At 43.7% G+C, this 72,089-nt stretch overlaps 2 protein-coding genes across 3 annotated transcripts; one reads left to right on the top strand and one right to left on the bottom strand.

Moving 5' to 3' along the window:
- Positions 1-18,188: 18,188 nt before the first annotated feature.
- On the bottom strand, positions 18,189-22,254 carry upp2 (uridine phosphorylase 2). The gene is made up of 8 exons (XM_036540738.1): positions 22,149-22,254; positions 21,975-22,046; positions 21,574-21,691; positions 21,327-21,485; positions 20,539-20,653; positions 20,203-20,412; positions 19,116-19,262; positions 18,189-18,650 (listed from the first exon to the last, which is right to left on the bottom strand). The coding sequence occupies exons 2-8, from the start codon at positions 22,025-22,027 to the stop codon at positions 18,508-18,510; spliced, it is 945 nt and encodes a 314-aa protein (XP_036396631.1). The 5' UTR covers positions 22,028-22,046; positions 22,149-22,254; the 3' UTR covers positions 18,189-18,507.
- Positions 22,255-28,752: 6,498 nt separating this feature from the next.
- LOC118785323 (activin receptor type-1-like) lies at positions 28,753-63,100 on the top strand. Of its 2 annotated transcripts, none has more exons than XM_036539911.1 (11): positions 28,753-29,057; positions 47,674-47,747; positions 48,865-49,134; positions 49,683-49,946; positions 52,661-52,872; positions 54,240-54,339; positions 55,263-55,409; positions 57,442-57,717; positions 59,256-59,453; positions 60,918-61,048; positions 62,057-63,100. In XM_036539911.1, exons 2-11 carry the CDS (start codon positions 47,696-47,698, stop codon positions 62,189-62,191), a joined length of 1,785 nt encoding a protein of 594 aa, XP_036395804.1. In that variant the 5' UTR covers positions 28,753-29,057; positions 47,674-47,695; the 3' UTR covers positions 62,192-63,100. The 2 variants fall into 2 exon arrangements, with proteins under 2 accessions (XP_036395804.1, XP_036395805.1); XM_036539912.1 differs by lacking the exon at positions 28,753-29,057 and adding an exon at positions 36,497-36,553.
- Positions 63,101-72,089: the final 8,989 nt, after the last annotated feature.

Below are 72,089 nucleotides of genomic sequence, written 5' to 3'. Positions count from 1 at the left end.
CTATGGTAATTAATCTGAAACGGTATCAGTCTGGAACTATTCAAAACCCAGAAAATGATGGGCAGCTATTTTCCCAGATCCGTGGAGAGACAGTCTGTTTAAGAGGTCAAACCGGTCAGACTGCTGATCACACTGACACACTCTAATCTATCTGTTCTTTGATATCTAACTTCAATTAATGCTCCACAGTGCACAGTTACAAATATAAAGACCTAGATCTTTCTTTCTTCAGAGTCCAAACACTTTTGAGTGCGTTTCCTCCTCATGTTTGGCAAGGAGAGGAACACAGGTTCAGGTCTTGATGAATTAGTGTGATAAACATTACTGCCTATCGCACAGAGTGTAAACGCCTTGGGCTGTGCAGTGCAGGAGACCTTGAAACTCCAGATAAATGACTGCGTTTGCCTTTCGCCTCATCCATGGGGAGACCTGCGGGGACTGACCCTTGTTGGTGGCTGTGAAACACTAGCCACAGGACAAGACAAGAACGGCCACCAAGTTTCTTCAAGGACACACTGACGACGCTATCCTCCTCCGCCACGTCTCTCTGTGAGCTGCTCGGAGCTGCTGGTGGCAGGCTGTGTGTGTGTGTGTGTGTGTGTGTGTGGGGGGGGGGGGGGGGGGGGGGGGGCAATGAAAATGCCAGGAGCAGGTCAGAATGGAATCTTCCTCTCCTGGGCTGTGAATGAGGTGCAGCATTTTTTTAGACCCAGCGAGACCTGTCATTTCAGAATGATGTGCTTGACAGGCCGCAGGATGTGCGCTATCAACCTCGGCGTAGCTGGTGTGGCTACAGCCCCCCCCCCCCCCCCCCCCCAAAAAAAAAAACCCTGACTACCTCATCCTCCCCGTCGCCAGGGTAACCGCCAGGGCACCGCTCTCCCGTCTGTAGGACTCCGGAGTGTCAGCACCAGCTGGGCGCTACACTTTCGGAGAGCGTCTGCTGCTTTACCGCGTCGTCTTCCATTATTCCATTTTAGCTTTGTCTGCTTGTCCCCCCCGCCCCCACCCCGCCGGCAAGATGACCGTTACTGAGAGAGAAGCTGCTCCTGTTATGCCCCAGGCTACACTTGCTGTGCTCAGTTAGGAGCTTCATTGCTGACCGGACCACAGGCATAATAAGAGGGGGCTCAGGCTGGGGGTGGACTGTCACTGTTAACAGCTACATTCCACATATGCCACAGCTTTCACACTCCTAGCGCAATGTGTCTGTGCAAGGAGCTGATATTGAGTAACTGAGGCAAAGCTGGTTAAATATAGCCATATGCTGTTCTCTGCGTTTCTGTAAATGGATCGTATCACCAATCCAGCAATCTCTGTATAATGAAAAACGAAGCAGACCTTGGTCTTTGGCCATGATTTTTACATAAATCTGCATGCAGCGTGCCGCACTCTCAGTGTGGAAGCACTGCCTCTTCGCTGCTGTGCAGTCTGTGTGGTCCGCTCCTGGTGTCCAGTGCTGGAGGACACACCAGAGGCAATGAGTCAGTTCTCCTGAGCTTCACAGGTGTGTTTTCATGTGTGTGTTACCCTGCATCGTCTGCCCGTGTCTGCTTCGCTCTCCGCCCTCAAGCACAGCCGAACATGCCAACCGTACACCTCCGTGACAGGGATTATATAACTGGCGTGTCAATAGTCGTTTTTGTTGCCATGACCACCTCTTGCGCTCCGAAGTGAACCCGACACGGGTCTCTGGCACCTGTATTCCGCCATGCAAATGACTGCACTCCCGCGGAAAATTCGGCTGCATCTCCTGCATAATTCACGCAAGGGCCCCCCCGTTAATTATCACACTCGGCTTAATGGGTCTGTTAAAAATTCTCTGACATTTCCTCCACCTTTGATCACCTTTCGGGGGCTCAGGGATGACGACAGGCGTCCATTAGCTGTGTGGCTTCAGATTCCAGCCGTTTCACGGGAAGCGCTGAAGTCTTGTCTATTTTGAGAGACAGAATGGGAGAAGGCAGAAGCAGCCAGGAGCCAGTGTTAGTATAATAGGCCAGGTGACAGTAGCAAAAGTCTTATTTTTTTACTTTATCTCTCTGACTTCGTATGTGGCAGATTTTACCTGAGCAGGATTTGGGGCACTGTTTGACGCCTAGAATTCTCGTTCTTTGTGAGAAAATTTCTTAAGGTGCTGTGCGGCCATTTTAGTTTTTTTCAGGCTTTTGAATCCCCACAAGTCATTAAATGAACCGCCTGACAATAGCTCCCCTCAGAGATCCCTCTGTTCCTTCAGTAATCTTCTCCTTTGTAAAATAATTGCAGTCAGAGCGGAAATTGCTCAGCAATATTCTGAAAGGCATGAAAGAAGAGTGTGAAATGTTCATGGACTGAAGGGAGGTTCATGGATTGTCCATTATAGAGCCATGATCCTGAGACACTTTTGAAAATGTGTCAGCACCAGGTGGAAAGCAAGAAGCATAGTACATGTAAATCAAAAGCTAACTTTAAAATATTTGTTCCAGGCAAACATGTAACTTTACCACATATGCAAATGAGTAAAACCTTGCATGTACAATTATAAAGTGTTTATTGGTGGCATTTAATTATCTCCCAGTTTAGGGATGAACACTGCCACCTGATGGTAATGACTGATGGGTGTTTGTTTCATTTAAATCAGACTGTCGAGGGTGTTATCTAGGATTTGAAACCCTTACAGTCTTCTAAAGGGATTTATACTTTTCTTTTATTTTAAATAATTTGTTCCATATGGATCCAGCAGATTAGCCCTCAGTCTAGCAGAAAAGCTTGGGGGATTAGCTCCTGTTTCCTGGCAGGCACGTGACTCTCCCCTCGCTTTGACGGAGATCTGCCGGGGTCTAGCGATGGAGCAGCTGAACTAACAGAGCGGCACTGCACTGAGATCTCTGAGGGTGCAGGGCAGACTCACTCCTGTCAACACGGCCCAACACATGGCACCTGGAATGTGATTACGGCTGCAGCAGCCCTCACACGAACAAATGCACAGAAACACACATGCACAAACACACACACACATGCACAAACACACACACACACATACACACACACACACACACACACACACACACACATACACACACACATGCACAAACACAAACACACACACACACGAACAAATGCACACACGCACACACACACACATACACACACACATGATTGACAGCAGAGAGACACATACAGACAAGCACCCCCCCCCCCCCCCCCCTACACACACACACACACACATACACACACACACACATCTTCGCACACAGAAGATGATGATGGATCTCCTTCAGTGCTGGACGGCTGCATTGATTTAAAAGATTTGCTCAGCTGCCCCTGGTGTGAGCGGCTGGCTTGGGCAGTTCTGTTGAGCTCGCTCATTTTCAGTAAAACCCATCAGCCGTGTAATACTGCATGCACCTCCAGCTCACCACCATTAGCCCACAGATTAATAACACTGCTCTGCGCTCCACCTAAACGTCCATATGAGCCTGCCACCGGGTGATGAAGAGCTGCGGCCACACCATAGGCACTGCGCTACTGCACACCGCAGCTGGAACTGCTGTTCCACCATCAGGCCTGAAGGGGGCAGCACTGAGACACAGTGCAGCAGATATCAGTATTCAGCATAACGAATGTCTGGACTTATTAACAATAATGTCTGACCCGCCTGGAAATGCCTCACCGCACAATTGACCAAGAGGGGAATCTTTACTGGACAAAGGGGGTCAACCCTACACTGAGCTCTGCTTTGGATCCGAACCAGGATTGTGTAATGAGTTGGTCAAAGGGTGAGGTGAATTCAGACCTATGCCATATGAATGGTGCAGGATGACAGAGGATCTTCATTCACTCATTAGCTGAAGGTCCTCATTAGCTGTTGTTATTATTGACTCAGCTGACATATTATAACATATTATGCTCAGTTAATGTATTACATGTTGTAAAATTTTCAAATTATTTTCCACATCCATATCCAGTGCATGAGATGGTTACATAACATTACATTATTGGCATTATTGGGGGGGGCGTGGCGATGTCACTGTTCATGACAGCCTGCTGCGTACAGCAAGCCCCTGCTGCTCCAAAGCCATGGCTGTAAGCAGATCCTTACAGTAGGGCGCTATGCTTCTTTAAGATAACTACGGGTTTTGCCGAAGCCCCAAACAGCTGCTAATTAAGATAACGAGGTTTCCGCGGCCATCCTGCAGAATGCGTGAGCGTGGCGGTGCCCCGCGGCTATGCGGCGTTTCCCATACACCACAGGGCGTGCCCCCAGAGGTCTGCATGTGTCCCACACTACAAAGATGCAGCCATGGGCCAAAGCGTCGCCACCAGTAACGCATGCCCAAGGTTACCAGTGACAGTTACCGCACTGCATACGTGATGTAAGCTTTTTCACTCTCAGCTTTCAGTTCAAAACCAGTTTATTTATCTTTATTTATCAGATATATTCATCTAGAGTGATGTACAAAGCCTACGTTTTGCATATATTCCATTTGAACTGCTGGATAGTTACTAAAAAAATATTGGTTACGTACCATAATGAAGGACACAGAAGTACTGTGCGTTGAGTTCAAGTCTGCAACCTACCAATTCTGAGCCCAGTTTCCTCAGCACTGTTAACCACCCCCCCCCACCCCCCCAGGCTCCTCATAAAAAAAAAAAAAAAAAAACAACTAAAACTGATATTCTTAGACAGCCTCCCCTCCCTTTTCTAACACTCTGTGACCCTGCATAGTGTCTGAGAGGAAATATAGTCTCAGTGTTGCTGGCTGTAGTATATCACAGACATACATATCCCCTGCTGGCTGTCTGTCTACCCCCCCCTACTCCCACCCCCCCATCCACCCCGAGGCCTCACAGCAAGAGCCTACTCCTCCTCTGAAGACTCACGTCTTTATACCACCACAGGGTTCAGCCAACTGCGTTCTGTCCTCAATCCGTACAATAGGATGATGACTGTACCTCTGAAATAGCACTTTTTGTAGAAATTGACTGTGTGCGTTTGTGTGTGTGTGTGCGCGCGCACACGTGTGTGTGTGTGTGTGTGTGTGTGTGTGTGCACGTATGTGTGTTTATGTAATGCTGTGCTAGAATAAGTTGTCAAGTTTCTATTCAGCAATTGTGCCTTCTCATGTCCAGTGCCACTTCAGGGCTCTCAGTAGCTGTTTGGATTTGTGGGTTCATGCGGTGGCACTTGGTTGTTTGAATTTCGCCTGCACTCTATGCTGCACTTCAATGTTTCATGCCCATCATAGACCATGGTGCTTACTAAATAATAGAAGACAAAAATAGAGAAATTCATACACAGTTACAAATATTATTCTGGGCGAGTAGAGGAACTATTCTTGTCTGTGATTTGAGGAGGCAGCTGTAGAAATAATACTGCCCCTCAATCATTGAATCGCTCACTCTCAGCTGACTACCAGAGTGATCAGCTCCTGCAGTAATGGGTATCACTCACCAGAGGCCGCTAAAGGGTGAAAAGGTCAGTCAAGTAGTCATAGCCATTTAACAGTGCCTGCTTAGTTCTGCTTTTGTTCCCCCCCAAAATATTTCGAAGTTCCATCGACTTTCAGGGTCTTTGTTTTGTTTGTTTCTTTCACTAGGACCTTGTGAAGGTGACAGTTCCTACAGGGAAGATGCATTTTGCAGGCATTCTGTTCATCCAGTCAGTTTATTACAAATAAGCAACAGTTCAGCCATTTCAGTGGTTTTGGTTTGCTTGGCAAGGAAACATTTCATGCAGCATTTTTTTTTAAGTCAGCACAATGCAGTTTTATTTGCTTGCATGCTTATGGTACAACAGGCCCCAGCTGGGATTCAAATCAACAATCCCCAGGTCAGAGCGTCTCCCCCAGGCCGTCTATGGCCCTGACCACTTCACCACAAAACATGTGCTTTGTTACTCTGAGCCTGTCTCCAGCAATGCAGTGGCACAGAGAAGAACCGCCCCGGGCAGGATGCCCTCATTAAGAGGAGTATGAGCTCTGACTTGTGACCCACTAAATTCTCCTGTGAGCTATTACATTATGCAACTGCAGGAGCCCCGGCACAAATGTTTTATCTGCTAACACCCCCCCCCCCCCATCCCAACCCCCCCACTCCCACCCGCCTGCCTCCTACCACATCCTGAAGAGCCAGGCCCTCTTCAGACCGTAGCATGCTCCTGCATCACTGGTCTCGTTCTCCACACAGGACAAACACCTGCGTGAATGAAACGGGGAATTGAAGTCTGATGGCGTTACATTGGCTGATGCGGCTGACAAAGAGATTTAATTGGATAGGTGTTGGTTGCAACTTGCAGATAGTGACCTTGTGGTAACATCGTTTATGGGACACAGGTATTATGCCTGAGTTCATGCGTCAGCTGGGCATGAAAATGATTTAAACAGTATTATCACAGAGGTTTCATTTCACCCAATGAAAACAGTGCTCATTCCAGGGTCTTTTTGAACACAGTGATATGATAACGGTTGTTCATTTTTCACTTTATTCTGGCATCATGAGCTGTGTGTGGAATCTTCTGCAAAAATATAATGACATCAATTACGTAGAACGTGCGTGCCATATTATCTTTGAAAATTTGGTGAGGCCTGGTTTTATAGTAATGCAGCTGAAGACCCACAATCAATTCTTGCACAGTGATGTATGAGAGCTGACATTCTAAATCAAATCCCAGGACTCCATTAGAAGGAAAACACTGTAACAGGAAAAGTGGCCATTGCAGTCAAAATATGTATGGTGACAAAATACTGTATGTATACTGCACCTAAGGCCTTACGTAAGGGTCCTGCGGGCCACACAAAGATGCATCTTACGTCTAATGTGTGTGCCTGGCAAACACGAGTTATGTACACAATTTTTCCTGAATCACACGGTGTTGCCTGGTGTATTCTAACCATTTTAAATTGGTCTCCTCTTCCAAATCTCAATCCTCCTCTGCAGCGGAGTGCTCTTTATTCTATAGTCTTAAAAATAAAGTACGCCAAAGGGGGTATTACGCTCTGTGCCTTTGAATCCCATGAGAGATAATGTGGCTATCTGAAACACTGTACGTCTCCCTCCGTACTGCATGTTCCCAGCGTTAAGGCTCATTTTCGTGCATTCTTTCAACACGTTTTTGTTCTTTTAATCTCCAAGCCAAAGGATCACCATGGTTACCTTGAATAAAAAAAAATATATATATATATATACATATTTCTGCACTTCGGCAGCTGTGTTTGTGTCGCATAGATATTTAATGAGAAGCTGCGCTTTTTTCAGGTTAGAGAACAAGCCTTTTAGATTATGTATTGAATAAATGATGTGTGCTGTTCTGACCAGCTGCAGAGAGAGAACCGGTCTAGTTTTTTTTTTTTTTTGCAGAGCAGGGTGGAATCTGTGTTTGATAATACCATGCGAGTTCCCGCCCTAAAGCACTTGGCACCGAAGGCCAAACTGTCACAGATTAACTTTTGTCCAGGTGTACTATTAAATGGACCTCAGTCCTGATGGGAGGCACCGTGCCTCGGCGGGCCCTGACCTCTGGGTGAGGTATTTTTCTCGAAATGACTGGAAACGGCTCGTTCTGCGAGGGATGTGAGCGTAGCGCGATACCATTACTGATGCACAATGTGGGCCACACAAACTGCCAGCTTTTTTGGATTAACAGCTCATGTGGGCCCTATCATTCTACCACAGACACATCCCCTACAGAACAATAGCCCTGGCAAACCGGCCGTTTAACTCCGCGTACTCAGGGCTGTACATCAATTTAGCTGGCCGCGCTCTTCCAAAAACTGCGGCCAAAGACTCGGCCGCTCTGGAAAAAATTCACAAAACGGCAATCAGGAGATTGGTTCAGTCTCCTTCTGTCCTGCCTCTCTGAAAGCCAAGCCATTTCCACCTCGCTGTTAATGAATTAATTTCACAGGTGTGGCGGAGAGACTCGGCAAATAGGGAGCTATGAGGCTATGAGCAGGTGTTTGCAGCTTTGATTTCCACAGGGATGCTGCTGCCACCGCAGCACGCTTAGCCACGAACAACGTCAGCATGAGACGTGCTGCATGAATGAATTTCATGTGTTACATAATCTGCCTTGTATAAGAGCAATGCGGTCAGCAAATAAGTAATGTGATGGTACAAAGACAGGCCCTGTCACTGTATGGGTTGCCTTTTGTTTTTCTTTGTTCGGTCTCTAATGAAAGACTACTTGTCAGAGCCCTTTTATGGACCCTGACCAGTGGACTAATAACAGATCAGAACAATGAAATGTTACAGTAGAGCAGTGGCCTCTGGGAAGTCTCTGACTGGCAGTTGCTCTTCTGTCTCCCTGGCACGACCAAACACAGATTTTTATGACTTGGCATCATTTTTTAATCCTACTATTTAAAAACAATTGTCATTCTGAGCAGCACACAATAAACTGATGCGACAAAAAGGGCCAGTATGCACAGAATAAATGTGATATTTGTCATGTTGTGACAAAGATGTCTTTCCATCAAGCACTCCGTGAAACTGAATTGCTTTGCGATTGTTGTGTTGTCAATTGTTGTATTATAATGTTTTCTCACTAAGCCCAGAATCACTCTAGCAGAAAAGACTTAAAGGAACAGTTTGCTCCAAATATCTCAAATTCTTTTACTCTCACATCCAGAGATGTTGGCTTTTTCCTCATTACTTGACTCTTGTGCTTATGGTTTACAAATAAAAGGGTTTAATTTCCTGCCCTATAACAGAAGCTGCCATTACTGCCTGTCACAAACACAGGCACACACACACATACACACACACACACACACACACACACACACACACACACACACGAATGCATGCACACATGCATGCACATGCACACACACAAACACATGCACACGCACATACACACGCAGAAGCATGCACACACACGCGTGCCCACAAACACACATACAAGTGCACACATGCACACACACACACACACACACACACACACACACACAAGTGCACATGAACATGCACAAGCTCATGCACACACGAGCATGTGCACGCACACACACACACACACACACACACACACACACGCACACACACACACACACGTACACACACACACACACATGCACACACATGCACACACACTCACACACACACACACACACACGCACGCACACACACACACACACACACACAAAAGATGACATGATGATCATTGTCCTCGCGGCGCTGCTGATTCCTGGCGTCAGGCTCAAAAACAGCTATCTTATCTGGGTCAGAGCAGAGCTTGATTGATAGTGAAATCGTGTGTGCTGGTTATCAACAGTATTCAAGAAAGCACTCTCTTTTGAACTGCAATTTCTCACTGTGGTTACATAACAGCCAGTGTGTATCTGAAAAGGGCCTTTATCCATTTGACATATAGCACTGATAAAACAAGCATCAGTCAAAGCATTCTTTTTTTAATCTGTGCTGACATTGCTATTTACATCTGTGAGTTTTTCCTCTTGGAGAGTTACTACGTTTATCATTTTTCCTTTATTCGCATGTGTGCATTTATGAGTGACTTGCAGTGGCCTTCAATAGTTGCTAAAATAGCTCCATTTCTGAATGATTGAACTGCTTTCTGACAGCTGACATTCTCTCTGGTATTTACTGGTCCCTGAATTTCCCGCTGTAAGGCAGAGTACTTTATTACTGTGGCAACTACACAGATGTCTTCCTTGATGTCTAAAAATATTTATTTTGTAACTGAACTCTCTCTACTCCACAAAATAAAATGGACTGGCTGCTGGACCCATATGCAGCACCACTGAGGAGCACTCTATAGCCTGACAGTTCACAGTTCTGGACCTTATCAAATATTTCCTGCAGCAATATTACTTACCACCATGTGATGAGATTATGCATTTACTGTTACTCTATATCTATAACATGCATTTCATTCCTCAATAAATAACAGAATATTTTCAGTTGCTGATTTGGCAATACTACCATGTAAATGGTCAATGCAAATAATGCAAATTGAATAGAGAATTGAACTGAATTGAATGTGCAGGGTGGTGATGTTCAAAATGTCTTTGTTGGAGCTGTTTCCCTCTCTGCACCACATCAGAGACATGCAGGAATTCTGCCTCCATGTTCTGTTTGTGTTGAACAGAGGGTCATAAAACTAGAGCCCTGAGGTGTGATCACTGATGATTAGCTGACATCCGATCCGTGCTGGCCTCATCTGAAAACCTATGAAAGGCATCTGTGAGGGACTCTTAAAAAGAGAGATCCTTGGGAGAACTACAGATTTTCATGAATATCGCCTCACTGTCTACTGCTGTAGACCCAGCCCTCATCACATGGCGAGTATTTCCTTCATCTCCTGAGCCCATCTGGTGCATGAGTTTTGGTGGCTTGGAATGAGGCTCTGAATGACTCCCTCTCATCGACATTTCGGCTTCAGTAAGAAACTAAGAGAGGCTTTTCAGGAACCTTATCTTGAGGGGAAAATCTGTCAGCTACACCAGACCCAGAGCACTGCCTCTGAGTCCAACCAAGCAGAACCACAAGCATCAACATGGGGTAAAAAAGCAGGCCAGAGATCCAGAGGGCCAGAGATCCAGTCCTACCCAGCACAGACAGAGGAGCCAGGCCAGAGATCCAGCTCTACCCAGCACACAAAGAGAGCCAGGCCAGAGATCCAGCCCTACCCAGCACACAGAGAGAGAGCCAGGCCAGAGATCCAGCCCTACCCAGCACACAGAGAGAGAGGGAGAGAGAGAGAGAGAAAGAGAGAGAGAGAGAGAGAGAGAGAGAGAGAGAGAGAGAGAGAGAGAGAGAGAGAGAGCCAGCCAGGAAACTCGGATCATCCTGCTGTGCCCAACCCAGCGGGATGCCGGACAAAAACTGGGCATAACCCATCAATATGAAAAACCTCAATGTTTTTAACTCCTCTCTCTTAATAATGCTGAACACAGAACTGCAGTTGTATTTAAACTGTTGTTATTATCTTTAACAATAACTGGTATATTTGGTGAGTATTGTGTTTGTTAATAAATGTTATTCGTGTTTGTAAATATGTTGCCTGATTACTCAATAAGTTGACTTTACAAATGTAATGTTCTCTGTCTTCAGATATGAATTATTCCTCATGTGAACACATTCTTTAAATATTTAGGTGAAATTCCTAAGCTTGTGCCTTGATAATTTATAACTGACTCTACATATTCATAAGAGGAGTACTATATCCACTGTGGGTATGACTTCTCTAGATTTTAGACATAATATTTAAATAAGAAATCTTTGTAGGAACAGCCTGTACATTGCTCTAGTTTCTTTCTTTCCCGATACTGCTGTGATTTGAATCAAATCGGCCAAACTCATATAACAATGCAGACAAACTCATGTCAGCACATTCTAGTCCTGCAGGGCCTGCTGCAATATATTGTGTTGTAAGAGGAGACTCCCCCAGAAGCAGAGGCACAGCCCATTGCACTGATGACTCCAACACACAGTACTGAGTTTACCCGAAAACAGGGTGTGGGCCGTAAGGCAGAGCCACGATTACACCCTGTGGTGTTATTTTTCACATTACAGCTTTTTCACCTGCTCTGCTTCTTTGTTTTTTTGCTGGCCAGAAGTAAGCGGAAGGAAATTGATGCTGTCCCCAGGTGCGGGCCTGGGTGTAATTGTAATAACATTTCTGTTGGAGCACAAATAAATCATTATTTAGTTGGGATTAGAGAAGATGCTACTCACCTCCAATCATGTGTTCTGTGATTTCCGACACCGTGGGATATTTGTGCCATTTGGACAACGGTAAGAACACGTCAGGCGTTCTGAAAACTGATAATCCATTCATTCATTGATAATCCGAGTCATTCTACAGAAAGATCCACATGAGCGCGGTTTTTATTGGGGACAACACTGGACATTGTTGTACATTTCGGTACAGCAATGCCCTCAGAAACAGAGCGCTGAGCCTCTTTGTTCCTCCGAACAAGCTGTTCGGATTGCGTGTGGTCACAAACGTGTGCTAGACTTCTTTTAATGTGCCATCTCTCCGGGGAGGTCTGTGATATGAGATGCCGGATTTGTGAATCTCTCTGTGCAGCAGCTTTTGGCTCAGGCCTGGGCCTCTGGGAGCCTGCTTCCCCACCAGCCTCCTGCTCTCCTCAACAACTTGTTTCTATCGACAGCTGTGCTCCTGGGACCGCTGAGTGCGACACTTGTGTTTTACAGAAAAACGATCCTAGCTGAGGGGGTGCGCTGGGTGAGGGTGCGGAAGAGAGCCACACTGGGGCTTTCGTGGTGTGAGAACCCTCCCTTGGGGTGAGGAAACATGCGGTCTGAGGTGCTGTTTTGGCAGCATCCCCCCCCCAGATGGACACAGTCACCAGAGTCCGGCTGGAGTTCTGGTTCTGACCAAACACGTAGAGTCCAGAGGGACAGACGCTGGTAACGACAGCTGTGCTTCCCTCTTAGTTCATTCTAATTAACCACACCAAATAGGTGCAAAGGCAAGATCCCAGTGTGACTAAGAAGAAAACAAACATTCGCCCTAATTTTCCCACGCAGCAAATGATCTGTCCGTCTGGCTGTCAAGTGGTCAATGTTTACTGATTTGTGGGAGATTTTCCCAGGTTACTTACTCCTTACTCATTTCCATGAACATGCCTGCTTCTGCCAAATATGGTGTAACCAGACCCTAGAGGCATCAACCAATCAATAGCTGACTGCATGTGTAGTGACCAACTCTCAGCCACATATTGAAGTGCACTTGGATACAGGCGAGAGTAAATAAAATGTCTTTTATTGAGCAATTGTTATTTTTAGAAACAATAATCAGTGGTGCAAGGTACAAAAAACCATAGATGGAATTTTTAACATAACTCCCCCTATCCCCCAGATGACCCCATGACAATCCCCTTCCCCAATCCCGATGCAATGAAAATCATACAATTAAAAACAATAAAGATTATCAGTGGATCACAAGTACATCAACAGCAGCTACCAAAAAAATTCAGCAGGGAGTCAATGGCCAGGACGAAGGCTGTGAGCATTTCCCTGATGTTCTGGAAGCTTCCGGCTCAGAAGACTGCGACAGCCCAATATGTCAGTCATGGTTTGTAAACAATGAATCTTTGCTTACAATGGGATGGAAAACATAGTGATTATGATTATCTGTGGGTCATAGCAATATCTGTGGTTATATATTTGATTGTGCGGTATGAACTGAAAGCCTGTTTGATGCTGCGAGACAGCCTGTGGAGCACATTCATTTTCTGACTGTGGATCAGTCAGTCGCCAAAGCAATCTATTCCACTTTCCCCAAATGGGAAATAGCCTGAGAAGGAGACGTTTTTGATATCAAGGAATATTTCAGTTTTCCATTAATTTTTGAACAGACATCAAGGACATAGGAGATTATCAGTAATCCTAAACCCTCATAAAAAAATCACATACCCTCGCAGTCACGATAAGACACATGACAAGGAAGACGGAGAGAAATAGATGACTTAAAAAATAGCTTTTCAAATGCACTCTTACTGATAAAGACAACTTTTTGAACAAAGATATGTTGTGCACTGGCAGTCTGATTAGTCATGAGTAATGGGCCATTTTTCTGGGTAAAGAAAAAAGGTATCACGCCTCTTCTGCTTGTGTTTGTCTTGATCAATGTGATTTTGCACCCCCCCCCCCCCCCCCCCAAATGAATCTGGGTCTGGTCTGTGCTCCAGGTCTGTAATGACGTTACCCCAATGGGCCTGCCATAATAGGGAAGGCCAGAGAAATCTGGTTAATCATTGCATTTTAGAAATCAATTCAACGTACTCCTGCAGATTCTTCCCACATTCCTCCAGCACAGCCGATAAACATCACCTGATTTCCAGACAGATTTATTTGTCTTACTCCCAGCACTTTTGCACCATTGCCCTCAATGGTTCATTGCTATCGTACATTACTATTGTACATAAAGGATCTGTCTTGCCTTCTCACTCCTTTAGATTTATAAAGATCTGTTTTCATATCACAGGCTCACTGAGAAGTGAAATTATTATTGTTCACTCAACCCTGTGTCTCTGCTATTAGCACCTTATATAAAGATGCATCCTCTATCAAGTTAAATGAAGATATTCAGGTGCATGTGGATGTGTCCACCATGATCTGTGAATTTTAAATATATACTACACTACTCACATTATAACAACACAAATACATATCTATCTATCTATCTATATATATATATATATATATATATATATATATATATATATATATAATATCTACATTATATATAGATATTTGTGTTGTTAGAAAAACCTGCAAAGAGCTGCTTCATTAGAGTTTATCATTATTATTTTAAAATTTCACTGTCACACAGCACACCTCCCGGCATGTGACACAATTTGCTTTCGTTGCAAAATTGTCACTCACAAGGGGACAGACTGAACCTTCTTTTTGAATCCAGGCCGTGACATCACGGTTTCTCACACAGTTGTGTCAATATTGTGAAGTCGTTCTGAGTTTAGGAAAAAAGGAAATCATTTCATGTTTTAAATTTTCTTTTGAGTAGAGCAACGCTCCTCTGATTTCCAGGCGAATACGACACAGAGGGTTTATAGCACATAGGGCCGCTGTTGCAGTTGCAGTACTTTTGAATCCTCTGTTAAATCATTAACCTCCATCATTTTCTCTTTCCAACCTTTTCAAGTCTAAACTTGACCTGACCATTCTGTAAATATTTACCCTGAGAGTGAAAGTAAATTAGTATCTACATGCATAGCACACTGCATAGCAAATGCATTTCCTCTGAAATAGTATGGCTTTAGTTTATGCAGTGAGAGAGAATCACATCACAGCACATTTCACACTGAGAAAAACCTTGCAGGTCGGATATAGTGGAGGAACAGCTTTCTGGGACTGAAAGAATAACCTTACAGACAGAATGCACCAAACGCTGGACAAAGTGCCATTGCATGACAGCAATAACTTGTGACGTTACTGCCACCCACTGGTTCAGTGTGGGTATGGCATGCTGTGTGTGGGCTGAATAGGTGACGTTTCTGCCCTGCTCATATCAAGTGGCAACGCTGGACTGAACAAAGAGGGGGTTATGAGGCCAGAATGCCTGGTATCAGACAGGGCAGGAATTTCACAATCCTTTTTATACCTACACTGACAAACAGGTGAAACTGATTAGTGAACGCTCTATTCCACAATTGCCTATATCATATACACATTTCATCTGACCTTTCAGTGTGATTCTTCATTTCCCTGGCTTAGATAACACTGCATCAACCGGCACACATAACCTCCTGCGTTTCCTTTGTCTGCGGCCAAAACAGGATAAACTACCAGTTGCCCCAGTCTCTGATAAAAGAAGGTGGAAGTGTAGGTACATCCATTATGTAAGCTTTTGAATTCCTCAGATTAATGTTTGTTGTCGTTAAACTTTACCCCCGTGTGCAAAAAACCCTACACTGATCGACCCCCCCCCCCCCCCACCCCCCCGAAGGCCACACAGTGAATCAGCCTTGGACAGGGCATTTCATAGCAGCTGTGCAGGATATTACTAACGCTACATTAACGTGATTACATAATGAGGTGGGTGATCATTTCTAGAAAAAAGAAAACGCAGGCATAATCCGTAACTTCTTTTCAGATAGCTAAGTGGATGTTAGGGAAGACTCTCCTCCCATGTATGGGGCACTTTGAAAGAAAAGAAAGAAAGAAAGAAAGAAAGGAAGAACAGGATGTTTGTTAAAAAGAAAATAAGTCCTCGCCACCCTCATCTCTTTATCTTATCTGATTGCAGTAGTTGCTCTCCATAAACATCATGCATTGTGGCTTACGGAGAGTTGCAGCATAGTGTACCTGACTTGTTTTTAAGACAGGCTGTCCTCAGTATACCAGCATACCAACACACAGTCAGTTCATTTGTTTACCGAATTTCAACAGAACATGAGGGTTACCAAATAAAATGAGAGAAGCTTCCGTAACGATTCCTGCGTCTGCATCTGATTCCGTGCGAGTGAGAACGTTCTGTTTGGGGGGGGGGGGGGGGGGGGAGCTTCACATTTTAGACCAAAGATAAGCTGTCCGTCATCCCTCTCCTGGGATGGCCTCTCTCTGCATACATGACAATGACGACTTCCTTTGCACATCAATGTCTCACACGGGCCCAGTTAAAAGTCTGACAGAATAGTCTGAATGTGTATTCTGTTCACAAATAAGCAAAAGAATATTTTTGACTCATTTCCCTTATCTTTTTCTTTGTCAAGGAATGGTTTGTGTAGCAGATTTATTCCTTGAACATTAAAAAAGCAGACTGGCTATAATTAATGATTTTTGTAGCATAGTGTAGCATAGTGGTTAAGGAGCAGGACTAACCGAAAGGTTGCCGGTTCAATCCCCGCTGGGACACTGCTGCTGTACCCTTGGGCAAGGTACTTAACCCACAATTGCCTCAGTAAATATCCAACTGTGTAAATGGATAACATTGTAAAGAACTGTAACCTATGTAAGTCGCTTTGGATAAAAGCATCTGCTAAATGAATAAATGTAAAAAGGTGAGGGAATGTTTTCATATTCATGTGAGAATAGTCATATTCATGAAGATATCTTGTAACATGGGATGGGATATCTTGTAACATACACTTGCATTGGTCTCATCTACTTGTGGGTCTGTGTTTTGGGTTAAAAGTAGAAGATTTCCAGAATAACAGAGGTCTTAACTTATGTTTAACAACTAAAGTTAAATGGCTTTTTTGATGACAAGATGGCAAAATCTAGAATAACCCCCCACTGTGAAACTTTGTTGGAATGACAACGATGTCATGTCTGCAAATCCCAGTCTATTTCTTTTTTTGTCCTGATTTATTTCTTCATGCTTACTTCCAAAATAGTTCATATTCCTGTTTGACAAAGTAGCATGTGCAATACAATACCTGGAATCTATGTCTATGCACTGCAGACAATGTATGGAGTAAAGTCAGTAACAAAGACTCCCAGCTTCGGTTCACTTTGTTAATTTCCATTGTAATAGGCCTACGATATTGTAGACATTTCCCGAACTCATGGAAGTATCACAAGGTCCATTTCAAAAGGAACATGGACTTTGATTCTGTTGAGGGAACAGCGGATTACACTTGTGCATGTAATCCAGAGTGAAGATCAAAACTTCCACAGGTTCAATGACAGACTCCTGTCTGCCGGTTTATAATCGTAATGGTAAACATAGTAAAAAATAGTGGTGTAAGGCTTGAGATACAGCTGCCTAAAATCTCATTTCACACAGCAATTTCAGATTTTAACCTAAATATAGCAATACCTATACATATAATCCCTGAAATAGATATGATTGGTTGATGTATACCTTCACAAAACATGGCATCATGTCATGCAGGACGACCATTGATGTGCTGGGCCATTGTAGGATTTATAACATCTGTATGATCAGGTAATAGCATAACACACACACACACACACACACATATATATATGTATGTATGCATGTATATGTATATGTGATATGTGTATGTGTGTATGCATGCATATACATATATTGCAGGGGGGTATATTTGGCAGGCTTGTAAGGTGACTCTGGATAAGAGTGTCTGCTAAATGCCAGTAACATAATGTAGTGTATACATATGAACATCTCTTTCTCTGTCTCTATACGTATGTGTGTGCATGTGTACATATATATACATTTTACATTATATACATATATATATATATATATATATATATATATATATATGTAAAATGAGAGAGAGAGAGAGAGAGAGAGTAGACTTCAAGGGCTTTGGCTAACAGGATATTTGAAGTGGTTTGAAGATGGATTGCTGTGAATAGGACAGGGCCACACAGCGGGACAGACACTCAAATTCCCCAGAACCTTGCATGACATCATTCTTAAATCCTGCAGGTTAGCTACATCCACAATCCGCCGTTATTATTCAGCTCAGAGCAGATTACACGGAGACGAAAGAGAGCCGAGAGACACTTCCTCCACCCTGCTGGAGATTTACACACCACTTCAGACGGTTAAACATAATACATCTCAGTGACATGATTCCGTGTCGTCCTCTGAGATTCCACACTTGGCTCATTGAGAAATTATGTTTTTCATTCCATTAAATCAGAGACTCGTTAGAGAACCAAGACTGTTTGACACTCATTTATTTTCAAAGATGAAAGGTCAACACAAATGTTTTGTTATTACACTTTGTCAAAATGTGAATATTAAATAACAAATGATTTTGCTAAACTAATAACCCTGAGAAGACATCAGCGATTTTAATCTTTACTAGCAATTCAAACAAATGTGAAAAATCAATATGTAGAATCATGTAATATGAGATCCCATAGAGATTACAAATTTGTTGAGTACTTCCGAGGTCAGCAGAGAGCAATGCATATCCAGCAAAGACAGTCACCGAGCTGTACGAAATACAAACGTGACAACACTCTTTTTAAATAAGTGTGAAATACACATATCAACACTATTTACAGAGGAAGTTCGCAGGTATATATACAGTTCGGAGGGTGAGGCATTCGGGGGCGGGCAGGCAGGCAGCAATGCTATTGGATGAGCCCAAGCCGTTTCTTGATTAGATGTGACACCAGGATCTGGGGGCGCAGTTGGTACTCCGTCAGGACGCTGTGAGGGGTGGTGATCTGGTCCCCCTCGAAGCGGTTTAACAAGGTCACGCAGATCACCGCAGCTGAGGGAGGACAATGGTGTGTTACGTGTGCACTGTAACGCATATGCCATTCACCACGGTAAAGAAACTCTTCCCAGAGACCAGAGACTCTTCCCACACATATCAGAACTGCATCTGTGACGGTTACATGTGACACAAACATTGCATTACATTACATTCATTTAGCAGGTGCTCTTATCCAGAGTGATTTCCAGCACAACAGAACATACGTGTAACCATTGAAGTTGAATGAACAACAGTGTCAGACAATGAGCAACAGTGTCAGACATAACATGAAACCCATGCTACTTGACTTAGTATATACGCATATCAGTCCACAGATTGTCATATATTCAATTTTGCTAGACATTAATTGCACGCTAAAGTAAGCTTTTATGTAGCAATCAGACTGATAACACTGAACTGTCAGGAAGGGTCTTAAAGTCACCAACATCTCAGTACGAAAGAGGAAGTTGGCCTTGCTACCTTTGAGGCCACAGACGCGACACATGGCAGCGAAGACGGTGGACTCCATCTCGATGTTCCTCACTCCCACCTCGTGGGCCTTCTGCAGGTACTCCAGCTTCTCCTCTGTGGAGAAGGAGCACAGCGCCCCATCCAGTCTCCCCTGACCTGCAGGACGAGAGTCCGGAGCGTGTGTCAGGTACGAGCGAGTCAAAGGGCGAACAGGGAAAAGAGACGTCGTACTGTCTGAGCACACGACCCCTGTCAAAACCCCCGTATTAAACCCTCTCCAAACTTACACAGACGCCTTTGACCTCTGCATACAACACGCAACACAAACACATTTTTCTGCATTGCTGTGTTTGGTCTAGGTGTGGGACCAGAACAGTGTCTGTTTTCCCATGTCACACTGACACGCACTGTCTGTCCCCTCTCTCACAAGGACAAATGTTGGGGATGGTGACCACGGTGGTTAAGCGAACACAGGGGTGGATAATGTGGACTTCACTCTCCCCTGTCGAATGAGTCCCATCCCTCATCTACCATAGCTGACATCTCCTCATGTGACCCCTCTGAGGTCTGCCAGATGTCTGCCCTGCCGTATAAGCTTCCCCATGGATACACATTCACACGTTCCTTCAGACTTTTAACCTAGCTCAAGCTGAACAAATGAAGCAGGACTGACAAATGAAGCCAGTGTTTGTTCTATTAAACTACACTGCATGACAATTACACCCAGACAGCCGAGATATTAGTGGTCCCACACAATGTTGCAGTGTACATTACTTCACATTATATTACATTATTGTCATTTAGCAGACCCTCTTATCCTGAGTGACTTCCATAGGTTACAGTTTTTACATATTATCCATTTATGCAGCTGGACATTTACTGAGGCAGTTGTGGGTTCAATACCTTGCCCAAGGGTACAACAGCAGTGCCACAGTGGGGAATCAAACCAGCAACCTTTTAGTAACAAGTGCTTGTCCTTACCATTACACTGCACTGCTGTGTATAATTCACTCCTGAAGAACATTCTGAAACCTGGCCCGTAAGGGACCCCTGACCCGGTCTAAACTGCGTGCCAGCGGCCGCGAGGTGGCGGTACCTTCGTAGAAGTCGTGGGTGCACATGGTGTTGCCGGTGACGGTGGGCAGGTTGGGGATCTCGGCGGAGCACTGCAGCAGCTCCTGAGCCAGGTCCTTGTCGAGCTCCGTGCTACGGACGATCACCTTGCCCAGCACCACCTGTTCGAACTGGGGCTGGAAGAAGGAGTCCACCGCCCTGTCCGTGATCACCACCGTCCCCGGGGCCAGGCCTGAAGGGGGCGCCAAAAACACATTAGCCTGCTGTTTCTGAATGCTCTCTGGGATGTTACTCCAGTACAGGAGTAAACTGAAACAGTAAGGCACTAAGTGAGGAGAGGGTAAGATGGCCAGCGTACCGACTCCGCCCGAAGTGCCGATGCGGAAGAGGATGACATCACGGCAGCGGGCGTGGTGCAGGAGCTTGATCAGCTCGTGGAGCATGATGGATATTGAGGGAACCCCCATGCCATGCTGGAGGACCAGAGGAGACACTCAGTCAACAATCTGTACTGTCAGCCAATCACTATGTCTGTTACTCACTACATCTATCTACTATCAGCCAATCACATCATTTGTACTGCCACCCAATAACTATATCTGTACTGTCAGTGCTTTACCACATCTATATTGTAAGCCAATGTCTGTATTGTCTGCCAATTACTATGCCTCTCGGTCGCTACATCTGTACTATCAGCCAATCAGTGCATCTGTAATATAGGCCAATTAAATCTCTGCGATTGACTGTTTACAACAACTACAGAGTCAGTCACTACCTCTGCGCTGCAACCCAAAAATTTCATCTGTATTGACAGATGATCACAAGATCTAACAGAAAATGACAACATGGGTAAAATTTCCTCTTTGTGACAGACCTGTGCATAAGTTCAGTGAGAACATTCTTGCATCATGTTGATTATCCCCAGAAAAAGCCTCCTCAAAAAGGCTGAACAATCCAAGGTTTATTATGTATGTCAGATCTTGGGTAACGCACAACCTAACAGTCTATGAAATCTGCACCATCACCCGATATCGCATGGCCAACGAGAGCATCCTCACTGGGAAAATATCCCAGTGGTGGTGGTGGTGGGGGGTGTTGGCAATGGTGCTGTGGACTCTGGGCACAGGTGCAAACAAGGACACTCACGCTTATGGAGAGCACAGGCCCCACTTTGTACATGGAGTAGCGGTCGGTTTCGGCGCAGATGTCCCTGATGTCCCCCGCGTCCCCGGGAAGTGCCAGCTCCTCGTGGATGAACTGGGCGAAGGACTTCATCCGGTTGGCACTGCCCCCAACGCACACAAACTGGGAAAACAAAAACCAAGACCCCAGCTGTATACATCTGAGGCATTCCTACAGACCAGCGCTTGGAGCTCTGCGAGACGAGACCTACTTTGATGTCTCCAAACATCTCGGGCAGGTTGTGAGTCTTAGTTCCCAGGTTAAAGTGGTAGAGAATGTCCTCCTCCATGGAGTCCAGGTGAGGGTTTTTCACATGGACCTCCTCATGCCTGAGGAATAAAAACAGCTTAATGGGAAAGTCACATCACCTCATCTTTTTGCAGCTATTTTGCACAACATGGGAAGGGCTTTGTACAAAATAGTTTAAGCTACAAAGTCTAGAACTCCAAAACTAATAAAAACTAAATGCCATTAGATATACAATAAAATCTACATAATACATTCTTCCCAATACCCATACATAAAAAGGTACAAGCATGAATATCTAGGTTACAGTAGTTACATATCTGAAATAAAAATAAAGTTTGTAACATATTTAAGATGAAAACTCACTCGATATATTCATTGTGGTCAGTGCCCGCAGTGTTCAGTAAAATAGGTGCCATGCTTGAAGTGTACAGTGCTCTAAAATGAAAAATGAGAGATAAAAAAAATGAGAGAAAATTTTAAACACAAAAATCACTGATTTTCTCAGGAATCCATGTCCCATGGGTTTAAGTACAATACCTTTGGGAGTAATATCTCTGCAAAGTCCTGTTTGCGGTAAGCGGTTCTCCTCTGTTCTGCTGTGCTGTGCCTTCGAAAGGCCTTATCACCTCAGTATGTGGACAGAATAAAAAGACCTGTCTTGGGTCGGACGATATTTATAGCTTTGACATGTTGCCCTGTGTCTGTGAAATGATTGGTCCCAAACGGAGGTGTAGAGTCCAGACCCTCCCTATCACATGTACGCTGACCCCCAAACATAAAAATCAGCTTTCACAGACAAACAGACTGTGCAAACAGCTGCCATCATCTAACCACGTGAAACATTTCATGCCATGTGACACATTTTTGTCGGGAGACACACTTGTGGAAAAACAAGAGAAAATCTTCCACTGGCAGTGCACTGAGATGAAACGTGGGGTTAGCATGAAACAAACTATTTACATTTTAGCTAGTAAGTAAATGTCAAACTGTGACCACTGTTCTATAAGAGCACATAATACAGTTTATTTAATGATAAACAGTAGATTGGTAATATTTTGTTTTAACCCTGTTAATAAGTCACCAATGTAAATACATATTCAGTAATTTGGCACAAGAAAAAGTAGGACATTTTGTAAATCAATAAAAATCAGTTTTCCATCTGTTTAACTTAAACAAAAAGTGCTGTTGTCATAATGATCAAGATAACTATGGACTATAACTATAAAAACTATAATTATGAAAACTCATCGTTTGCTGGGAAGCACGCAGTAGAGGCACGATCATGTCAAAAATTATTGGGAGACCCTCAGAGGAATGCATATGAATGAGAGTCGACAACTTCAACATTGTGATAGGTACTGGCTTCTTTTCAAAGGACCTATTACAACACACAACATAACCCATCCATAACAAAAGCTCTCCAGTGATGACTCACCGCGAAAACAGCAGGAACTAGTGAAGCACTTGCGCGACAGACGCAAATAAAACCAAACAAAGCAAGCCCACAAGAGAGGCCCCATCTATGAGAGTATATGTTTCATTCATAAATGGTTTTGAGTTACCAGTACTGTATACTAGTACATACAGTAAAACAGTGAGGGATTCTGTGTACCACAGCAGCAATACCGTGCATTGCTAGCATGTTGAAGCATAGCTGCAGCCAATGAAGTGTTTGCATGTACATGTGCATACAGCTGATGCTGTTGATAGATGACGTGTTGTGTAAAGGTATTGTGAACAGAGAGCCAGCAGTGTGCAATAGTTTAGGGAGTTCAGCTTTAGACCATGAGAAATGAAGCTGCAGAGTTGAGCTGCACTGATGCTCAGTGAACAAAAAATGCAACGGATTCCTAGAACCCACACAACTTTATCTATGGCTTCACAGTGAGACTCGGTGGAGAAAATTGGACTTGGCCTTGTAAACACATTCAGATAAACACAAGATAAGGTGGTTGCTGGGTGTATCTGTCTCTGAAGTAAAATATTCAGCAAAAAACATACTTCACAAGGGTGGGCGGCCAATGGAATGTGTTTATGAGTGCTTCTCTCTGCTTACATGTCATTAAAACTGAATAGTCTTGGGACTTCTGAGCAGTTTAGCTAAGGAGAGAAATACAAAACAAAAACAATAAACTGAGTATTTTTTTTTTGTCTTTTATCATCTTTTCAGGACACAGATCCTCTGCGTTACTCATAGCATTTTCTCTACTTTCTTTTAAACTAAATAGAATTTCTCCAGCTTCCAAAAATTCTTCACATTGCTTTTAAAACTGTAAATTTGTTCTGATCATTTATCTTTCCTAGAAATCATTATTTTCCCCATTAATAACCAGGGTTTCTCCCCTTCCCAGACAATGTTCATTAGCTCCTTTTTAAATCTGAGTGATATTACATCCCATGTATGCATTTTCTTAAATCTCTCACAGAACGTGATGAAACATAAAGAATGAACGCATACCCCCCCCCCCCCCCCCCCCCCCCCCACACACACACACACACACACAATCAGTGGGTGCCATATATGCGAAAACAGCTTTTGACAACAAAACCTAACAAATGCAGTTCAAAATTATGTAAATCTCATGCAGAAAAAAACACTTGTAAATCTTAACAAATGAAAAAAGCAATGATGATGCTGCATTTTAAATTAATCAGGGAAAATTCCAAATTCGATAATCAATGAAAATCTGCTCGCAACTTCTCACAGACCACAGTCTCAACAGAGTTTAGACTCATTCTCAAGGACAAACTCACACAAGAACCCCTGACACTTTATAATTGCCATGCATTGTTTTTAAAATAGAAGCATTCGCATTCGGGTATGCTTAACTCTTCTGTATGGTTTCAAGGAGCAACATGCAGGAGAACCTTCAAGGAGCGCATATGTAAATAAAGCAAAAGCCCCTTGGGCTTCAAAGACTTAAGTCCACAGCTGCTTATAAGAACTTAGGACCGACAAGCAAAACAGAGTCAGTCCATGATCTTGCAGAGGAACCTTTGAGCCAGTGAAGCCAGCTCACAATATATCCTTTATCTTTGGAGGCCTAAAGAGGAAGAAGTGGTCCCTGGACTTTAAATTTCGACAGCGTGTCTTCCAGCTGATACATAGATGACAATTGCATGCGCACATTCATGGGCTGTTGGACCAACAAAAATATTTCGCTCATGGAAAATGGCAAAAAAAAAAAAATGTATTGGGAATTATGATACTGCCATTGATTCATGTCTCAAGACCAGATGATGTGTTAAAAATCACCTGTCTATTTTACATACAGCAGAATTGTCTTCTGTTTGTTATCGTGAGACTGACTGAATGACTCTGCACAAGAGATAGTTTTTGTAAACACCATTTTTTTTTTCATATTACCCAGCATGCATCACGTGGGTAAACTTTGAATGGGTGAATATGGGCTGATTGTAATTAGTTATCAGCATCACATTTTCATTTATATCATTTATTTAACTTTAAATACAAAAGTACAAAGTATGTAACTTTGTACTAAGTATAAAGAACATAACCAACAGCTGCCTGCAATGATTAAGAAAGTCATTTTTTTAATGAAAGTGTTTAAAAACAACTCAGAGGTATTGTAAATCTGTGCGATGGTTAATTTACTTTGCAAGTTATTTTATGACCAAATAAAAGTAACTATTAATATTCACTTCATTTACATTCAAGAGTCACAGACAGTCAGGCACCAGCCTCTTCCAACACAAATGTACAGCAACGGAGTAAGTTTGCTAAGTGTTGATAATTCCATAGGTTAATGTAACATTGTCCAGTGAATGCAATCACACTCAGCTAACACAACCCAACCTCTTAAAATGAAAACAGTACACAAATACAATACAACTTCAATATTTTACCCTGTTTCAGATCATTAAGTATATGCAGCGGTTTTAATATAACGTATGCTGGGGTTTGAGGACGGCAGATCCGTAAATGTGGTGAGAAATAAAAGACCAACATTAATTAAATTACATTGCCATCTAGTGGACGAATGCTACAAGTGCACATACTAAAAAGGACAGACTGTAGTCGCCCCATTTGTTTGGAAACATGCCTGAAATTCGTCTTCTGTGAATCAAAAATAAAAAATCTGGCAAGCGTAATCTAAATTAGAGATGCCAGCTTTTATTTTTATTCTGGGTTTTCTCTCTGATAATGTACAGCGCTATATCTGCTTGTGAATCAGATCACAAATGAATTGTCAGAAGACAACCTATGGAAAGGTATGACTGCGTTGACATTTTGCATTTATATTGGAACATTTAATCTGTATCCCTTCATTGATAAATGGATCTTGTACAACGTCCAAAAAGATCATGGGTTGGGACAACGGTCTTGTAATTGTTCCAAAATCAGATATGCATCAAGCTATTAATCATATAATTTAGACATGTCGTAATGAGTATTACATAGAATTTTGACTGACCTGAACTCAAACTGTATTTGTCAGTACTTCCAAGATATATGAATCAAATATACCCTGGCAACTGAAATGACAGGCCGTAGACTATTGGATCTGCTGTGAGAGGCGGGGTAGTGGGATACTATCGTTTAGATCTATTTAAATGAAATATAGCCTGCTATTTGCTAGCGAAATGATTACGTCACATCCAGTACATCCCAGTGGAGAGCTCTGTGAAAGGGTTATCGGTTCAAGCGCAAGGAAACAAGATGGATATACAGCCAAAAATTGGATTGTAGATATCTGATATGGGAGTTTTTCCTAGTAGGAATTCTGTTGCAGACTTCCAGAATGTTCATTCTGCATAGGAAGAATGACGTTGTGGATATCTGAAATTGAAAGTCCAATACACATGAATGGCAAAAGTGACGTCATTTGTCCTAGGAAGAATGACGTTGTGGATATCTGAAATGACAACTGTGGATAGGAAAAATGTCATTGTGGATATATGAAATGTTGATTTTGACTAGGAAGAACTGAATTACGGATATCTGCAATACATATCCAGTCTAGCTATTAAACGTTAAAACGGCCACTTTAATTTAGTTTTGACTAGTACAATCAAAGTTGTAGATATCTTGAAATACAATTTCTACTAGTAAGAATGTTATTCCTATATATCTTTTTTACCTTACAGCATAGCCAATATGAATGAAATGTAAGTACCTGCAGAGATGGGCAAAGATACATCAGAATGTATCTTGTTACAAATTACAAAATACCCGTCAAATAAATGTATCAAGATAAAATACATGTAATTTGTATTTTCAAAATACAAGAAAATACATTTGTAACATTGGACATTCTGAATTTGTAAATTTGTAATAAATGGCAGAACGTTCAGATTTTGTACACAACGCTCTGGTGAGACTGAGTTTGACCCTTCAGAAAGGAAGAACAGGAAGTAGAATGCTACTGTATCTAAGCAAAACTGTAACCCCCCCCCCCCCCCCCCCCCCCAAAAAAAAAACCCTGAAAATAGTATGTCTTGTACCTTAGACAGCTTGCTAGCGTCACTAGCTTGTTAGCATCCCTAGATATATTATAGTGTTAACCACCATGTACCATGCAATATGTAGCCAGACATAAATTATACCCCTAGCTAACACTTGCTTGCTACCCGTGGCTAACCAGTCTTATATGCTCGTCGAGCTGTTTCATGTTGTCAACTATCCAAGTAGCACTAATTAATAGCTAGCTAGCTAGCTTGCTGGCTCACTCACTTCTTTAGCCACCGGGCCAATTGTTTTTATCTTTAGCATTTACCTATGGCGTTCAACATGTGTGCATTCTAAAAAGTAAGATATATTTTATATAGTTATTACAGTTCAGATAAAATGCTTATCTTGACGGACAGTCCACTGCACTGGTTGAGGCAGGAAACATGTGCTAGCTTGCTGAGGGGGGGGGGGGGGGGGCTCACAGAAGATGAACTTGATTACGGAAATACTGTGAGTAGTGCGGGCTTACAAAATCAGTGTGAGTGTGTCTAGTCTAAGTGTATTGTTCTTCATTTTAAGATGTATTTTCATTATTTTTTATGTTTTACGGATCATGGAGAAAGTATTTTGAAATTACCCCACTCTAAAGTATCTTGTTACAAATTCCTGTCAAATACAAATTACAGAATACTCAAAAGTAATTGAAATAGGTATTTGAAATACAAGTAACAGAAATACTGCCCATCTCTGGGTAGCTGGTAGTGTACAAGTGGTTTAGCATTAGCACTGTTAGCATTTTTGCCATTTACTATGCGTGATAAATAAAATGCAAAGAATAATTTGAACGTTTTAAAATTATACTTGGATCGTATATGTTAAAGGAAGACGTGCTTAGATGTACCTCCTCACAGTCCACGTAAACCCCTGTTCAAATTGTGGCAGTTGCTGGATGACTGTTCTTAAATGGTTTTGCGCTGTTGCAAGTTAAGTATTCAAGCAGTCCAGCGGACTGTAGACTTGCCTCGACATGTTGTGGTATCGTCAACTGTTAGCATATTTTAATATACAAATTTTAAATGCTTATCATAATTTAAGACATTTAGCTTTTTAGACCAAGTTGCAAAACAGACAAAACGGTGCGTTTCTTGTGCTCCCGACGTACTATATCATATGTGGGACATAGCAGACCCCAACTAACTTGTTACAAGCACCTAGAAATGTACATTAGCGGAGGTTTTTCCATTATGTTTCATTTGGTCTCTTACCAGGTCATTACACCCTGAAACATGCCACATCTGAACTGAATTTCAGCTATCTTGGTACAACCTCATAATAATTTAGAAACACAGTCGATATATATTTATCGAATCGAATATTGTGTGAAGGTGTATCTGTTGAAACTTAAACTATTTATTGCAACTCCCGCACACTATAAATGTCTCCTCTCTTTGCTACTCTGGCTAATTCTGCTTCACGAAATGGACAGCCATGTTTTCTACATGGCGAGAGAAAAATGCGATCTTGTTAAAAAAAATCAACAGTTGTTGACGCTACGGGCTTTTAAAGACTAGGGTGTATTCACAAAACACCAACGATTCCCTACAGTAAGATTTGGATTGGTTCACTCCCACGTTGACCGTCTCCCCAGGTGGCAGGAGTGGGAATAGGCTCAAAGGAAATGATGTGGTAATGGTCTTCTAATTACATTGAGTTGCAGGGCAACTTCCTTCTCCAGGATATGCACTAGTAGTGCTCCGGCATCGAGGAAAGTTTCCCAGCTCTTCAACGTAGATGGAGTTCGGAGACGGAATTCGCTGCGTTTGCTGGGATTATGAACGTCGCTTTAAGTTCTAAAAGTTCTAAAAGTCGACGACGGGCAATGTCGCCTGAAACTGGAAGCTTGCATTGTGAGAGATCGACCAAAAATACTATCTCCTGGTTCCTGACCGATGGCTGAGTAGCTGTAGTTGGAAAGTAGCCTACATATTCGACCTCCGCCCGGAAAGCACTTCCTTAATTTATTCTAAATAAAGGTAAGTTGCGGGCTATTTCAAGTGCATCTACTGTAATTCATTGCGCACACAGCAGATCGCGCCACATAACTAGCGAGCCATATAGTTTTGCACGTTTTGTTTCGTAACCAGCAGCAAAAACATGTTTATTTTCCGCGACGTGAATGTTTTAAGACAAGCAGCTGCACACGTTTTAGTTGTATGAATAGTTTCGTCATTATGCATATTGAAAAAAGGTATCTCGGCATGCGAGGTTTTTGTTTCAGTATTTGGAGTTACACAAAGCAACGAAATGGTGAAATTTTTATTAGCCAGGGGTGAGCAACTCGCCAGATTTCATTTTTGCAATTTAGCCGCCTGTCTCCTCATTTTTGTCTGAAAACGTAAACAGTTTCTCTTGTATAGACACGCTATCAAAGCTCTTAAGATACCAGAAGATTGGAGATGCGTTGTACTTTAATCTGCTGTAATATGGCTACATCTTGTTTTCATGGCGTCTTTTTTGTGTGTTTGTGGCCACGGTCTGAAGACCCCTTGGCGCAAAATTGAGGCCAATTGTCACGTTGTTAGAGCGTCTTTTGTTTTGTAGAGGTTGCTGAGAGCACGATTCGCACTTCGCGGTTGTTGGTTCCATCTGTCCCACGCTGAGCTCCGCACATGACAATAGGCAATGCAGCAAAGTGCAAAACCGTTAATGACATTATCTGAAGAAATCAGAGATGTTGTACAGGGACCATTCACCTTAATCACGGTATCTGGTTTCATTCCAGTCGAGATGTCTTTGCTTGTAAAATCAATGCTGCAGTGCTACACACCATGTTGTTGTGCAAGAAATAAGAACTGCATCATCTTAATAATAAAATATTAATTGGAAAAATTGGACAATCGACTGATTGTATGTATAGTCTAATTATTATGTGAGCACCTGGTGTTTAAAGTGAACATTAATAATATTGCCTGAAATGTAGAAAAAATTTGTCATTTTTGTTTAGATTTTGCTCGGTTTAGTTTGGAGTTACAAGTTTCTCCAGGGTAAACAGGCCAGTCTATCAGGTCAGTTCCAGGCATGTTCGGGTAGTGAATGCCAGCCTGTAATCGATTATTTGTTCAGCGTGAGTCTGTCGTTTACTTATCTTATCCAGTAAGGGGGAAAAACAGCAGCCTATGTTTATACAGGCACAGGAGAATAGTTCCCAGCGTTTATAAGCAATGTTTCCACAGACCATACTTAAGGTTATAAAATAATATTTGGCAGTTGTCGCTGTCCAGGTTGAATTTTCACATTTATACTCAGTGTGTATAATGGATGCAACAGCATGGTCTCATGCTAGATTCAGATCTCCAGCTGTCAGAGGAAAAAAAAAAACAGGTTTTATAGCCGTAATAACAAATGCCAGAATTTTAGCTGTTGGGTTATGATTACAGTGTAATTTCAGAAATGTGATGCAAGACATGCGCAAGGCAAAGGACACAACAAGCTATGACACAAGGTCTTACTGGCTGAAATCGGCAACCTGGTTTGAGCAGTGTCATACTGAGATGACTCCTAGAAACAGAAGCAGGCATGATTCACAAAGGCCTGAAGATGGCGTGTTTAAAAAGGTGATTGATGACCCACCCGGAGCTGAAGTGTGTATTGTAGGCTGGACTGTGTCCATGACGCAGACGGCTAAGAATACACAAAAGTGTGAGAGCCGATTTAATTACCGGACGGGTGACCAACTGGGCCCCGCATCTCACTCCTGGGTTTGGCGCTGTACCCAGCGTCTTAAGGAGCTTCGCTGAAATTCCTGCAGTAAAAAAAAAACCCAGTTATGAAGATAATCGCAGGCGTGCAAGCTGCATGTGTTGCCCCCGAGCGCTGCGAGCGAGCAGTGGGTGATCTGGGGAGTGTCTGTGTGGGAGAGCAGATGTCTGGGCAGTCGGTGAGGTCATTCTTGTCTCTTTGTTGACGCCAGACGAGCTCACTGACTCACCTCCAGAAGTCTCCTGATAGCAGACCGTGCGACGTCTGTCATTCTCAATTGAGTCATGGTTCAGACCGAGGGTGCGGTCCGTGCCAGGTTCAATCTGGATCACTAACAGGTCTGCCCGCCGCCAGAGTGATATGATTGGGTCATCTTGTCCAGACTGTATCAGAGAATTAATCCAGGCCTTTTGGTGACTGATTTTGCAATGGGAGGGTATGACAAGCAATTTAGACTGTGTTTCAAGGACTTGACAAAGAATCTTCTGTTGTATGCATTGGAATATTCCAGGGTGTGTTATAGTGGTAGATTAGAAATTGATGTTGTGGATCTTCCTCTTGCAATGTAGACAGTCGGTGGATTCGGTATTTCAGACTCAGCATATACTGAAGCCCATTCCTTTCTATAAAAGCGACATTTTGAAAGTGGTTGCACACTTTACAGCTTCCACAGCCATTGCGTTTTGGCACTACAGCCAAGCTGACCATGTGGATGGTAAATCCGTCTTGGCTGAGTCTGCTCATAGACCAAGCTCATCACAGGCTTTTTGCGTGGGTCTCAGAATAACAATCAAAATTCGGAAAAAAACACAGTGGAGACTTGTGCATTGAGTTACGGGAATGTAGCTAAAACAGCTTGGCTGCTTGTTACTGATTGCTGAGTTGTGGGTATTCCTGTTTACTGGTGTTCCATAATGCTGACATGCATGCAGGTCATCGTCAGGCAATTCACACAGTGCGGTAAACATTTCAGGTCACATCTTTAGAAAATAAGAATGGAAATTAAATTTTGATAAAAGTGGTAATGGGTAATATGTGCTATTGCTTTGTTTGAAGACGTGGGCCAAATTACACAGGAAACACTGGTCACTGACTCACTGCTCAGAGAGCAGCCATTTTAAGATGAAGGTTAATGAAAGAACATGTCATTCTTACAATACATTCCTAGAATTTGCCAGTAATGTAATCTTTATTGTGTGAATTTGTCCTCTCAGTCTACACCCCCTGGCCTTCCAGGCCAATATACATACATCACTGAATGGGAAGTTTTTTCACTCGGCAGTTTAGTTCATTCAGCCATGCCATACTACATAGCTGGTGCCAGACATTTACTTTGAGTAGGTGTTACCTACACTATGTACAGTCTAGTAAGTTATGTAAATATGAGATAAACTGCATTACAGTAGTCTACAGTGGAAGTGAGTGCAGATTAATGAAGTTATGAATGGCACATATTAAGCTAATACTTTTCCTTAAAAAAGACAGATTTTGCGTGAAAGTACAGAAGGGTAAGTCAGCCCTTTAGACCAAGCTGACAGAATATTAAATGTGGTGTAACATATTTCTTAATAAGATTACACATGATTTCTGTCTGAGGCTGTTTGAGCACAAGCTTGGAGTAGATTAACAAGACAAATGTTTAGGCTTCTCGAGTCACATAGCTGTCAATATGCAAGATGAAGATCAATAAAAAAGTACAGTGTAGCCTACTTCATGATCTTCTACTACTACTGATGTATATTCTTTGTCATGCTGTTGCTACTTAAAACAAATGTTGTTTTAACCATATACAGGTATTGGGATTTCATTGCAAGAACCCAGAACATGACATTTTTAGAGATTTTTGAACAACAGTCCCTTAAATCCACTCAGAAACAATTACTGTTGACACATTGGTGTGTGTCCATTGTCATTACACACCATGATAGAATGTTGACTTGGTTTAACATCTTAAAGTCAGTTGCCTAGTCTTTTTGAGCAACACATATGAGTCACTCTGGATCATGTGTTAAGGAATTGAATGTAAGTGTAAAATGTAAATCTTAATGAGCACGAGGTGAGACCTCACTTGAGAAACAGTGGTCAGATGATGGTGATATTGATGAGTTTGTTTGCAGGCGAAGTGCATCCTTGTTAGCATGTTTTTTGTGACATATACAGACACATAAATGAAATTAGTTTTCACTGTTATTGACAAAAGAGTGGTTGCTGTTCAGAGTCACTAGTAAGAGTAAATTGGCTGGCCTGAGGGGCTCCTGAGTTTATGTCATTCCTAACAATAGAAATTAGTCCAGGTGAGTTGCTACAGTGCTGGGAATAGTTACTCAGGGTTTTTTTTGAGGTGAGAAGGAGTGAGAGACAGAAACTGAATCAGACTTTTCAAGGGAAGCCATCCCAGGTTATCCACTGCATAATTGACACAGGCTGACTGCATGTCCCTGATTACTTTTGTTGTTAAGAACAGTGTTTGTCTGAGTCACAGTCTGGACATGTCCATCTGGGACTGTCCTTAAACGGTGGTTGAGATTCCCTGTGAGTAATGAAACCATTTCCTACGGCTCAGCAGAAGACCAGTCCAGACAGAATGCTGAGTATTTCATGGACAGTGTATTGGGGCTACATTCACTAGCTTGTGTTGAGTTTGAACAATGGACTGTTTGCAGGTTTAGGCTGTAGTGTTCTCGGTCAAGGTCTTGAGGTGAATGCGAGTTCTGTCCTCAGCATGCCTACTTTACACGCCAAGCTAGCACTGTTAGAGTGGGTGGTGCGCCAGGCAAATGCACAGGCATTCATTTTTGAAAACAAGGGTGCGCATTCAGGCTTTTACCTGGCTTATTCCTTGTTATTCTCTATGGAACAGAGGAAGTCAGCCAGAACCTCCAACTGAGTCCCAAGTCTGGGTCACTTTTACTGGAGCCTGTATGTGGAGGATGTTGTTTACTTTCATTTCGTTGCACGTTCTCCACTTATTTCAGGCACAATGTCAAGGCCATCTCTGTTGTCTTAGGATGTAGTTCAGTGCTTGTGTGGTTGTCTATTTCCTGTTATCTTTGTTTGTCCAATGCGATTCCATTTCCTTCCCTTCAGGACTTATATCGACCCCCTTTTTGCCCTGTCCCTCTTGATTGCACGGTTGCTGATTTCACTTGGATCCCAGATCTGTAATTTTGCCAATAGGCATTTGTATAAGAACGTCTGCAGCGTCTTAATTAGGCTTGGGGTGTTCTGTTGTATTTCTGTACGGCTTTGATGTTTTTGAAGATATGGATCTTTGTTTAGTGAAAGATGTTGAGTCCCAGATTGGTTTTCTTTATTTATTTTCTGAATGCATGTGTGTCTGTGCAAATCCTGCATATCCATATGGTCTTCTGTCAGCGCTCGTGACAAAAACTGGCAAAGCTTAGCCGTTCTTCTGTTGTTTGTACCCCTGTAAGCATTGCTGAATGCCTAAGAATTGGTCTCTGGTCTGTGCATGACTCGTTTCTGAACTGAACATGCAGGTTTTTGCAGTGTTTGCTTTCGTGATTCCAGTATCCTTTCAAGGAATGGTGCTGAGAAGTGTTTTTCTTGGTACGGAAAGCGGCACAATACCTGTGTAAATATCACACGCCTGAGGTCCCCCTTCCTCGGGACAGTAAAGATTATCCGTATTCCTGCGTTCTGATGGTGCTTCTTGCTCTCAGATTTATTTGGTGAAAAATGTGAGCGGTTGTGCATGAATCTGCCAACAGTGCCTATGATGGAATGCCATCTGGTCCTGGTGCTTTCCCGCTCTCCAGCTTGTTGCCTTTTTGGATTTTGCTGTCACTGATGGCTTTGCGGTTTTATTTTAAGATCTTCTTTTGGACATTTTATTGTTGCTGGTGCGCTGGGTGGGTCCCTGTTTTAGGACTTCAGTGAAATGCGCAAACCAGTTTTTATTCAGCTGCTGTTCATCCTTTGTGAACAGTCTCAATTGTTTGTTTTTGATTGGTCTGAAGTGATGTGCGCTCTTGCCTGAGATTTGGGGTGGGATTTTTCAAGAGGTCTTTCATGTCAGGCTGCTGAGCTGCGGATTCTGCATCAGCTGCAGGTCGTTTTATATAAGCGTTTTTTGTTTCTTTCTGAATTGCATTTAACTTCTTTATCAGCTTTCAAGTGCTCTCTCAAGGGCTCGGTTTTCTTGTTGGCATCTGTTCCCCTTTGAGTTCTCCGTTTCAGATCTCACTGTGATCGTTTGAAAACCATACCCTTTTGTTTTTTTTTTTTGTCCCAAAATGAAATGACCTGTGTCCACAAATGTAGGCCTTCGTATTTTACCCTGTTTTCTGTTATGTGCTATGACATCTACAACTTAAACCTTTTTTTCAGTTGAAGTTGTGAAGTCCTCAGTCACTTGTAGGTTTCTTAGTTGTGCGTGGTTGGCTCTGCTTGGCGCTCTCTTCCCCCGTGTTGATTTTGCCGCAGTTTTCATCTAGAATTCAGCCAACGGCAGATGGAGATCATGATCCATTGTACTTTGCTTTGCTCCGACATCTTGAGGTGTGGCTCTCTGGTTTCAGTCAACAATGTTACGGAGCATCTGTTTTTCTGTTTTCATTGCTCTTGAAAATCTTGTAGTTTCAGGTCTTATGTGGTTATATGTTTCCTGTGAAATGTTAATGATAAAGCCCTTTTTATTTAAATTTAGAGATATTATAGATCAAACATTTGATGGTGGCTGTTTCTATTCTGTTATATTCTGTTTTAGCCAATAGCCTGGGTGGATTTACCCACAGCAGTCAGTAGTATAGAAGATTTTCTCCTATGATTTGGTGGCTGGCAGACACTAACAGTAGTTGCATATCCCATAAGCATTTATAGTCTTACGTGTCTGCTATTAATTGATTGCCACATAATGGTGGATAACGATCACTGACACATCAACCTGTCCACATAGTGTGGGGAAAGACACAGTCAATAAGAATTCTTGCTTGTGATTGCAGTGGTTATTTCAAAATAATGTGGTGCTGTTTTTATTTATTTTCTTCTTAATTACTACCAAGTATGTGTTGAAACAAAAGCCCTTTTTTTGCTCTTAGAGGCTGAATTTCAGCAGTACAGTTGGCAGTTCTTTGACTTGCATTAGCCCAACCTGGCCAGCCTGGCCATGCCTAACACAGCCGTCAGACCCATTCCATTTTGGAATGTAGGCCAGCACTCATGAAAATGACTCAAGTCCCATGCAATTTTATGTGCAGCGTCTGTTATTTTGCAATCCCCACTCCCATCCAAACAGTGGTATATTTGTCTCAACAACTTTTCCCTATTATGTGAAGTGTAGCATTTAAATCTCAAGTCGTTATTCGTAACCGCTAGCTACTTATTTAAATTGCCGTTCTTGTCTTGATAATATTCTCTTTATTTTTCCTATCCAAGCTAGAATCTGTTTTGCAGCTGCTCCCTCGCTTGTGTGGAATCGAGTGTATATTTTGCCTACTGAGGCCTGAACGTTTTAGAGTGCAAAGAAAAGAGAGTGAAGAGATGGAGGGCGAGAGAAAAGGGGGGGAGGAGAGGAGGGGAAAGAAAAAAACCGAGACTCCTTCGACAGCAATCATTTCTCTGTAATTTGGCTGTCAGAATCCGCTGGCAGCGCGGGCTGGAACAATGCGAGGGAGAGGGGAGAGGGACGCCGTCCCTCAGAGCGCCCTGGCGGAGGATCGGGTTACACAGCCTGTCATTAGCGACAGACTGCGTCGTGCGCGCCGTCTGAGGGCTTCAAGTCTGAGCAGGAGTCTCCGGGCTCGGGCCGGTAGGTGTCTCGGGGAAAAGCTGTGGGGGGGACGGGGGGCGGAGAGGAGGGGAGGACGCAGCGACGTGTGAGTGTGTGTGTGTGAGTGTGCGACTGTGTGTGTGTGTGTGTGTGTGTGTGTGTGTGTGTGCGGGCAGGACTTGGCAGAGGCTTCAGGAGCAGAGCAGGAATCTCTTTAAGGATCCATCGGTTTTTCCAGGCTGGGGCCGCCGATTGCGCGCACTGTCATGCGAGCCGGGCTGGGAGTAAGTTGTGCTTTTTTAGTTTTTCTCCACCCCCCACCCCCCTCTCCGTGCGGATTAGCGGCGCGCTGGGCGACGCTGCCGCGGCCGGGCTGGCTGTGGAGGATTGGCAGCGTGCGGGTCGCTCTGCCTCTCCGTCTCTGCGTCTCTCTGCGCAGCTCCTGCGTTTTTCCCCGCGATACTTCCTCTGTCAGCGCGTTATTTTTAGTCCCAAATCCACCAGCCTGTAATAATCGTAAGCCTTGCGCAGCCAAAACATATCTTAATGTAGGGATGACGCTTGTTGTCTGGGACCGGTGGGCAGTTGCAGCCTAGCGCGGTGTTACTCCGAGGCAGGGTAACTGCACCGGGCACACGCTGACTGTCTCTGTCTCTGGTGCATTCCTGTTCTGCATCCTTGAGGAAGGGGGTGCTTCTGGGTTATTGATTTCCGTGATTGATTCTGGGTGCAAATGTAGGTGAAAGACAGATTTAAATGTCACTTGAGTTGGCTGACACAGATCTACAGCGCTCCTGGCTCCGCTCCGCCATTCCTCAGACCGGTCTGGAGACAGTCTGCAATACAGATTTTATGAGCTCTTTACTGCTCAATGGCAAGAGGGGAAGTTATTTGCGCTGCTTGTCTGTGTGCGCTGGCTGTTCATTCATTGCTTTTTCTAAAAAATGTTGTTTAAAATGGACTGTGTGTGGTGACTGCAGCAGTTGCTGAAATTGCTTGCGTAATGTAGCGATCCCAAAGTGCTTTCTTTGGTGTGTCGGGTGAAAAAGTGGGTTTCGCACCTCCGTTTTCTGTAAGTGTAAAGCGAAAGCTGACTGACTGACTCGCTGGAGGAAAGTGATGTGAAAGGGGGTTTTATAAAGACTGTCTCTTTATGTGGTCTGACCTGGATCCTCCCCGCTGTTCTGTGTGAAGGTTTGATGGATCTGATGTCATGAATATTGGGGAGGGTGTCTTCTGTTCAGGTCATAGGTCACGTAGGATTTAAGCAGCATCAGTAGCAAATAACTAGCTTGTGACAGGAGACTGAAGTAAGTTATATCTTCATTTGGGGTTCAGGGCATCACTGCCAAAATCATAGATTAACATTACATTGTGGCACAATGTCGCCTATAACTAATGTGAAGGCATACAACTATGAATGGTTAAAATAAAAGGTGGCTAGTCAGGTCTTAACAGATGCTGCTGGCCAATGAAACTGAAAACCAACAAATGAATAAATATGTATTATATCTGTTTGTGACTATGGCAAAACAGTGATGTAGCTAGTCACCATAATCCAGTTTTTTTAATCAATGTAGGTGACTAACTTGAGTTGACTTAACTTAAGTTGGTCACATTACTGAAAACTAAATTTAAAAACTTGGACATTCACAATCCATTCGTGCTCTTTAAATCCCTCTGAACAATCCTGCCCTATCACTCCGACCATTCATCCAGTTGCTTCTTTATAGGGCTATGTAGCTTATGTGTTTTTCATGCTGGTTTGATGAACCTCCTGGAATAGCCAGAGCATATTTTCAAGCCATTTCTAACACTACCATTTGGTTCTTCTATGTCAGGACTTTATTTTTCTTTTGGGAACAGGAATGTATAACCGCAAAACAGTAGCAGAAGTTGTTCTGCGGTAGTATTGTTGCATCGCTTGATCCAGAAACACTGGCTGTTCTTTGTAGTTATTTTATTTAAATTGTGCAGGGATATTGTTCTGCATCTGCAAATGATTTTCAAGGATAGCACGATGGACTACTGCATTCTTGACAAAGGGAGAACAATGGCAGCACTATTGACCAATTGAGACATCGTTGAATATCATTATAGTATCTTCCAATGGAGTCTAAACTGAACTGTTATGGAATAATGCAGACCAACAGCTCAAACATCAAATCAGTCAGAGTACACAAAAATGGTTGCAGTAGTTGTGAATGTTGCATCACGGGCTGCTAATGTTGCCCTGCAGTGTGTGACTTAATACATGGGCATGAAGGAAGAGTTGATACATAGGTGTGAACATGGGAAAGGAAGGGTGAGTTGGACTTAATGTTAATCTCACAGACAAAAGGGAAGGGTAGAAAAGCCAAAAGATGAGGCCGCCAATAACAGGAAGTCCAGCTGTACACTGGAGCCAGGATGAGAGTGGGCTGTGTGTGTGTGTGTGTGTGTGTGTGTGTCTTGGCTGAACAAGTGGTGGAGGGTGTGTACTCTGTGAAAGGACCACACTGCAGAGTACTCTCTCAAAAAGTAGTATTTAGGGACCAAGAAGTAAACCCAACCCTGAGACCTCCAGTTTAACCACTACATAACTAATCAATCCTCAGAAACAGTACTCGACTGGATTATACATAAAAACATATTTTTATATGTACTCTTAAAAAAAACATAAAATTACAACTATAGCTTGAGGTAAAGCTCTGCTTGATCAGGGAGCACAGTTATTAAAAATGATGAGTGAAACCTTGGAGATTTTCTTTTCTGAGCTCATGAATGTGTGAGAGGACTCTTTTTGAGATATAGGTTGTGTGAAGGGGGACTGTCTGTATAACTGTAGAAGAGAACGGAAGAGGCCGAATATATCATCTTATGTAATTGACTCTACATTTGGGTAACTTCCTGTTATTTTCCTTCCACAGTGCTTTGAATATTTCATGTGGTCTCGTTTTAAGCGGGTTCAGCTCAGACGCAGTGAGTGTTCTGGCTTCTCCCAGCTGTGTCGTGGTGTCAGATGTTGAGGTAGGGAGCCCGAAGGCTGTATTCTCTCTGTTGTACTCTGTTGTGATTGCAGCCGTTGGAGAATGCAATCATTTGTTTCCATCCCTGTTTTGTGAGTTTCTTCAAAAATGAGTCCCATATGTGTGTGAGGAAAAGGCACTTCAGTGTCACGATAACTGCAGTCCTTCCTTCTGGAACTCTACCTGGCCATGTAGTGTGCAAGGACATGATGTACATAAAGTATTTTACATTTATAATATATAAGCATTTGATCAATATTAGGCCATAGAGCTGCAGCCCTAAGCATGTGGAACGCATCTCACTCAGGCAATTTATTTTGAATTTTGCACTGAGATACATACATGTTTACTAAGAAAATGACACACAGATTTTGTTGCTCAGAAAAGGGTCCAGAATTTCTCTGATGCTTTTTAACTGGACATTGTTTTACAGATTAAACTGTAGTCTGAACATCCCGGGAGAGTTCCTCTCCGATGACTGCAAAGTTTATATTTGAGATTCTCTGTCATGCCGTGGTTACAGATGTCCTTGGTCTCTCTCTGGGAGGACTCTTATTACTGTAACCGCTGCCAGCACTTGTGCATATTGTATACATCTTTGGGAATTACTGCATATGAAGTCACGCATCATGTGCATTTGATTACAGTAGAGCTTGTTTAATATTTAATACAGTGGATCTGTGCCTTTCAGCTAGCCAGCGAAACTTGGCATGCAGAAATGTGTTATTGTGTTCTTGTTTAAAAGTTAGATCTTAAGACTTGAGATGGAATTTTTACGTGTTTATTTGTGTGTGGACCGCAAATACTGATGTAACATCCAATGGATCCAAGCAGAACAAAAGCTTTATTTATTGTAAGCAAAGCTATGCTGTATTAGTAGTTGGATGTTCATCCATACAGTGGTGAGTGAGATGAACAAGGCCGGAGCCAGTCTAAATCTAATCAACTCTGGCACGACCCTATCAGAGTTTTCTTTAGGCTACTTTAGGATTATCTTTAGGTATTTCTGTGCCTATTCAGGCAACTTAAGTTCTTTTGAATTTTGATCCACTTATAACATTGATACAATGTTGCTGACCTGCCATTGTGTGCCCAGGGATATAGTTGCTTAAATAATGTAGTTCAGACAATTTATATGGTTAGCGGACAACCCGTGTTGGGTTTCTATTCTTTTAAACATGCTGATTGATTTATAAAGGTGCATGTACTGAAGCAGTTCACGTTACCCTTAAGGGTAAAACAGCCATGACACACCCCCAGTTCATAACTGCTGTCTTGCAGGTAGAAGCTCAGCTCCTGAAGCTGATAAATGAATACATACGTGTGGAGAGTAAATGGAGGGTGTGGTGTGTACCCCTCGATCCTGAGCCCGCTGTGTGTGGCAGGGAGAGGGGAAGCTGCAGGGGCCATTTGCATTTGCTTGCATTCCTCTCATTGTGAGAGCTGGGGTGGGGTGGGGGGGGGGGGCTGTGAAGTGATGCCCCGTCAGGAGCAGGACAGAATGGGGGTACAGACTGTCCCTGGGTTGAGTAGCCTCGGGGAACACTCTTCTGCCTTATCTCTCTCTAATCCCGCTGAATTGTTTTGGGCTCCGACACCAAGGGAGAAGGCTTTCCGTAGGGTAATGTGTGTTTTCTTGCACTTAACGAATTCAGCCCATTTTGATAACGGCGGCTGATAATTGTTGTCTAGCATGCTGTAATTAACACGGCAGAGCTGTTTATCAAGCCTATTTGTTTGCACAGCCTTTAGTGCTATTGAGCAGTGTTTAGCGGTGGTCTGTAGTGATTGATTTTTTTACATATATATAGTGACTTGTGTCAGTTTCTGTGTAACGTATTAGACCAGAGTTAATTAAATTGATTTTGAATTTTCAGACCAGCTTGAAAGAAAAATTATGTGCCAGGAAACCTTGCACAAACAAACAGACAAAAAAAAAAACATGTAGCAGAAGGTGCGTTCTGAAGTTCACAGCAAAGGGAAAAAAAAAGGTGAAACAATTTGTCTTTGTTTGCTCAGGAGGCAAACTGCACTGCCATGCAGAAACAGTCCTGTCTCTAAAGTATCCAGCTAGCTACTCCTGTCCTTTTTTGAGGTACGTGTTTAATGTAGATATACGAAACGTGAGGTTTAGCGTTCGGGGGTGGGGGGTGGAGAGCGTGTGGTCGGGGGGTATCTGGTACGCCCACTTCCTGTGTGGGAGACATCTGCCGGCCCCTGACGTCACGCTCGCCGAGCCGAACATGCGAGGTAAAGCATGAGTCTGGAAGCGGGACAGGATTCGGCGAACGCTGCCCAAACTGGCCGCTCTCTTCCTGCGGGTTGCCCGGCATCTCAGCTGCCTGCGCCATGGCAACCCTCAAAGTGCCAGCTCAGGCGGAGATTGCACCTTCTCCGACCTCCGCGTCATGACTCAGCATCTCCTGCGAGGGTTCGAGAGGATCTGGGAGAGAGCCGAAAAGCACTCCGCATTCTGGGAAACGGCTGATGGTCTGTGCTCCTGTCCATATGCAAACATGTCCAGTTCTCAGTTGCGTTATAAGGGTTTTGTTATTGTGTCTAGTCATCCTCTCATCCTTGAATGTGTTATGAGGTTATTAGGAATGCTTTTATAAAGTGGACATAAAACGTTTATTGATTGCACATAAATCTCTGCAGTTTAACATAATCCAAAACAAGACTGAATACAGAGGCAAACCAGGTCTAGGTTTGTAAAGGAGTAGTTACCGTAGCTGGTATGTAAATTGCAGCATTTGGCGCAGATTGTTGTGTAACTCTGTCCTTGGAAGCTCTCGGAGTTGCGGTCGATCCACCCGAAATCATCGGAACAAATTATAGTTTACGAACCAGCTAGCCCGTGGTTCTATTCCAGAGGCGCTATTGCAGTCTGTGTTTGTGTCAGAGAGATTTCGGACAATTAGCCGGTTCCAAACTGCAGAGGGAAGGGAGAAAAAAGGGGCAAATAGATGAAAGATTCTCTGTTGTTTTTTTGGTACTACTTTCATGTATAGGGCTCCTTATTTCAATGTAAATGGAACATCCCGTTCAAAAATGAGATGTCCATTTGTCCCGGACTTAAAAGCAGGGGTGTGGGGGCTGGGGGCTGGGTGGGGGGGGGGGGGGGGTACTTGGACACCGAGGTGCATTTGCACTCTGCTGTATAATTCTGTCTAAAGGTGCTTTTCAAGGAGCGACTCGGCACGGCGGGATCATTTCAATGAGAATGGTGCAAAACCACACAAAGCCGCTTCCCTCGCCCCTCACCGCGGCAAAAAAACTCCTACGATTTGGCCACCTTTCGTCTCCTCTGTCCCAATTCAGCCCTCAAAGAAAGTGTTTCTTCAAAGCCCGGCATCCGAAAAGCTTGCCGCTACCCCCCCCCCCCGCCATCTACTGCTCTCGTATTTCAGACGATGAATTTAAAAATTTTTTTGTTTCCTCCCCCCCAACGTGATTTTTCCTCGTCTCTTAAATTCCTCCTCTTCGGTTGACTATAACCAGGCGATACCCAGACGCAGACCCAACATCCTGAGTGAAAATGGCAACCAGCAAGAACTGCCTGACCTCCCTGAGAGGGGGTGGGAGGGAGGGGGACGGGGACGGAAAAGAAGAGAAGAGAAAAAAAAAAAATCCCTGGCCAAATCTCAGCCCTGGAAGCACAAGCTGCACATCAGTGCCAGAGAATCCGGTGTGTGGGAACAGAGGAGGGTGCAGGGGGCTCCAAATTCTCCTTCCTCCTCCCAGCGCGCTCTGCAGATGCACTCTCTCCATCCTCCACTCCTCTAATTTGCTCCTGCGTTCGCTTCCCCGTCCGCCCAGCAGACCCCTCTCTCACCCGGGGGGCCGCCCATGTACGCGGTCAGAGATAGAAGCGGGAACACGGAGAGCCGTGCCGAAACGCAGATAACGGGATCAGTACAGTAATGTAATTGTTGAAATCTTTCCCCGAATCAAATGATCAAATGCGCTGTGTAAACGGGGGAAAAAGTGTTGCTGGCGTGCGCGCTCGTAGCGACTGGGCGATGTAAACTGAGAGCGCTACAAGAGGATCACTTATCATCTTTGTCTGTGAAAATGGCAAACTCCAAAGTCTTATCTGATGGGATGTGACACCCCCCCCCCCCCCCCCCCCCAATATCTGGACCCGTGTGCAGCATAGGACGGTCACATTTCATTTTCATTACTGCATCTGTAACTGTAACCGGTTCCCACCCCGGCGGCCTGTCCCGGGAGAGGTAGGATTACAGCCTAACTGGCGCTAAGTCTGTTTTTATGTGTATGCTACATGCAGGGGTTGGTTTTTCCCGGGAGGTATGACTGTGGGGTTACATCATGATGGTTCGTGAACTTGATTGTAAAGGTAAACCCCCCCCCCCCACCCGTAATCGAAATTCTTTGCGAAATCTAATTAGAACGCTGGCTGCTAGAACGTTGGAAAAGAGCAGTGACCGAACACTCCCTCATACCCCCCACAATCTGACTGAAACCGGAGAGGGAAAGTCTGAACTCTGACCTCTACATCATCGCATGATGAATCTCAGCTTTAAGAGGGATGCAGCTGGGATCGTTAGTGTGTGTTTTCAGATGTGTTTTTAAACGCATTTGCTATCTATTTGGTTTTATAAAGTTGTAGCATTAGTCTGGAGTGTAATACCTGTTGTTATTCCCAGTGAGATCAGTTGTACCTTGACCATACTCCACAGACCACACTAAAAGTAACTTTTAACATGGCATCATTATAGTAGAACTTGTTGGACAGCAGTGTGGTCTAGTGGGAAGGAAGAGGGTTTCTAACTTAAAAGTTGCTGGTTTGATTCACCATTGGGACACTGCTGCTGTACCCTTGGGCAAGGAATTTAACCCAGACTCGCCTGAGTAAATATTCAGTTGTATAAACAGACAAAATTGTAAGTCACTCTGGATAAGAGTGATTTAATGTAACTACAAATCCAGCTCTTTTGGTGGGGGAGTATGGAACCCACCCACACCCATACAGTTAATGCCTAACGATGCATTATGCGCCAGTAAACAAGTATAGGTGTGAATGCAGAAGTAATTAGCATGTGGGATTAGCATGTGGCTCTTTTTGAGCTCTCCCAATGTGTTTTAGGGTTTTAAGAACGGGTCGTCTTCGCTGTCTTACTGTAATTCCCAATGAGATTAGCTGTACCATACTCCAGAGACCACACTAAAAGTAACTTTTAACATGGCTTCAAGCAGGTGTCATTATGGCAGTAGAACTTGATGGTTTGTGACTACAAATTCAGCTCTTACTGTAGGTGGGGAAGTATGTAGCCCATTCACACCCATACATTCAATGCCTAACAATGCACTATGCGCTAGCAAACAGGTTTAGGTGTGGATGCAAAAGTAATTAGCATGCAGCTCTTTTTGAGCTCTCCAAGTGTGTTTAGGGATGGTAAGAATAGTTTCTCCCTGCTGTCTCCTGCTGTCCTTTTCAAACAGGAGGATGGGACCTGCAAATGATTTCCTTTTTTGGCTGACTCAGCTTTTGATTACTTTCTTATGGTGTAGCAATGCACTAAATAATGTTGATCGTGGAAGTACCATCGCTTCATGTTCCCATAAACCCCCTGATCGAGCTGTTCTTTTCAGGTTTCAGGTCCTCAGTCTTAAGGCTTCGTGCTTCCTAGCATAGCTGGAAATGACAGGTGGGTTACAAGCTAACAACAACAAATTAACTATGAGCCAGACCACTTAAATTGTTTCAAGAGACAAACAATGATAGATAGCCTTTTTTACTGTACACTTTACTTGTATTTTTACTTGGTATGTAAATTGACAGCTAAAGTTAGCTAGCTAGATAGTGAACATACGAATGGCTGACTGGTTTGTGACAACAAACCAGTCATTCATAAAACATAAAAAAACAGTCAATCTGCAGATGCTAAAGCAGATGCTACATTTCACCTTATTCATTCATTTTTCAGGGATTTGGAAAGTTGCTAAAAAGTTTTCACGTAGTAGCAGTGAACTCTGTGGTGTGTTATTAGGATTCTGGGGAAAAAAAAAAAAAAACAGTCTGCTCACAGCTTTAAGACCAAAGCCATTGAACAGTTCAAAGCCTGATGAAAAGGCTTCAATTACCAGCAGTTACAGCACTGTGGCTGTCTGGGTTGCTACGTTTCATGCATTATTATTTTCGAGTGACGGGAGAGCCACTTCGTTCCCTTCTGAACGAGAACGGCGCGGATCGGGGAAGCTGAGGGGAATCTCGGCGAGACAGCTCGCCATTCAACCCCATCATCTCGCACTGGATTAAAATAAGATAAAATAAGACCTCGTTAGGCATGCGGATGAAAAGACGCTCTTAAGTGTCTGGGTTTTGAAGTTAAAATAAATCGCGCTCCGTGTTGTGTTGCTTCAAGTTTTTTTTAGATGCGCGAGATAAGGCTTGATGTTGCTCAAGTGATCGATATGAGCAGCTTTGGGGAAAAAACGCATGTGTGGAGAAGTCTGTGTGACATGGTTTGTTGGAAGTGGAGGATGTGTGTGTGTGTCTTCTGAGGTCAGAGTGGGAGGGGTCACTGATCACTGACTGTTAGCCGGACTGCAGTCGTGAGTTGGTGCACTGCGAGCCTGCCTTTCTGCCAGCAAGGGCTGGCCACGATTTCTGTGTTACCGAATCGATGGAGTAGCTTGTCAATTTCCTGCGCTGGCATGTCTTCCACAGCTCTCTCTCCGCTCCTGGCTGTGGTTTTTCAGACATCGCTGCTGGTTGCCACAGTATGCTGTCAAATAGTCATTTTTTTCCACAGCCAGTTGGCAGTCCTCGTGGGCTTGGCCCGCAAAACCCAAAGCAGAACAAGAGTCTGGCGAAGATTTTCCGACTTGCCATAAATCGAACGGGAGCCTGTATATGGTGGCCCGTGTGCACCGGACATATTACAACATCCAAGCTGCTAAGCTGCCGTAGCTTTCTGCCATGCATGTGCCGAGTCTCAACAGTAATCACAGCAAGCTGGTAACGGCTGTCGTGGGGGGGGGAAATAAGTTGGAGCCGAAACAGCGCTGTGTGCTCTGGGCTTTGTGCTCCTGTCATACTGTCGCTGTCTGCCCCCTTGCTGGTCCTCTCTGCCCCCTCGCTGCCCCCTCCCCCCCCCGAACCACCCCACCCCACCCCACCCCCCCTCTCTGCCTGGAGACTGTGATTATCTCTCAGTACCAGCCTGGGTTTTGTGCTCTGATTAAAGGAGCAGCATGAGGTCTCTGTGTGAGTGGCTGGTATGGTCAGCGCAGAGGTAAGGCTAACAGTTGGTACTTAATCATTTATGTCTGGTGCTGGGCACAAAAGCCTGGGGACGGGACGCGCCGGGCTGCTCGTCAGCGGCCGGAACACGCCGGTGAGATAACGGCCGACGCCGAAGTGTGTCACCGACCGGGGGGGGGCATCGCTGCGGAACGACTAGCACATACACATCCGCGTAACAAGAGCGTAGCCGAAGCAGGTGACCGGTGTCAGGAAAGTAGGACCGTTTACAGTGGCATCAGTGCGCATTTTTAGGGGGCCACATGAATGCAGTAAAAAATAGTTACTGGTATAAGCAGAGAGGTGGTGTGTGTGTTTGTGTAGCTACGCTTGTGGTAGTATGAAACAAACTGCGGGTAAGTCTCCTCTCATTTTAATTCCGCTGTGGACACCGTGTACCTTCACCCTGCTGTGCACCCTCCTCCTCCTCCTCCTCCTCTGCTCCTCTCCTCCTCTCCTCCTGTGTCTGTCTGCTCCCCTTTGCTGCCAATCGGGCCATCTCTCTCAGACACTCTGGCAGCCAATAGGATAACACCAGTCTCCCTGCCGCTTGCCACTCAACTCCTTGTTGCCAGGACGACAGGAAGGCATGAGACCCACTTCACTTCAGCGTTTTAAACTTGGTGTTGACTCTGCCGACAACAAGGAAAGGTCCTTGTTTTGCTCTCTGTAAAATTCCTCCCTGCAGTACCGTAACCTGCCAAACTATCTCTCCCCCTCCTTAGGTGATGTTAAGCAGGCTTTATTTGCGGGGCAGCCGTCAGTGATGCACATGTATAGGTACTTCGTGTTTAGTGCTCGGCATGTCTTGGTCCGTTTCCATGATGTTGCACTCTGAAAACAGCACAGCTTTGTCACCCTCAGCACTCTCTGTCTTGCAGGTCTGCAGCATCAGATGGCATCATGATTCTCCTGGTCTTAATGATGCTGGTCTTGCCTTCTTCCAGCATGGAAGGTAAGGCTCGTTTCATCGGACACGTCTGGAATGATGTCTCTTTTCTCTTGCAAGCCCCCCGTAAAAGTCTGTGTTAAGCATCAGTTGCGACAGAAGAAAATGGGTGCCTTCCCCCAACACACACACTAACAGTGCATGCTGGCACACACACACACACACACACACACACATACACACTCGCGCACACGTACAAAGTGCATACACACACAGAAACTCTTATTTATTTAGAGAGATTGACTGCTGGGCAGCTGCATGTTAACTGCATACTTGGGCACTTTCTCAGTGTGTCTGTGACAACAGCAGCAGAGCAGCAGGGAAAGCTCTCTGCTGAGATTTAGGAGCCGTCCTCCTCTCCCTAACCTCACCAAACCGGGACGCATGTCCAGTACAGATGCCAGCTATGCCATTTAATAACGCCCTGCGACCTGGCCGATTATGACATGTTTTGCACATTTAAGGGACGCTCGGCAGCGGCCCCTTGTGGTAATGCTCCCAGATTATCAGTGGTGTTACAGAGGAGTGTCACACACCGATCCGGGTGTAAACTACTCTCCTCAGTGTCCCAGTTGTCCACTCTGTGCTTATGGTACAAGAAGGTATTGCAACCAGTGTGACTTTCACCAGTGCTGTTGCCTTCAGTGCTGCATTCTCAGACAGAGCAGCAGCAATTAATACCTGCATAGAAGGTGAACTCTGCAGCTTACTTGGCTGCCATCTTAGCAGCTGACGTTTACCAAATACTGGTGGGGGGGGGGGGGGGGGGGGGAAACTAACAGCACATCACTGGGAAAAAGGTTACTTTTTGCCTAAATATATCTGCTTGGTGTTTTTATGAACATCCCAAGTTTGAGAAATCAGAATGTCAATGCCGTGGGGTGCAGTGGAAAGGGGGATTTGGTTGCTTCATTCTGTGCGCCAGAAAGAACAGCAACTGTTGATTTTGGAGAAACCACCTTCTTCTAATTTAATCCATTCTGCTTTGTGTGTTTTCTGAGCTAAAATGTTTGAAGCTTAATTAAACTCTGTTTGTGAGAGGTCTTTGAAACTCTGTGGTCCAGCCCTGCGGAGGGATCAAATGCATGTTTCCATTGACTCAGTGCCTGTGTTTCCTGGCCAGATAAGGAAGCAGGATTGAGCCGAAAGGACTTCGAGTGCGTGTGTGAGGGGGCGGCGTCTTGCGCCGGAGGGGACCGCTGTTTCGGCCAGCGGTGCTACTCCGCCCTCTCCACCCGGAACGGGACGTCCCTCCGCCAGAAGGGATGTGTCCTGGGGAGCGGCAGAGAGGGGGGGGTGGCCTGCGAAAGCCCCCCGTCCCCAGACCTGACGGTGGAGTGCTGCCAGGGCCACCTGTGCAACATGAACGTCACCGTGGAAACACCAGTCCGAGGTGCGGCGCGGTTCTCGTTGGCATCGCTTCACTCCATAGGTCCCATTGGGACCACAGACGCTCTTACCAAGAGTTCAGCTGTTTGGGTTTAAGACTGCTAGCAACTGAAATGAAACTAATTACCTATAATGTAAATAAGTAACGCATGTATGGCAGCAGTGTATCATAGTAGTAACAGACAGGTTGGTGGTTCGATTCCCCACCAGGGCACTGCTGGTGTATTCTTGGGCAAGGTACTTAACCCGTAATTGCCTCAGTAAACATCCTGTATAAATGGATTACATGTAAAAACTATAGCCTATGTTCCTCTGGATAAGAGCGTCTGCTGAATGGCAGTAATGTAGTGTAACGTAATGCAAGTTGCACATTTATTGTATTTTCAAGGACACTTCACAGCGTGTGCCTGCTCTCATCCCATGTGCGCACATTACTGCCTTGTGTCACGTTGATGAACGGTTGCTGTATTTTTGGGCACAGTGAGGCTAATTCAAGGAGAGTTAAGCAGCATCTTCTCACGGCTCCTCCTCTCCCTCTCTGTCCCGCCCCAGACGAGGAGGTGAAGCCGGCCTCCAAGGAGCACGAGTGCGTGTGCGAGGGCCGTTCGTGCGTGAGCGGGGACCGCTGTTTCGGCCAGCAGTGCTTCTCCTCGCTGACCCTCAGCGACGGGGCCCCCGTCTACCAGAAGGGCTGCTTCAAAGTGTACGAGCAGGGCAGGATGACCTGCAAGACCCCGCCCTCCCCAGACCAGATCGTGGAATGCTGCCAGGGCCACCTCTGCAACCTCAACATCACTGTGGAGCTTCCCGTGCGAGGTACCGATCCTGCTCGTCACCGTAGGCAGCGGTGTAGCGTGGTGGTGAGGAGCAGGGCTCGTAACTGAAAGGTTGCTGGTTCGATTCCCCGCTGGGGCACTGCTATTGTAGCCTTGGGCAAGGTACTTAACCCACAATTGCCTCAGTAAATAATCCAGCTGTATAAATGTAAATGTAAGTCAATCTGTATAAGAGCATCTGCTACATGACAATAATGTAATGTAATGTAATGTAGGGCTGACCAGGGGCTCGCTGAGAGCATTTTGTGAGTCAGACAGAGCAATGTGATGCTAACAGCCTTGCTGCTGACAGGTTTTTAGGGTAGAGTTGGGTCTAATGTTGAAGCTTAAGGCTGGAGCACCCAGAACAACCACAGAAGTTGGATCTTTCTGTCCATGACTTAAACTGTACAAAGAGACAGTTTGATCCCAACAGCCACATGGTCCTGTGATTTCTGGGATTGCTTCTGAATCTCCATTCATCCTGTTTTCAACTGAAATTCCAGGTCACATGACCCCCTTGTTTAGATCTAATGCAAACAAGTGTAGTCCCCCTTTGCTGAGTCCAGAGTGTCCCTCTGGGTCACTTCCACCCGCGCATGGGTCTGAAGAGCACAGTCCCTCCCTCCAGCGGGACATTTCCCACCAAGGTACGACACTGCAGAGCGCGACTGTCTGCCGTGCCTTTCATGGTTGTGGCCTGGCGGGGTTTTTCCGGACCAAGCTAGTTTAACCCACCCTTCCTCGCCACACAAAGCAAGGGTCAGACAAAGACACAAAGCGGATATTTGAATGTTTGGTCACGGTCCGCGCCCTCCGCCGTCCCCTCCAACATTCTTAAGCGTAACTGACAGATGAGATGTGGCCCTCCCCTGCAAAGCATTCTGGGAGCTGGGAAGACAGGGGGAGGCAAAGCTGCAGCCAATCAGAAACTCTGGTCGCCAGCCACTCTGGCCACATCCTCCGCCCTCTCACAGCAAAGCGTAGCCATTTATCACTGAAAGTTTGGATATACTGTGTGCTGGAGTTAATTTTGTCTTAATTTTGTTGGTTTGGAAAAAAAAAAAAATCGCAGTTCACGGACTTTCTCCTTTCTACCACTCCCACTCTCCAGAGACAATTAAAAAGCCTGCAGTGTATTTTAGAATATTGGCAGGGAAAAATGCATCTCTTGAATTTCTCTTGACGTAACTGAGGGACTGTATCAAGGCTTTTTGTAATAAGCCCACCCCCCCTTTCATACGCTGAAGATACTTTTCCATGAAGTGCTGTGCACTTTCATTGAAAGCTTTGTGTCCTTGACAGAACTGCTCTGTGGACTGTAGTAGCTGTAGGCTTGATTCAGGAATGCAGTGTACATTATTACATCATCTTGTGTTCTGCAGAGGGCACATATTTGATGAAGAATACACTACGTTAAAAATATATACATGAACCAGTGTCTCTGAATCGTGATTTGTAGCTGTGACCTTTTGCGGAGCGTTTCAGGCAATCAGAAGCTGGAGTATGCAACCCCGCTCCTGTCCTGGCTGTGAATCAGTGCGGTTAAATTTGATGTTGGTCGATTTTTTTTGTTGGAGCGAGAAAGCTGAAGAGAGAGTCTGATATGAAAGCGAGGGTGTTTGGTTATAACAGAGAGAAAAGGAAGCCCTAACCAAACACACTGTTGCTTCTTCTGCTGGTTTTCAGTGGGAATGGAGGCAAATGTTTTCATTTAATTTCAGTGACCTCTGAACTCAAATATGTAATAGTGTGAGAAATGAAAATAAAGTAACACTTGATGAAAATAACCATTCTTTAGCTTTTTAAACCCAAGAGGACTTTGAGGAAAAAAATCCACAAACATCTTACTTTAACTTTGTACCTTAACAGGGTATAAAGGGACTGGTGTGATTTTTTTTTTCATCAGTCTTGAATATATGTGTGTAAAGATCCAGTGACCAGGAAGCAACAGAGCTTAGTTGTCATCATGGTTAGTGGTATGGATGTCCATTCTAGTTCAAGGCTTTACCAACAAATACTATTAGGGCAAAGAATGTTATATTCTAGGACAATTCACACTTTGTCCACTAAGTAGTGCTATACCCTTTGAAGCCACAGAGGTCTAGCTAGCTAGCACCATGACATCTCCCCTGATGGTCCAGTCATTTCCCTCACCTGGGAGTTAAAATATGAACTGGGGGAGGTGTCAGGACACAAAAGGTGCCTTGTTCCAGCCATCAAAAGATGTGGATAGGTTCTGTGTTTTGCTGTGTCTTTCACAGCTGCCATTGTTTGCCATCTTGCAGTGACCTGTGCATGTGTCATTTCCCAAATGTGAAAGGGGTGTAAGCGGGGAGTGTACTGCATAGAGACTGCAGTCTCTGTGGTCCAGAGAAACTCGAAGGGAGCTGGAAGAGAAATGAACGTTTTAACAAGCCCAATTAGCACTTCCTCTCAAGTGACGTGGGACTTCATTCCATAGAGAGCGTTAATAGCCGGCCTGTTCCTTTTCTGGAAGGTCTATATTTCAGATCTCATTGAGTGAAAGTAGGCATGTACAATTTCGTTTCTATCAGCAAAGGAATAGCAAAACACGCACAGCAAAATAAAAATAAAATCTTCTCGTGGTCATATGGAAACCCTGGGATGGATGACAGTTATTTGGTGCTGTCATTGTGCACTCTGATATGGTCCAGTCTGCCTGTCTCATTTGAAATTTTCCCCCCCAAACAGGGAGATCAGGTGACGGTCTGAGTTACAGCGTCACCACCTTGGCGGTCGTCATCGTTGCCCCTGTGGTGGTCCTCATCGTCCTGTCGGGGATCGCCATCCTGGTGTTTCGGCGGATCCACCAGCACAAGATGGAGAGGCTGACAGCGAGGGACGCAGAGTACGGCACCATCGACGGCCTCATCGCCTCCAACGTCGGGGACAGCACGCTGGCGGTGAGAACGCTGTAATCATTTACCCTTCTGCCGAGCTGGCCTTGACAAGCCGTTCACCCCTAACCTTCGCAGTAAAAGAACCCTGCTGAGAAGGTTGAAGTGCAACTGTCAAAAACTGTCCTGGCTGACACTGTCTTCCAAGCAAACAAACAGTGCTTCAGTTCTCTCCGGCTTCTTTGATCTCCTCTGTTCACCTTTTATAGGGTTAAGAAGGTAAGAAGTGTACGGGGATATTAAAGGTAAAACCTGTACATGATGAATTGCCTGGAATATGCCTGATCTCAGCAGAATGCTGACTTTTACTATCAGGTACATCAGCAAGTCCTAATGAGAATGCTGTGGAGCTGCTGCTACTCTGCGTTTGTTGTTATTAGCTCAGTGAACTCCACGAGGTTTATTTCCTCTGAGTTTCAGAGTATTCCACTTTTAATTAAAAAACCCGGGGGTCTGTTTACATTAAAGCATGACTTATCTCGTGTAGAAGTTTGGGGTGTTTGCAGGAATTGATGTCAGTTGGAACTATTTCAAGCTAATTTCAGAACGTGCCAAAGCACTTGGCAACAGAGTGCCAAAACGGTGCTGCAGAATGTTTTTTATCAATATAATTTAAGTCACTTGGCAGCAAACCAGAAAGGGTTATTGCAAACAGCCGAGACCGTAAAACTGACTGAGAAACGGAACCACATGTGTGCCTCTCCCCTGATTGGCTGTTTCTGTACAGGGCTCCTGCCTTTCTCTGCTGTCTAGCTGGACCAATGACCTGATTTCATGTTTGGCAGATGACTGCTGCCCTCGATCACAGCCCAGCTCATTCACTACATCAGATTCAGGATAAAAAAATTGATTGGTCAGCCATTCTCATCCTTTCTAGATTATGTTCACACTGCAATGATATGAATTTCCCATGTTAGTGTGGTTTTGTATATTTTTTTGGCAACTGTGCTCAATTTTCTGACAATTTTTCTTGAGCTGCTAAACAGTGCCCTCTTGTGTCAGAAACAGCAACTCGCAGGGCCCTAGATGAAATTCCTGGCTGAGTAGATAAAAATAAAAGGCTTAGCACTGAGCCTGTTTGGAGTCTGGAGCTCGGATTAGATCAAATCTTCCACCCGCCCACTAATCAGGAGTGACAGATGTGGTGATGATGGGCTGTTTTCACCGTTTCACAAATGTTTGTTCCTCCCCCAGAGTGGTCAACACCACAGGGGGTCACTAAGGTCAGTTTGTTTTGGAGCTGTGCAGTTATCTATCCCAGCATCTGTGACGTTAAGGAGCAGCTCATTCATACTTTTCTCAGCTCCGGGTGCCCCGCCACTCTAACCTGTGATTGGTGGACTCACTGCTCTTCCTCTCTCTCTTAACGCCAGGATTTGCTGGATCATTCATGCACTTCAGGAAGCGGCTCTGGGCTTCCGTTCCTTGTGCAGAGGACCGTCGCCCGGCAGATCACACTCAACGAGTGTGTGGGTCAGTATCCTGTGGAATCCCTCCCTCTGGGTGAAACACTTATGCAAATGATGGAGAGAGATGTGTGGTTTTACAGGCAGTTATGCAGTTTGGCTAGGAACATCAGATTTGTTAAACTATAACATATCAGTGATGTGACATGATGTGACAAAAATGTGACATATTGTGAGTAATCTGACACATCAGAGTTTTTCAGGATGCAGTCAGAACAGTGCCACAGCGGTCCCATATCTGCCTTTCCCTCCGTTACTCTGTTTTCCACGGGACCATTAACGCTGTGCTCGTCACGGTTCTCCGTGTTGCAAATCCCCTCCCGTCTCTTTGCGCGCAGACATGCGCATTAGGTTTACGCGTGCCGCATTTGGGTCAGAGTTCGTAGGGCATTGCATAATGGAGCAGGGTCTGCTTTCTGACTCTGCAGGCTGTCTCAGACTCTCAGACCCACGTGCTAAATGTCACAGCAGGCCTGAGTCAGCAGAGGCCAGGTCTGCACACTAAGAGAGGATATGTGAGATGTGTTTTTGCTGTTTATCAGGGTTCATGCTAAATGGATACAGCAGACAGGGCCTGCAGCAATGTTGACTGCTTTGTGTAGTGTAGTCTTAAAGCCAAGAAGAGTATGGCTGCCTTGTCTATATACTGCTGTTCGGTGTTCTGTGCTGCCCAGATACACCTGAAATCAGTTGCACCGTAATATCCTGTGCGCGTTAGCCAGTGAGACAGAATGATGTACTTTCACTTACTAAATCGATCTGACTCGTTTTCAATGCTGAAATGCACTGCATTAAACTCTGTTCCTCTCAGTCACAGAGTTACAGAGCTGCCTGATTTCATACATGTGACCTTTACGCGTGACCTTTACACCCCCGTCTGCCGGCGGCAGCTAACTCCCCCGTTTTTTGTCCCCTGTGCCCCTCTTACAGGAAAGGGGCGCTATGGAGAGGTGTGGAGGGGTCAGTGGCAGGGCGAAAGTGTGGCGGTGAAGATCTTCTCCTCGCGAGATGAGAAGTCCTGGTTCCGGGAGACGGAAATCTACAACACCGTGCTGCTCAGACATGAGAACATCTTGGGTATGCTTTATGGGTTCAGGGGAGAGGTGCTCTTAAATTAGAGAATATTAGAGGGGAAAAAAGGTACCCTTTGCTTTCCCATTTCTTTTTGGGTTTTTTTTTTTTTTTTAATTCCTAATGTACCCTTTTTCAAAAGGTATCCATTGTTAAAATATTTTGTAAAACTGTGTAGTTATATTTTTAAAATTAATCTGAAAAATATACACAAGATGTCAATGACACGTTCTTCCAAATTCTCAATTTAGACATGAGCTTGTGTCCCCCGACTGCTGCTGTATTAGCTGGTTAGACTCAACTAACTTCATTATATATAGCGTTATTTTCAAATGAAGTGATGAGGTTTTTCCTCAGATGCATCCGGTCCATTGTTCAAGGGCTTGCATGTGGCTTTGAGCTGAGAGGCTCAGAAACACCAGCAGGTGTCACAGTAGTCGAGGGGAAACACATTGAAGCTCGGTCTGCCGTCTGTGCCAGGGGTGGCATGTGCAGGCAGCAGAAAGAGGCAGAGAGCGCAAATAATGCAAAAACCAGAAAAAGTTCTGATCCTGTCACTGTACTACTCTACACCGGAGAAGCTGGCCAACACTTCTCAAATAAACAAGCAGAAAAGAACCAGAGGTTAAAAGAAACAACAATTCGTTTTAAAACCGAACAAACAAAGAAAAGGAAACTGGCCTATGCCAGCCAATAGCAGGGACAAAACGACCCTCCCTCCTGCTCTCCAGCCACACCTGTATTTAATCAACCTTCAATTACTCAGGTGCGACTTGTTAGCCAATAGGCTGCTTCCCAGACAAATTAAAACAGGTGAACGCAATTAATACTTATTTTGTAGGGAGAGGTGAAGGCTCCCCTTCACATACACACACTGCTGGTTTTTTCCTATGGTGTACTGCTACCCCACTACCACTCTGGTCTACACACAGCTGCTGCTCTTTTTACAGTTTAAACATACTGTCAGCCTTTTTGTGTCAGCCAGATGACGCAAAAGATGTGTAGTATTTTGTATAATTATACAGTATCTGTATAATTACAACCAGATAGAGCTGTCAGGATCCACTAATGCTACTAGCTTGGTAAGAAAGGGAACAGTAGCTTGTGGGCAGTGGTGTATACCACAGTACATAAAATAAACTGAAAAGAGCACATAAGAAAAATGCCCTTGATCAATAACAAAGATGATAGCTGTAAAAATGTCATTCAAAAATACCGTGTGCTGTGTGTTTTAGTTTAATTATTATTTTTGTAAGGAAAGACATTGCGGCGTGTGACGCATTGATCAGAGTGCTCGTCTGTAAACTGTTTCACTGTGTGGACCTCTCATGCAGAGTTCAGAGGAAACGTACACACTGAGCTCATTCTGAGCGGTCTGGAGCATCTCTGGGGCTGTGCCATCATCTCCCCTGCTTCCATTCACACTGTGTGACTGTACTCACAACCGCTAAAAAAACCACTTCAGGGTGTTAGGGGAGTGTGTGGACTCTTATCTCTTGTTTGTTTTAGTTATGTTTTACTTCCTCAACAATCGCCAGTTGTGATTGATTGATGTGCGTGTGATTATACATCATGTTGAGTGGAGGTCAGTAACTAACGTTCTGCCAACTCCCTCTCTGTCTTCAAGAAACATCTGGAGACATAGCTCTTCTGCTCTCACCTGAGCACCTGAAACACTACCCCCTAAAAGAACTTGTCATGCCTCAGAACTGTCTCCTACTAAACAATAAAAAATGCAACCTAATGGTTTAACGCACTCGTTAGCTTTACCTGCTAGTTTGTACCTTGCCTGGCCAACCATTGAAACCTGGTCATGCAGCGCATCTAATATTGTTGACTCCTTGTGGTTTTTTGCTTGTGTTGTACTCTACCTCACCTGTAAGTCGCTTTGGATAAGAGCGTCTGCCAAATGAATGAATGTAATGTAATGTAGTAACTAACCGCGTGTACGTGTGTGTGTGTGTGTGTGTGTGTGTGTGTGTGTGTGTGTGTGTGTGTGTGTGTGTGTGTGTGTGTGTGTGTGTGTTTGCGAGTGCAGGCTTCATCGCGTCGGACATGACCTCCCGGAACTCCAGCACGCAGCTCTGGCTGATCACGCACTTCCACGAGATGGGCTCCCTGTACGACTACTTGCAGCAGAGCACGCTGGACGCCGCCGGGTGCCTGCGCATGGCGCTGTCCATCGCCAGCGGCCTGGCCCACCTGCACGTGGAGATCTTCGGCACGCAGGGCAAGCCCGCCATCGCCCACCGCGACCTCAAGAGCAAGAACATCCTGGTCAACAGGAACGGCCAGTGCTGCATCGCCGACCTGGGTGAGTTCTCGCCCAAGAGAGCGATTTCCTGAGCCCTGAAGCCATGCGCCAATAGCCTAGCAACCCAACAGGAAATTTCACAAGATGCTTAAGGCACATACTGAAGCGTGTACTATTAACAGCAGTGTTTCTGGGCAGCTTGCTTTTTCGTGTAGAAAAAGATGCAGGTAACGTCTGACCTGTGCTGAAGTGGATGTTCTTGTAATTTGTTTGGTGTGGAATTGCTTGCCCCCCCCCCCCCCCTCCCCATATGGATTTGCGTTTCTAAACAGAACAAAATATTGGTGCACGTTTTGTTTTTCCACAAATGCCAGCTAAATTCGAACATCCGTGCAGTTGGCCTCCCCTTATTAGCCTTGTATAGATGGAACATTAGATGCTACCTTCCGCAATGACCGAGTAATTATTTGTTGTTTTCGCTAGAGCACTGACAGGTGCAGTTGATTTGTTGTGGGCCTTTTCCCACATAAAGAACATTAGATCGACTGGGGAGAGCCGCGCACGATATTAAAGCAGGCAAACGGTAAGGCTTGATTGGTGATGTCAGGAGGACCGCAGAGCCGAGGTGCATCGCCCTCACACCATGTGACCGATCCCTCTTCCCGTTCCCTGAGTGCTAGCCGCTCATTCCGGAAAGAACACGTCAATGGAAGATTCCTCTTTGGCGCTAACCAAAAAGCCATTAAAGAGACACTCAACGCTCGGGCAGCCTGAAGCTAAGCCCCATGCTGAAACAAACAGAAAGGGGAAAAAAAAAGCATTGCCATTTCAGTGTGTCTCAACCTTCCCCATCTCTCCCACAGGTAGTGATGAAAAGCATTCACATCTTAGGCACTAAGTGGAATTTCAGCATTAGAACCAACAGAACAACATGTTTTCTGGTGTCATTCCAAGAAGGACTGGTTTCAAGTGTATAATTGTGCTGTTCAGTCATACCATTTTTCCTCATTTTGCCTTAAAGCAAATTATGTCATCACACTGTGGGTGTGTAGTGCTGTTCACAATCGAATAGTACAGCTGCTATTAAAATCTATATGAATATACAAAATGTTTGAGAAGTATGTGTTGTGTGCAGTGTTCTGAATTCTATTTGTCATTCATCTCTGATGGTTGAGATGTTTTTCCTGAATCTTTCACTATTCTGCTGTGTATGTCGCATTAGGGTAAAAGAGCAGAAATTGCACAACAGATATAATGGTGAACAGTGGTGTAACAGTGCATTGTCTACCCAGAGGAGCCATTAGTAACGCAGCTTTAATAACACTTTATACTGACAGTGACATGTTTGAAGCCTATCACAAAGCGAAAGAATTTTTAAGAAACAGGTTATAATTGAAATGTAATTGCTCAGCTGCCATGTTAAATTTACTATTGTTTATAGGCAAAAAAATTATTTAATCATTCTGCTAAGATTCTTAAGCTTTCAAAATTTTCACTGAAATGTGACCCATTTACTTTTGCTGATGGATGTTCATCCTTCTCACACGATGCCATCGTTTCATTTCCTCACGCTTAATGGCCTTTCTCTTTTACCCCAGGTCTGGCTGTGATGCATTTTCAAGACACCAACGAGTTAGACGTGGGGAACAACCCAAAAGTGGGAACCAAGCGCTACATGGCACCAGAGGTCCTGGACGACACCATCCAGACGGACTGCTTCGAGTCCTACAAGCGGGTCGACATCTGGGCCTTTGGTCTGGTCCTGTGGGAGATTGCCAGGAGGACTGTGAGCAACGGTCAGTGTGGGCACTGCACTTTGTCTCTTCTCCCTTTTCTACACTTTCACAGTAAGATTGAGACAATCTTTTTTGTAGATATGCATTTCCAAGCACATTGTCTTTACACGTGAAATGCCAAGGTTGTAAGACATATGCGGTTAATAACATGTATGATGTTAAAAAGAGAAATGTTGTCCGAGCACTCAGATGGACAGCGTCAGCAGCAGGTTATTGTTCCAATGCACTGAGAAACATTTCATTACATTACATTCATTTAGCAGATGCTTTTATGCGGAGTGACTTCCAGCACACGAGAACAGTTGCTGAGGTACTTAACCATGCACGCTGTCAATAAGCAGAGATCCACACTTGTGAACAGGCTTTAAAAGTTGATCCCTGTGTTACCATGAAAAGTATTGTGGAATGTAGAGGTGTTAAATATGCCTGCTCAGCTCTGTTAAATGTGTAGCTCAGTGGATAGCTTCACCAGTGAAATTACTGGGAAGGCACACCACAGTTCCTGAGCAGAAGAAACTGTACTAGTCTGTACGTGAGCGAGTGACTTATACAATATTGTCACTCTACAAAAAGTAAAATAAAGCATTTCATTTAGTTATTGTATTTGCAATATTATTTAGCAATTTCCAGAGAAGCTTCTGAATTCTTCTTTTTGAAGTTGGCCAAAGTAGAGTTAGGTTGTCATTTTTTATGTTTAAGCAGTTTCAGTGCCAAGATCTGGTAGCTGTATAGGAGGAAAATATCAATGTAACATGATGACCCTGGGCTTATCTTGTTGGTATATATTTTTTAGCCATTAAAAAGTCATTGGCTTTATTGCTTTTGCCGTTTGGATGTTCTGCAGAAAAAGACTGCAGTGAAGATGGTATCAAGTTGTGTCATTGTGAAAAAAACTTGTGAATCAGTTGTGGAGATGGCTCTATTCTAGTGTTAGATAGACATGTTCAGTTCAATATGACTGGGTTTTCAGTTCTCAACAGCTACGAAACTTTCAACTTTTATCCTCATGTGGAATAGTAATTTCAGTGCATTGAAACATTTCATTTTGGTCTGGTCACGGCTGTTTCACCACAGAATGCAGTTTCATGGCTATTTATAGACAAGGTTACTGCATTGCAGAAAAATGGCAAATAGTTTTGTTGGTGCTAGAAGGTGTTCACCTGTTTATCGTCTGTCACCTGGCCATGTCAACTGAGTGGTCATGTTAGGTGAACAAGCGACAATGTCTCCTTTGTCGCTCGTTATTGGTGGACGTTCAGTGTTAATGAGCTCTGACTGGCTTATCGTATTCTACCCATTAATCCCCAGACTCCTGCTGGTTTATCATAGCAGTAGATATTAGAAAACAAAACACAAGTCTTCAATTTAAATTGAATTAAGCATTGCTAAATTTAAGTTGTTGTTAAATTGTTAGGCAGTTTGGTGAAAATGTATCTTTTTTTTTTTTTTTGCCTTGATGTGCAGGAATTGTAGAAGACTACAAACCACCCTTCCACGACGTGGTGCCCAGCGACCCCAGCTTTGAGGACATGAGGAAGGTGGTCTGCACGGATCAGCAGCGGCCCAATATCCCCAACAGATGGTTCTCAGATCCGGTGAGCACCGCCTCACTCCCCTAAACCCAGGGAATTCTGTTTCCTCTGACTGTCTTACATTACATTATTGGTGTTTAGCCGACGCTCTTATCCAAAGCGATTTCTGCTTTCTGCTCGCAACATTTTTTTTTTTTTTTTAACATTGTTATCCATTTATTCAGCTGGATATTTACTGAGGCAATGGTGGGTTAAGCACCTTGCCCAAGGGTCCAGCAGTAGTGCCCCAGTGGGGAATTGAACCAGCTCCTTAACCAGTATGCCACTCTGCCGTCTTACACACACGTCATAGCCGGAGACTGGAGGAGATGCAACGCTGTTACACAATGTTTGGGTTTAAGAATGTTGTTTGTGTCTCATTCAAATATTACTAATAGAAATAACCTGGAAATGGGCATGTTCTGGTTTCCTTGGAACAAGCCCAGACTTGTGTAAACCGAACGGCAGAAAAAGTCAAGCTCGTCGGGTTCAGATGGTGTGTGAACCGAGTCCTATTCTCGGTGAAGTCTAATAAAGTGTTGTCATGGAGATGAGCAATGACACACACAAATGAATATTCTATTAATATTCATAATTTCTTTTACTTTCGGTAAGGTGCTGAGAAACCCAACACTCATTACCTGTGTCTCAGCCTGTGAGCCTCCTGGGTGTAGCGGATAGCTTCTGCCATACATCAGGCTGTTATTGCATGCATACATTTCGCAGCTGTTTGTTTAATGATGATACAACAGTGGAAACATGGGATATTTGTGTGGGTCTCAAAATTAATCTTCAACCTGTTGAGCACTTTGCACTTTGGTGTAGGGAAACCACAAATAAATCTGGCACATCCTTGTATTCTGTGTGAGAACTTATTTTGCCTGCGAGGTGTAGTTGAAATGCGCAGTAAAGAATGCCGTGCTTCGATAAGATCGAGGAAAAATACCATTTGTGTTTATTGGTTCTTTCTAGGGCATCCACACTGCGTAAATAAATGTCTTGACCGATGTCCCATTTTTTTTTCTTTTTCAGACTCTAACATCGATTGCCAAACTTATGAAGGAGTGCTGGTACCAGAATCCATCTGCCAGACTAACCGCTTTACGGATCAAAAAGACACTTACAAAAATCGACAACTCTCTGGACAAAATTAAAGCGGATTGCTGAACAGCTTCCTGGAGGGAGAGTTTAAGGCCTTCTAGATGTCCAGAAGAGAGGTGCCAGGACTACATGGGCGCAGTGCTCTTATAGTTGCACATACTATTTATTTCAGAAGCTTGACGGGACACATTTTGGCATCCAAAGATGGCTTAGTGGAACTTTTTAAGACTGTCAATAGTCTGGGATCTTAAGTGACAATCCTTTTAGATACACAGGACTTTTACTAAATAGTCACACTCTTCAAGGAGGCTTTTACCTGGGCATTGTAGGATGTTGCTTCTAGAGCTGCCAATCTCAGTAACTCTGCATCAGTTTGAGGAATTTCTGGAAATACGTCTCATTTACTGATACTGTTTTTTTTTTCTTTTCTTTTATTGCACTAGCAATCTTTGCATTCCTTATTTGCACTGTTACTGATGCATATGGAAAAGACCTGCCAAAAAAGGATTTATTTTGTATCTCTCTAACACCATATCTTAACATTAGGAGAAAAGACACATATTTGGTTATGTTTTATCTGCATCTCTTGCACTGGAGTTTACGGTGTTGTTGGAAATGTTACCTTAGTATTTTTTTAACCAGTAATTTATTTAACACACTGAGTTGTAAAATTGTGCTGCAGTTAATTCTACTTCTTTCTCCTTGCTACAGTGTTGTCCAGTGTACCTTTCTGCGGTTTGTATATCACCACCCACATTTGCATTATCTGTTTTATTATTTTGTTTGTTTTATAAGCTTTATTGAGTGCAGATGCTGAAATACATAAAAAAAATAACTACAAGAAGCAAAACTCCTCCTACTTCCTACAGGAGCGAACATTATTCCTGTGATATATTTTTGAATGTGGAGGTGTTGAAACTATACAGCTAATTGAATTCTATTGTCTTACTAAAATATGTGCATTGTAAAGTCAAATTATTTTGATTTAATCAATATTTTATATTAAGTAGTGATTTCTATCATTTAAATAGAAAAAATGCAACACTACGACTATTGGCTCTTTATTTGTTTTATCACTTTCGTAAGGTGAAGGCACTAATACTCTACTGCATGAAACCAACATGTTAGTTCGAAAATCGATTTAGGAGCCACTTCAGTCTACTGTGACCTTTTAGTAGTAGTGGAAACCTTGAAACAACAATGAACAAATACCCTTACACATAATGCAGTATTACTATTTTGCTCAGTTACAATGTATCATTTTATTTCCAGTTACGGAGATATGTCAAAGCCAATGTCGTTTTTCATTTATTAATATTTTTATCTAAACACTGTGCAGTAGACTGAACCAGCCCCTTACTGATGGTAGCCATGGTTTAAAGAGATGAAAAAGGCATGAGCAACTTGCTTCTCCATTGTACAGTGACATCACAATGAAACTTATGCTCAGGCAGGTCTCAGCTTTGCCCATACAAAAGGTGCTATGCAAACATCAGCTGGACCACACGAGTGTTCTGCACAACATCAGCAGACTGGCAAAGGTGCAAGGAAATGGAGATAAAGGATTTCCATATCATAACGCACCTGCATTGCTCCTGGTTGTGGGTTCACAACGGTTGCACTCAGAGCTCTCTATTTCACATACTCCAGAATGAAAGATTCCTTTTAGGTAACTGGGTTCGGCTTCTACCAGCTTTGTTGTGTAAATGGCGTAGCTGCCAGCTTGCTAGTGTTAGCCTTTCAGGTGAACCTAGCTTTAGCCCCAGTTTCAGTTTCTGTTACTGGCTGCCTGTGGTGCTCTGAGGGATTCCTGCTCTATAGCTCCTCAGGTCGCTGCCTTGATAATGAAACCTTTTTTCCTCCTAATTTTGTACTTTAATACAGCAATGTAGAACATCCCAAAAGGAAGCATGCACTTCTTGTGTTTAGTTCCAGATCTTGCTGTTACTGCAATGACGATAATGCAGGTCTCGCAGTCACCCTGACGAAAGACACTTCCTGTCTGAACGGGAGCACTCCTCAGTACTACCTGCGGAGCTGTTCCAAACTGACACACTCCACTGCGCGGGATATGTTTGTGTAAGACCTGCTTAAGGAAACTGAAAGCTGCTCTGAGCATTAAAGGAAACGGCCAGTACGCCTGATGAAAGCTATCCAGAGAGCAGAAGAATCCTAGCAAGGTTCAGGACTGTCAAAGCCAGGTGAGATATGTGCTGAGCACTCCACTGGAATTGATCCAGAAATTAGACTATATGGAAGGCAGCCAATCCGGGAAATATGTCAGGGACATCCCTAAATGGAAGACTGCCAATGAGAGAAATGTCAGGTATATCCCTGTACTGTATTTACAGATAAATCATCTAATCGTACAATCAGCTTTTATCATGTTCCGTTCCTCTTTTGGTATGGTGTGTGCAAACACACCTGCTGTTATTGGTCCGCTCCTCTTGGATGTGGTTGAAGCGGTCATTCCGCTTGAGGACTCCGTGCTTCCATCCCGATCATGTGTCATTTACAGCACAAAGGAACTTATCTTGTGTAATGTAATGCATCAAAATATGTAAAGCGTGCTAATCCATTTGAATATTGAAACTGCTGCGGTCTCAGCGGGAAATTTTAATGAATTTGGGTTCCTGTGGTAGCATTTAATGCATGGCTACGCACAAACAATTGCAACTTATAGTTTTTGCATTGTTGAACACTTGCCAGATGAGTGAAGTGGTTCTGCCATGATTTATATCCACCTTATGCCTTGTGACGCAGAGAGCTGTGAGTTTATCGGCTGGCTGACATAAATCTGCCATACTTTCACTCTTCCAAGGAGGGCATTTTGCTTCTGAAAACATCCCCAGAAATGATGAATATTAAGTAGGAAATTTCACCAGTTCTCTTCCAACACCTCTCTGTCGGTAACAATTTGCATTTTATATTCACATGGAAGAAATGAATCTGGTTAAAATATCGGCAGTCAAAATTTTAGCCTTTAAAATGATTACTGAACTTGGCTGTTGATCAGTGTGGCATTACATCTAGTATGCAATAAGCTTAATGGAACAGACCTCCAGCCAGGTTAATTCAAAAAGTATACATGGTGGTGCTCAGAACAACAGTATATACCAGGGGTGGTGGTGGTGGTGGTGGTGATGATGATGATGATGATGATGATGATGAGAATAAATATAAAAATTATATATTAGAGTTATAAAAGATTGCATTTATATAACAACTTTCAGGGCTCATGAATGTTTTACACTGAAGATTTTGGGGGTGTCAGTTTCACCATCAGTAGGTGGACAGCAGAGGGGAAACCACATGATCAGAGGTGGACAGACGAGCATGGAGCCTGTGCTATGCCTTTATTACATGATAATGCCATGGCATCTTAACTTCAGGCTATACTTTCTGAAATAATTACCCATTTTAAATTTTATTCCAGCGTGCTGGCACACTGTGGCTTGCGTAAACTTCATGAATCCGGACTTTTCCTAAAAATAATAACAAATAACAAAAATTCTCATCAAAACGTGTAACAGGAAAAATGTTACACTTTCAACACGCAACAGAAATGTTACATGGTATTGCGCTGAAGTTGTTATGCGTTGGCTCTCCTCGGTTGTGCTGTTGTAAAACACCAAGGCCATAAGATAACGATATCTGTTCTCAGGCATTCTAAGTTTTTTTTTTTTTTTTTAAGTACATGCAGGCATTACACAAATACAGACCAATGCCCATGGTTCTGTCTGCCATTGACTTATGTGCTTTCTTTTCAATTTGAATGTATTTCAGTACAGTGTCTGGTGTTTTGTTCTGGAGTTAATAGTGATGTGTAGTATTCTGAGAAAGGTAGAACCTTTACACAACAGCAGTGTGGCATAGTGGTCAGAAAGAGGACTTTTAACCGAAAGGTCGCTGATTTGATTCCCCGCTGGGGCACTTCTGCCGTAACCTCGGGCAAGGTACTTCACCCACAATTGCCTCAGTGAATATCCATCTGTATAGACAGATAACACTGTAACCTATATAAGTTCTCTGGATAAGAACATCTGCTAAATGACAATAATGTATTTTAAGTATTTTCATTTCTTGCTTCTTGTCTGTACTCCATAGACCTGCATCCAAATGTTCTAAATAATCATTTTGCTTCATGTAAAATTATTCTCAACCAGGAGCTCTGTCTTCAAAATGCAATCAGACTGATTCTGTAAAAAATCAGCTTGCTTGTGGGAGAACAGAAGATGCATGTTTGGACAGTGCGTGTTCGGTTTCGACGTTGTCATGGAAATGCGACAGAGACCAATGTTTGCCTATTTGGCAAGTGGAGGTTTGTGGGTAGATGTTGAGTTGGCTGATGCTATTAAATCTGCAGCAGCTGGCCTCGACTTTGACTGCCTTTGAAATAGTCTTGTGAATATAGCTGATTCAGCAGGGTAGCTGGTTGCCTTTGTCTGAAATTCACACCTGTAGGCAGAGTTCAATTTCACAGCCATCATATGGACTTGGATTATTTGCTCTGTTTGGAGATTATGATGATCAATTTTGGTGATTGCGGTTTGTGTGTTTCTGGGTGATTAAGGACACAGACACAGCACTGACAGACAGTTGTTACATAATTTCATGGAAATAAAAGCTTATTCACTCTTTTGACTTCACATGTATGCAGCCATTCCAGATGTCACTCAAAACGCAGATTACCAGACTGTGTTTCAGGGTGTTAGTTATCCAAAGTGATTTACATGTCCAAAATGCAATCTCAAAGAAATACAACTACACATGGACAGGCAACAGCAGAGCATTGTGGTTGTGCAGGGACCTCTCCTTTCTAACAAGCTAACCTCGTACATAACAGTCAACATCTAAATATAAAACTGCTAGATTAAAGAGAGACCTCGTCCCTCTATAACCGTTCAATTGACAGACATTAATTGTGTTGACACGTCCAGTGTGTGAATTCTTTACTGATAATATCTACGCGCAACCAAGTATATAGCCAGAATGTTGCTGACCCGGCTCGATCGAATAATCGTTTCCCATAACCCTGTTGAATTTCACAGAAATGCGAATTGCGCCGATGGCTTTGAGATAAAACTGAAATTCTATTCAATGGCCCGAACAAGTTAAGTTTTATTTAACGGCCCGGACAAGGAGAGGACTTCAGGGCGTCGGCGCACTTAAATCTTCTCCTATATTCCTCTAAGCGATAGACGAGTCGGAAACAAACACATTCACTTTCGACAGCGACGGCGGGCGGTTTCCCTCACACTGTCCAGTGTTTGTCAGTAAGGGAGGGTTTTTAATCCTCTTTGGTCGCAATCATTCAAAGGGGGCGGAGCGGTGCTTCGTTTGCGCACTCGGTTCTCCGCCTGGACCTAATGTGAAGTACGACGTGTCTCTGACGGACTTGCGGCGAAAAAGGCTGTCAAATGAATTTGGCTGCGAAAACCGTGTAGTGCAGCGTTTCCCCCGGAGCAAGCGGATGAGTCTCCGGCCATGACTCGTCCCAGGTATCCCACTTTTGGGACGGCGCTGATATTTCTGTCGGTCGCACAGCTGAGCACAGGTAGCTATCTACTTTTGTTGTGTAACTTATCTGGTGTTGCGGTCGTGTGTTTTCCGTTTCAGCATGTTTGGATAAACGGTGTGAATGTGGTTGAAGTTAGTTTATTGTGTACACTTGTAAACGGTACACTCAGTGCCTCTTACTGCTGGATACATTTGAATTGTACGGATTTTATACTGTACAGTTCCGTCGTTTATTAATCCTCTTAGGTTTTCTAAAGGGCTCTAACCCGGCTGCGATGTGGATACATTTGACTTGTCAGAGAACTTCCATACACTTGAATATAGTGTTGCCTACATAAACAAGTTGCTATTAACCGAATTTAAGAGTACACTCTACGAGGCCTTTAATATACATTGATTAACCCGATTAAACAGGAAAGTGATATGCAAAGAGGAACCTTGACAAAATTAGCACGGATGCTGCCACAACTGATCCAGAGTTTTGAATGAACAGTAATGCCCAGGTGCATGCTGTAATATTTAACATTAGTCCTAATACATGCATTGGTTTATAAAATATAGTACCTAGGTTATGCATTTCTTTTGAAAATAGAGTTCCATAGTATTTACGTAGAAAGGAAACTGCACACCTCATCTTGCACATTTTCAGGCGTGAATTGGTGATGGTATTTGTTTTTGACAGTCTGCAATGTGCTTCACTGCTTATATAAAAACACAAAATAATTTACTCTTCTTAGCAGGGTGCAGTTTTCATTACCAGATGATAAGCATGCAAATAAAACTGCATTGTCACCGTTAATGGCTCACTGAGATTCATTCCTGGACTGCAGTCAGTTCCATAAGATTATGTTGAGCAAAGTGTTTCAGCTGTCAGTTGAAATATCAGAGCGTCAAGAATATGTGAAGAATGGTGAAATAAGTAGGCTTGTAGGAATTTTGAATTTAGCGGTAATAACTAATTACATTTATGAATCACTCCGTACATTATGAGGGTTCAAACCTGACAGTAAGTTGTTTTTTTAAGTTTTATTTCTGACAAGTGTTTGGACTCTTGCTTTTGATTACATTCCTCCCACAGGTCTGTAATATAATAGACTGCCTGAAGATGATTTTCAAGTCTAATACAATGTAAATGTTGACTGAAAACAAAAAAAAAAAAGCCTGACTCAGGTCGCTCTTTTCAGCATCAGTATCACCATTTAAACAAGCAAATATCAACCATGAAGCCTCTATGCTGTGCTGTAAATACTTTCCAGCGTGACTGTAAGAAGCATGGCTGAATCTAAGGTTAAGGTCTTAGTAAACTTAAACATACAGAAGAAACAGCAAACGTGATGTTTCTGCTCTTTCAACACTGCTTGTTTGTACGCAGTAATGTTTCTACTGCGGAGCAGTATTTAAGACTTAACTTTGCTATGGAGGCTGCGGAGATGCAGTCTTAAAGATAAGCCTTAAAACTCAACCTTCCAGGTAAAGTAAATCCGGTAACTAGAAATGTAATGCACAGGGCCACTCGGGTTTTGCAGATGCTAGATCGTTAACTTCTTACTTTGTAATTTCAGCAACAAAGGGTATCGCACAGCAAAGACCAGAAACATTTTTAAGTAATCTACACACATGAATTGGTAGTGTTTCAAGTTAAAGAGGCAAGTTACAATTCTCACAGAGAGTAACAGTCATACTCTTTTGTTCACTTTGCTGGTGTAAATGTTTACCTTCGGAAGAGCAGAACTTTGGACATCAACCCATCTAATTAGCTATCTTTTCTTTATGGGGATGTTCGTCACTTCCGTGTTCTTGTTGATGAAAACACCATTTAAGTGCCATTCATGTGGTTCGTTCAACAATTTAGTAGAATCAACAGAAGGTGTTGACACACTTCAAGCGTGTCAAGTTCTCTTCAGGTTGTTTGTGATTTACATAATTTCCACTGCTGTTTTTTTACATGCCTCATGTCAAACAAATTTAAACTGCTTTGCAACAAAGCTAAGTTGTACATAGACATGTTAGGTTGTGTAAAAAATAGAAACTTGGTGAGCAGTGGTTCCCAAACCCTGTGTTTGGGATGGCCGTGATTGAGATGGGTTGCACTGTGTTGTGCAGTACATGTACAACACATCTGAACATTGATAGAAAGACAGATGAATTAAATCACATACCCCACTGGCTTTTAATGCAGATTTTAATGAAAATATATGTTGGACATATTTGAAAAGTATTGCTCAATATGTGTTTCAATTAATGTAAAAAAGTGCATGCCTGAAAGTTGGAGCACATATTTTGCCATAAAAAAATATTTTTGTGTTTTTGGTTCCATTTGTACCCACGTCAATACCATAATGTGGTTCAGTTTTGGTAATGGATGGGTGACACAAAACACATCCACCCAGGTACATTTAGGGCTGTAAATGCTCAGAAAGCCCTGTTACAGATGCAGCCGAAATTAAATTTTTACTTAAAAAGGACAACATCTTCCCATTAGGTTTCACAATTTGAAGCATCAACGATGCAAAAATTAGGACATTCCAGTGCTACGTCCATGACCTTAAATGTCTGCTTTGTGTAAAACAGTTTCTTTCTTGCCTAAGTTCTATTGAAATATTGTGTTTAGGGATGTTGTGGCAGATTTATGAGTGGTGGTCTCTGTAAGTGGCGGCACAGAAATGGGTGCTATTCATCAAGTTAGATGTGAGCAGGACATAGGTCTCAGAGTCTTATGAAAGCTGTGTGTTGTAGCAAGCAGCATTAATCTAATGGCCTAAAAAAAAAAAAAACAGATTTCTGTAATGTTCCACCTCAGGTCCTTTGGCAACCTAGTTGGCCTGGGTTTTGACACTGTGAGACTCTTGGATTGGGTGGCACTGCTCTGTTAATAATAACACAGGCTCTTGTACATGTAAGTCAAAGGCCCCCAGAAACAGTCCCGTAGGCACAGAGAGAGATAATGACATGAGACTGAACCTTCGTCTGCTGCAGTGTGTATTGTCTTTGGACAGACGTCTGGAGTAGTGCTTAGGGCAGTGATTTCCAGATCTGTTTCTTGGGTACCCCTGGGTTTGCTGGCAAAGCCAGTTCAGTATTCACACTGCAGCTCATCAAGGCCTAATCAATCTTGAGGTCTGTTGCAACAACACCCCTCTGGACATAAGGACAGCCAAGTGGAAAACATCAGTTGAGGGCACTTATGACAGGAGGGTTATGGCTTTGAATTGTACACACAGATCTACAGACATAATAGCAACATACTGTATTACTGCCCAAAGTAACTTCCCGCTTAATCTGTGAGGGAACTTCCTTGTCACTCATCACTTAGTCCGTTCCAAATATAGACCTGGAGCAGACCTGCAAAGACCAGATAGCTCAGTGATAATGCCAGTATAACAGCCCCACATTTTAAAAGTACTCTAAAAAAAAAGTACTTTAAAAGAATTCTGGGTTGCAGTGTAGTTGTAGGGATGAATGCACTTTCACTTCTTTGTGGAGGTCTTTTCCAAACTACCTCCCCTAAGAATATTTACCAGTGTAGAGTTTGTGTAATTTGCTTACAAAATCCATCATATTTTCAGGCTGGAGGAAGGAACTGAAAAAGGAATCCTTTTAATCTTGCTTTTGTGACTGATGGGAATTGGGCCAATATACCCATTTAATAAGGATCGCTGTGAGGTCCTCCATGTTGCTGTGCAGAACTGCAGATCAGTGTAAGAGACTACAATATTTCCATCTTCACCCATGACCCTTTAAGTTAAGATTACAAAGGACAGTCCTCAGTGGAGTCTGCCCACACCCCTGTGTGTGCACAGGGTTGTTAGTGTGTGCCAACATAGGCATTAACACGTTCAAACACAGCGTCACCAAAGCCGCAGAATCAATTGTAACTGCATTTCTGCAACTGCTATGTACAACTTGACCCGCTCTATTTACACCCCTCTCTGGAGTTAAACTTTAAACTTGAACACTTGTGAAAATGAAATTGCCTACGCCCGCCTATACCATGTCTGTAAAGAAACAAGCAAGATCTTCCATCAGATTTGACCGCTCGCTTTCCATCATCTGACGGAGGAGGAAATCCTGTCACTTTCGCTGTTATTAGTCCTGGTTTTAAGAGGCCGCACAATAAAAACTTCTGCACACTCCTGCTGACATGCAAATCTGGTGCACAGCATAGGAGGTAAATACTTCATTCATTTTTTAGGATCTGGTGATATGTGAGTGAGACCGTGCTACCTAGCTTTGAGTAAGCATTTTTAAAGGCTCTCTGGCTATGATAATTCATAGGAAGAGCTCACCTATTAAGTTGCAGCAGACCTGGGAATGGGGCAGAAATGCCTCCAGCTTGCCTTAAGCGTGGCTGCTGTACAGTTATGGTGGGTTACTGGGAATGTACTGTGGTACACTCCAGCAGCCAGGTATGCAGCTTCTGGCTTCATCGCAGCAGGACAGGAGA

This window comes from Megalops cyprinoides, chromosome 11 (genome assembly GCF_013368585.1).
Source record: "Megalops cyprinoides isolate fMegCyp1 chromosome 11, fMegCyp1.pri, whole genome shotgun sequence".
NCBI classification, from domain to species: domain Eukaryota; kingdom Metazoa; phylum Chordata; class Actinopteri; order Elopiformes; family Megalopidae; genus Megalops; species Megalops cyprinoides.
The sequence above is the reverse complement of the archived record's forward strand: the minus strand, read 5'-3'. Positions and strand labels throughout refer to the sequence as shown.

Bases quoted from the DNA above. Each gene is read 5' to 3' on its own strand.
- LOC118785323 (XM_036539911.1), top strand. From the start codon at position 47,696: ATGATTCTCCTGGTCTTAATGATGCTGGTCTTGCCTTCTTCCAGCATG. The intron at 52,873-54,239 runs GTGAGAACGCTG...TCTTAACGCCAG, and splicing joins TCGGGGACAGCACGCTGGCG to GATTTGCTGGATCATTCATG. The intron at 57,718-59,255 runs GTGAGTTCTCGC...CTTTTACCCCAG, and splicing joins GTGCTGCATCGCCGACCTGG to GTCTGGCTGTGATGCATTTT.
- upp2 (XM_036540738.1), bottom strand. From the start codon at position 22,027: ATGGCACCTATTTTACTGAACACTGCGGGCACTGACCACAATGAATAT. The intron at 21,692-21,974 runs GTGAGTTTTCAT...TTTATTCCTCAG, and splicing joins GACCACAATGAATATATCGA to GCATGAGGAGGTCCATGTGA. The intron at 19,263-20,202 runs GTACCGCCACCT...CTCGTCCTGCAG, and splicing joins CACCCACGACTTCTACGAAG to GTCAGGGGAGACTGGATGGG.